The 72,089-nt window shown below is 40.8% G+C and overlaps 3 protein-coding genes and 1 pseudogene across 3 annotated transcripts; all 4 read left to right on the forward strand.

Annotated features, from left to right (window-relative positions):
* The first annotated feature begins 3,296 nt into the window (after positions 1–3,296).
* LOC134576900 (olfactory receptor 5V1-like) lies at positions 3,297–4,223 on the forward strand. The gene has a single exon (XM_063435577.1). It carries the CDS (start codon positions 3,297–3,299, stop codon positions 4,221–4,223), a length of 927 nt encoding a protein of 308 aa, XP_063291647.1.
* A 25,190-nt stretch (positions 4,224–29,413) lies between these two features.
* On the forward strand, positions 29,414–30,358 carry LOC134576901 (olfactory receptor 5V1-like). The gene has a single exon (XM_063435578.1). It carries the CDS (start codon positions 29,432–29,434, stop codon positions 30,356–30,358), a length of 927 nt encoding a protein of 308 aa, XP_063291648.1. The 5' UTR covers positions 29,414–29,431.
* Positions 30,359–48,092: 17,734 nt separating this feature from the next.
* Positions 48,093–49,985, forward strand: LOC134576902 (olfactory receptor 226-like; annotated as a pseudogene).
* A 14,022-nt stretch (positions 49,986–64,007) lies between these two features.
* On the forward strand, positions 64,008–64,940 carry LOC134576905 (putative gustatory receptor clone PTE01). The gene has a single exon (XM_063435579.1). It carries the CDS (start codon positions 64,008–64,010, stop codon positions 64,938–64,940), a length of 933 nt encoding a protein of 310 aa, XP_063291649.1.
* Positions 64,941–72,089: the final 7,149 nt, after the last annotated feature.

Genomic DNA, 72,089 nt, shown 5'->3' on the forward strand with positions numbered 1-72,089 from the left:
CTAAGCGGGTCCTAACACTGACCCTTCAGCCTGCTTCCTTGAGCTTCTGGAAAAGATATCTCTAATGAGACAGAAAGGGGTATTTTTTATAACATTTGCGGAAGTTCGCGTTCGCCATTCGCAAACCTAAAATTTAATGTTCGCGACATCTCTAGACTTCATTTATGTTAAGGGGTCCATCGGGTGGCCCATGCTGTCAGCGCCACCCGATGGATATGGATTGTCAGGAGGCCCGGTCAGCACTGGGCGCTTTAACAGCACGACCGGGCCCCCTGTGATGAAATCATCACTGATGAGAGGAAGTGATTCCCCGGTCACTCCTCCCAGCTATCAGGACCCGCGCAGGAGGAAGGAGGAGGAGGGAGTCAGAGTGGGAACTCTGACTCCCATCAGGCTGAGCCACCCCCCAGGGAAAGTCACACAAGGTATGAAACATTTTGTGTATGTGTGTGTGTCTCTGTATGTGTGTGTGTGTCTGTGTCTCTGTATGTGCGTATGTGTATCTGTATGTATGTCTCTGTATGTGTGTGTATGTATGTGTGTGTCTGTGTCTCTGCATGTGTGTATGTATGTGTGTGTCTGTGCCTCTGTAGGTGTGTATGTATGTGTGTATCTGTGTCTCTGTATGTGTGTATGTATGTGTGTGAGTGTCTTTGTATGTTTGTCTGTGTGTGTGTCTGTGTCTCTGTATGTATGTGTCTGCATGTGTATCTGTGAGTGTGTATGTATGTATGCTCGTGTACTCACACTCAGCCAATCATAAAGAAACAGATCCTCCATTACAAACACATATTACAAACAAATATACACACTTTCTCACACATAGACACACTGCCATACATATATACAAACAGATGTACAATGCCACATAAAGATATGCACTGCCATACATCTATATACAGATATAGATAATACAGATACAGTAATATACAGACCTATAAACAGATACAGATAATACAGATAAAGACAGAGTGGAAAATAGTCAAGGTCAGCAATCTAGAAATATAGATATACAGAATAACAAGCCTGACCAGAAACCAGAAATACTCAAGATCAGTTGGGTCAGGATACCAGAAATACACAACGTCAAGGCATTAGGACCACATGACCTGAGGATGGAGCAGAGCGGCCACAAGAAGTGTTCAGTTCGCATGGCCTGACAAGAGTAGAAGCTCAGACGTCTGGTACTGGTAAGTTTCTGACAGCTTCCATCTCGCATTCTGTTATTCATTTTGTGTTCTTTTACCCAACTTCCTTCTAGATTGTAAGCTCATTTTAGAAGGGCCATTTAATCTTTTGTGTTTGTCAACTTTGTTTTGTCTGCAAATTACTTGCTCCACTCAAAATATGATTTCAGATTTTTGGGTAAGTTTTTTTAATTTATCACAATCTGTTAGAGAATTTTGTTTTCAAATGTGTTATCTGCACAAGATCCTATAGAGTTTAATGGTTACTTCTGAAGATAAATAATTAGCAATTTCTTTGTGACAGATTGTGATCATTTGAAAAACATATTCAAACATATTAAATCAAGGCCTATTTTGGAGCTTTCAAAAAGATAATAAATATAACAATAATCAAAATGTCATCTTTAAAACATTAATGTCTTGAGCACTTGATTGTAATTAATTGAATCCCCCACGTGTAGTCAATGTCTCTGAGGACCGTAAGATGGTTGGAACATATATATATAAACAGGTAAACTCATTATCTCATATCTAGGTAGGAGATATGAACTGAAACATCTTCTATGGTATTTATTGGTAATTATGCTATTTTATCCCCTTACTCTGTACATTGGCTTCATGGGATAAGTGCAACATTTTTGTAGCAGCAGGAAAAATGGGGAAGCATCTTTTTCCGCCATTTTATTATATAAGGTAAGTGTGGTATATCATTCAAAAAATATATTGTACAGACCATGTGTATTTTATCTAGCACAGATTCTGTGTGTGAGACAAACAATTTTTTTCTAAACACAGAACTGAGAATTGTACGGCAAAGTAGCTGAGGAGGAAATATTTATCAGCGCAGCTAAATTTCCAACTTAGGGCTCGATTTAATATTGTTTAATAAGCTTTTCAAATGATTTCATATTGAAGTTTTGAAATTATTTAATATGAAAAGTATTAAAAATGCTTACTACTTTTTTTTATATCTTGATATATATTTTTCTATATGATATATTTTTTATTTTAAAAAAAATCATTTGAAAAGATTATCCAAAAATTTAAAAACGTTTCAAATGTTTAATCAATAATATTAAATTGTTATATTATTCAGATTTTTCAACATCACTTCACAGACCAATTTACAAAAATATAATGTAGTGTGTACTCACTGTACCTGAATCTTGAAATACTGTTCTAACCAGAGTTGGTAGAATCTCAAGCATTTGAACATTATAGAAGATTTGTAGTAGACACTGTCCTGGACATAAAACAGAATCAAGAGCAAAACTTGCTCTATTACAATGAGAATGAGAAGAACAAATAAATTTATGTTTCTCTGTCAGAAAAAGAGAATATTTTGAGAGTATTTAAGTAGCATTTAGAAGCACCTCATAAGGTTTGGTGCTTTCCATATGACGCTTTTTAATATTTTGAGAAACAGCACAGAGCATTTCAATATAGTAAATGTCAAAAGTCAGAAAACCTTTTTACTCATACATCGGGAAAATTGCATGACTCTCTTTATAATAGATATGAGAAAACAAGGGGCTGGCTGCACTCACCTAAACATGCTTAAATGGGGTGCTGCTGGGGGCCAATAAGTACAGTAAAAATGAAAATCCAGCGCACTCCCTTATCTGTAAAAAACAGATAAGGGAGTGTGCTGGATTTTCATTTTTACTCTCTTTATAATAGAAACATTATTTTAAAATTTTAGCTGAGGCTGTCCTTTTTAATATGAATATTAAAAACCTGACATTGTGATTCTAATGTTTAGTAACTTGAAAGCTTCAGCTAGTTATTAATTATTAGTTGATGAAAGGTACATTTTGTCCTCTTTTTGTTTTCTTTTTTTCAACCACAGCACAGTCCTGTGAAATTGATCTGCTGACACTTAAAACATTAAAATAATTATGACTTTAACGTGCCCAGCCTAGTAGGCTTTAAATTTTGTGAGGCCGACCCCACTCGTATTGTATCACTATGAACTTATTGAGACATTGGCACTATTCCATATATACTATCTGTTGAGCAACTTATTGTTCTCTTACTGTGGATGCTAGGAGAAAGTACTATAATCCCTAAACCAGTGTGAATAAATGCAGTTTTCTTGTATTTAATCTGATGGCAGTGAAAAATCAAAGTACAACAAGTGATTTTATACTTTTAGGGTTCTCGGAGGGACATGTGTTGCTGTCGATTTTGATAGCTTTGACCTATTTAACAATTTTAATGGGAAATTTTGCCATCATTAGCATTATTCGGATTGATTGCCATCTACAGACCCCAATGTATTTCTTTCTCAGTTTTCTATCTATATTAGACATAGGTTACTCTACAGTTACTCTTCCTTCCATGCTCTTCAATTCTGTAACAGACAATAGGAGAATTTCCATCAGCAGGTGTTTTGCTCAGCTGTATTTCTTTGTCTATTTTGGAGGGTCAGAATGCCTTTTGTTAGCAGCTATGGCCTATGATCGATATGTGGCAATTTGTAACCCTCTTCGATATTTAGTTATTATGAACAAGAAATTCTGTTGTTATCTTGTCCTGGGATGTTGCTCCAGTGGATTCATGAACGCAGTTCTTCATACCTCAGTGACATCTAAACTTATCTTTTGTGAAGACAGAAACTTGTACCATTTCTTTTGTGATGTTCCCCCATTGCTAAAAGTTTCTTGTACTAATACACAGACCAGCCAGATGTTATTGTATATTTTCAGCGTTTTCCTGGGGATAACTCCATTTATGTTTGTCACAATCTCTTATGTACGTATCATTATGACGATCTTGAAGATTCCATCTTCTACAGGAAGGCAGAAAGCCTTCTCAACTTGTTCCTCTCATCTCATTGTTGTTACGGTTTTCTATGCAACAGGTTTTTTAAATTATATTGTTCCTGTTCCTCAAGATACTTTTGATATTATGATATTGTCACCCCTGTTATACAGTGTTTTTACGCCATTGTTTAATCCAGTTATCTACTGCTTGAGAAATAAGGAGGTGAAAGGGGCCTTCAACAAGTTCCTATCAAAACACATATTTAAATAAACAAATGTCACATTTTTTATATTTGGTTATACCTTGTGATGTGATGAAACAAGAGACTCCAATACAAGATGGTAAGCAGGAAATCATTGAGAAATAAGAAGGGGATTGCATCTACACCACTTCCATTAGAATGTTAGCTCAGGCAGGGTCTTCTTCACTGTTATTTATTCTTGATTTCATGTTAATGGCCATTTAAGAGCACTGCTAAATATGTTGACTCTCTCTATATATATTAATCATACTGCTGGTCAAGTTGCTTGCTTATGGATTTAATGGAAAAAAGTCAACTTCACAAAACATCTCAACAAATCTACCAGATTTAGATTTATTATATATATATATATATATATATATATATATATATATATATATATAAATGTATTTCTCTTTATTAAATTATTTGTCTTCAGACATTTTGTACAAATATACATACAGTAAAACAATGGTTCTGTTAAGAATGAAACATAAAAATATTCATATCAAAATCATAGAAAGATAGTCTTTTATTATCTCTTTTTCTCTTCCTCTCTCCTCTTTCCTTTTCTGTTTTTTTTATATTCTTATATCTATACAATTACATTACTTTTGTTTAACTTGACACTTTACTCTTTGCATCAACAATATATACATTTTTGTTTTGACTACATTGTTCATCTTATCTATGATTAATCCACATTCACACAAACTTCAACATACAATGAAAAATAAAATGGGTTATCTCTTGATCTTCAATTTATTAATCTTTTTTTTTCCTATTTAGCTTTCTATATGGTTTATATCTACTATAGGGGTATTATATATCTCTCTTATTGAGTTTTTTTATAAGCATTATGCCAGATTATTCCTTTTTCCATCTCTAATTGATTCAGAATTTGGCCCTTTAAATCATGCATATTTGGAATATCTGTTTTTTTCCATGATCTTGCAATCAGGAGCTTTGTGGCCATAAAACAATGTATAACTAGTATTTCGTTTTTTTTTTTATCTAGCTTGTTTTTGTAAATATGTAATAAAGCTGTTTCTGGTGAAAAGTTTAAATGAATATTACTTATCTCAGCTATTATTTTATATGTAAGGTCCCATATTGGTTGGATTCTAGGGCAGCTCCACCATATGTGTATCATGGAGCCGTCTAAGTTAAAACATCTCCAGCAATTAGGAGGATTAGTTTGACATATCTTGTCTAATCTCCTTGCAACCATATACTATCTATAGCTGACTTTAATGAAGTTTTCCAAAATATTTAAGCAATGGAGATGTTTTTTAATTTTTAGAAGTGCAAGGCACCACGAATTAAAGTCAACTTCGGTATCAAAATCTCTTTCCCATTTTTTTAAAAGCTGTGGGGATGTTTGGTTGCTTTATAGAGTTTAACAAATCAAGTATTATGGAATATTTCCTTTTCGTAGTTTCTATGGATAGAATCTTTCTAAGTAGATTTCCTTTATCCCCATTATATTTTATAAGATGCATCTTTAGGAAACTCTTAATACGCAAGTAATTAAAAAATTCTCTGGGGGGTAAGGCTAGTTTTATCCTTAGAGTGGGGTAGTCTTCTAAATGATCATTGTCATATATATCTTTAATACAGATATCAGAGTTATCATACCAGTTTTCCAAACTTATATCATCCATAATATTTATTGTATGTGAAATAATCTTGGTTTTAAATTCTGGTATGCTGACCCTTTTACCAATATTTGCCAAGAGTATTGTTTCTAGGTTAGACAAATCCTCTCTATATAGTTCTAATTTATACCAAGCTTGTTCTTTACAATCTGCAGCTTGTAAATTTAAGGCATGTGACATCATAATTGCTTGATAAGTATTTATTATTAATGGGTATCCCAGACCTCTCCGATAGGCTTTATTCGCTAATGTTATTGAGTTGATTCTGGGTTTCTTGCCCCTCCATATAAAGTCTGTAAAACTTCTCTGTATTAAATTTAACCAGTGTAATGAGATCTTAAGAGGGATCATGCGGAACAGATAGATCCATTTTGGGACTATATAAGCCCTAATCGTGTTAATTCTGCCCCACCATGATAATTCATGAAACCTCCATTCCCTAAGCAATCTATTCATTTCTTTTAGTTGATTTAAAAAATTAATTTCCATTAAGCGGGCAACATCAGATGTTAACAAAATGCCTAAATATGGAAGCTGTGTAATTGACCAGTTGAATGAATAATTTTGTCTTAACGTTTGTAACTGTGATTTCCCTATGTTTGTAGGTAAGGCTAGTGTTTTATTAATATTCATTTTGAAGTTGGAGACCTCACCGTGTAATGTTATCTCCTGCAATAACAGTGGTAGCGAGTGTTCTGGTTCTGTAATAGTCAATATAACGTCATCTGCATGTAGACAGATTTTAAGTTGTTCATTTGGGATAAAAATCCCTTTTATACCTATACTTTGTCTAATTATGCATGCCAAGGGTTCCACTGAAATAACGTATAAAGCGGTGAGAGTGGACAGCCCTGTCTCGTGCCGTTAAGAATTTTGAACCATTCAGATCTTAAGTCTCTACCTACAATTCTAGCTGACGGCTCCGAGTACAGAGCCTCCACTGAGATTTATTAAATATTTATTCCACAATCAGTTTACAGGCTTGCAACCACATGTACTATTTTTTTTTTTAATTTTCTTTTATTTCTAGTTACACCAAGAACAGGTTATCAGAAGGAGACTGCAAAAATGGAAAATTCAATTAGTAAACTATATTGTAGCTATTGAACAAATTTAAAGAGTAAGAAAGAGGCATAAACTTTATTGTAGATTGTTACAGAGGCAATAGTCCACAAAAAAAGCAATGCATAGACAGCCAGTTTGGATAGCAACACCGAATAGAGCGGGCAAAGGTCAGTGAATGTTGAATCTAAGGACAGTTAACAGCCCACTAAAATAAGGCTAAAGGTGTAGAGGATCCATTTTATCTGGAAGACAAATGCTGATACAGCAATAAGGCCATCAGTAGCCAAGTCTCTCCTGTAGCCATTATTGCTACATTTGTGTGATTTGTGGAATATCGGGCAACTGCCAGTGCCACCACTTCAAGGAATCACTATGCTAAGGAGCACATGTGACCAATAGCTTTTTTCTTCACAGTCTGCCAGGTAAGGGTAGGTTAAACAGGCATCCCAGCTTCAGGACGTTTAGTTTTTGCTGTGTGAATGGCATCAGAGCTACCATTTTAGGCATAATTTGATTTGGGGAAACTTTAACTTCTCTGCTCCACACACCAGGAACCAAGGTAAACTCCTTTACTGTGTTAACCTCTACCACTTCAGCTGAAAGGCTATTTCATGCATCCACTACCCTCTCAGTAAAGTAATACTTCCTGATATTATTTTTATACCATTGCCCCTCTAATTTAAGACTATGTACTCTTGTTGTGGTAGTTTTTCTTCTTTTAAATATAGTCTCCTCCTTTACTGTGTTGATTCCCTTTAAGTATTTAAATGTTTCTATCATATCACCCCTGTCTCGTCTTTCCTCCAAGCTATATATGTTAAGTTCCTTTAACCTTTCCTTGTAAGTTTTATCCTGCAACCCATGAACCAGTGTAGTAGCCCTTCTCTGAACTCTCTCTAAAGTATCAATATCTTTCTCGAGAAAATATTAAAGAGAATGGGGTCCAAGTACAGATCCCTGAGGTACCCCACTGGTGACAAGACCATGCTTCGAATATACTCCATTGACTACAACCCTCTGTTGCCTGTCACTCAGCCACTGCCTTACCCATTCAACAATATTGGAATCCAAACTTAAAGATTGCAGTTTATTGATAAGCCTTCTATGTGCAACAATGTAAAAAGCCTGACTGAAATCTAGGTAAACAATGTCTACTGCACCACCCTGATCTATTAGTATAGTTTGGCATGATCACCCTGAAGTTAATCCATGTTGACTCTGATCTTGAAATCCATGTGATTTTAGATGTTTAACAATCTTATCCTTTAACATGGTTTCCATCACTTTCCCCACTACTGAAGTAAGGCTTACTGGCCTGTAGTTGCCCGACTCCTCCCTACTACCTTTCTTGTGAATGGGCACAACATTCGCTAACTTCCAATCTTCTGGGACTACTAGTGTTAACAATGATTGGTTAAATAAATCTGTTAATGGTTTTGCTTGTACACCACTAAGCTCTTTTAATAACTTTGGGCGTATTCCATCATAATGCATGTATATATAATGTATACGCTGCATGCACATAGAATGCATGTGTTTAGAATGTATGTATTTACATAGAATGTATAATGAATGTATATGATATACACAGGATCGCAAATCATGGAGCTATCTTCTAAACAGCTGAAAGATCAAAATTAGGAAAAAACATTTTGTTCATTTCAGTATTTTAACTGTTTAGTATATAGTTCCCTAATTTAATATCTACTAAGCACAACAGCTCCCTAATCTGGTACCCTTAATTATGGCAATATGATGTAAGGATAGGATACCAAATTAGGGAGCTATCTACTACACAGCTGAAAGTGCAAAAATAAGAAAAGCCTTTTTTAAAAAAAATTAAAAAATTGCTATTTCAGTTGCTTAGCAGAAAATTCCATAATTTGATACCGTTATTTATGGCAATCCCATATAAGGATACCAAATTAGGGAGCTGTGTGCTCACCCTTGGCCTATAAGGGTCAATATGACCTCCTTTTAGTATAAGGGAGGATAATCCCTCCCTCCGGCTCGTACCCACCATGCCACAAGTAGGGGCATGTATACTAAAAAGCGCGCAGTCAGTGGCTGCTTTCTGTCATAAATAAATGTTGATGTTTTGTATGTGTGGAACTTGGGCGCTTAATGATAATATAAATAAATTGTATTAGTAATAGCAGCTGTAGCACTCTATGGGTTCTCCTATTGACCCAGAAATCAAACAGTAAACAAAAAACACAATGTGTATAGACAGGGTTTAGGTGATATTACCCCTTTCTTACACAAACAGTGTAAAGTGTAGCACTAACAAACTTCAGAGCTTGCCCATGCGTTATAAAATGGTTTCATACACATGCCGGGAAAAGACAGAGAACAGTATAATATATATGTGTGATATTGTTACAATCAGATAAATAAAGAATCCTTGCCTGGAAATTATAGACCTGTGAGCTTAACTTCTGTGACTGGGAAAATATTTGAAGGGCTATTAAGGAATAATATTCAGGAATTCATTGGGAAGAACTTTGTTATCAGCAAAAATCAGCATGGTTTTATGAAACATAGGTCATGTCAAACTAACCTAATTGCATTCTACGAAGAAGTAAGTAGAAGTATAGATCAGGATGTTGCAGTGGATGTGATCTACTTGGATTTTGCCAAGGCATTTGATACGGTTCCTCACAATAGGTTAGTCTTCAAATTAAAAGAAATTGGTCTAGATGAATATTCTTGTTCTTGGGTAGAACATTGGCTTAAGGATAGAGTACTACGAGTTGTCATTAATGGTACATTTTCTGGACAAAAGTGGTAAGTGGTGTCCCTCACGGTTCTGTTTTGGGACCGCTTCGATTTAACATATTTATAAATGATCTTGAAATAGGCATTGAAAGGCATGTATCAGTGTTTGCAGAGGACACAAAACTTTGTAAAGTAATGCAATGTGAGCAGGATATTGCTTTTCTGCAGAGGGATTTGGATAGATTGGGGAACTGGGCACTAAAATGGCAGATTACATTTAACATAGAGAAATGCAAAGTTATGCACTTCGGGGTCAAGAATGCACAAGCAACTTATACCCTAAATGGTAGTGAATTAGGGATAACCACACACGAGAAGGATTTGGGAATTATTATAGACAACAAATTAGGCAGCAATATGCAATGTCAATTTGCAGTTGCTAAGGCCAGTAAGGTTTTGCCATGCATAAATAGGGGCATAAATTCTGGGGATGAAAATATAATTTTGCCTCTTTATAAATTGCTGGTAAGACCACACCTTGAATATGCTGTGCAATTTTGGGCACCTGTTTTAAAGAAGGATATCATGGCACTAGAAAGTGTGCAGAGACGAGCTACAAAATTGATAAAAGGAATGGAGCATTTTAGTTACAAAGAAAGGTTAAAAAATGTAAATCTCTTTAGTTTGGAAAAACGGCGCCTCAGAGGGGATATGATAACATTATACAAATATATTCTGGGCCAGTACAAACCATTATCTGGAAATCTATTCAAAAACAGGTCTATACATAGGACACAAGGTCACACATTTAGGCTGGAAGAAAGGAGATTTCATCTAAGGCAAAGAAAAGTATTTTTGTACAGTAATAAGGATATGGAATTCTCTGCCTGAAGAGGTGGTTTTATCAGAGTCCATACAGATGTTTAAACTGAAATTGGATAAATACTTGCAAAAACATAACATACAGACTAATTTCTAATTAGTGGGATGATAGCTGCTTGATCCAAGGGGACATCTGACTGCTATTTTGGGGTCAAGAAAGATTTTTTTCCTAGTTTGTTGCAAAATTGGAAGCGCTACAGACTAGGTTTTTTGCCTTCTTTTTGATCAACAGCAAAAACATATGTGAGGAAGGCGGAACTTGATGGACGCAAGTCTGTTTTCAGCTATGTAACTATGTAACTATGTAACTATATGTAACTATGTAACTAGTTTGGGTATCTGTGTGTTTGTATGTGTGTAGTGTGTGTATCTGTGTGTGTGTGTTTGTATGTGTATATGTGTGTGTGTGTAGTGTGTGTATCTGTTTGTATGAGTGTAATGTGTGTGTATCTGTGTATGTGTAGTGTGTGTATCTGTGTGTAGTGTGTGTGTGTGTATATCTGTATATGTATCTGTGTAATGTGTGTATCTGAATGTAGTGTGGGTATCTGTGTGTTTGTATGTGTGTAATGTTTGTAGTGTGTGTTTGTATGTGTGTCTCTGTGTATGTGTAGTGTGTGTATTGTGTCTGTGTATGTGTAGTGTGTGTGTGTGTGTGTCTGTATGTGTGCAGTGTGTAGTTTTTTTTTTAAATTCTTTATTTTATTTGTGCATGGAGAATCACAAATAGCACGTGATGCCACAACAGCCTGAGCATGCGGAGTCAAACAAAGATTTGCGTTAATTAGGCAGTGGAAAAAACTTGCACATTTTTTAAGGTTATCGCTTGACATGCATTTTGTACATAAACAAGCTTACTATGAACAGATTGAACATAAACTATTTCTGACTGCTTTGCCTTAGGTTACTGCATGTTGGTAAATGGTTAAGCACACATGTCAACTGGAAAGGCTAAGCAGTATGTCAAAATAAGATTTAAAATTTCAAACTAAAAGTTATAATAAGTCGCACGTATGTTGATTATAAGATGTTGCGTTAAAATTAATAAGACACATTAAATACAAGCTGAGTGATGTCTATAGCTATGGTACTCTTGTGGTTTGCAGGCTTTAGATATGGAGCATACAGTGCTCCTGAGGGGTACAAGAGTCCTGACTGATCAAAGAGTAAGGTAAAGTTCTGAGAGTTTGTGTTTATAATGAGTAGCAACACAATCATGCTTCCAACTGAGACTAGACTGCGCCTTAGAGGACCTGCGTGGGTTTGATCAGCCAATTCCCAGTGCTGGTAGGCTGCCTGCTATGGAGGATGCGTGTCCCCCGACCTGTCTGTGAAGGGGCCACCTGTCTCCAGTGTAGTTGTGTTCCCACGCCCTTCTGGCGGTGCAAGGGCATGTTCCGTGTTTCAGGCCCAGGTTTCTCAAAGAGCAGGTGCCTGCCTGGCAACTCGATGATCCGCGGGCATGGACGCGACTCCCCCCACTTCGCCATGCTGGGTGAGTGTCGTGAGGAGGTAAGGTGGGTGCTTTGTGGTATGGTGTCGCTTGTGGGCCTCCTCTTTTGTGCCGGGAACCTTCCCGTGCATGGGGCGGAAGCTTTGTGGAGTCGGCGCCACAGCCGGGCCCAGGGTGTCTGCCTCCGTTTACCCTCTGGTGCCTTTGTGTTAGGGTTCCCAGCCGGTCTTGTGGCTTTGCCTCTCGGTGTGTAGGGCTGGGGCAGTGATGTTGTTGCCGTTCTTTGCTGTCTGCGACGGTCTTGGTTAGATGAGAGGCTGATCTTGGGGCTGCTGGTCATGCGGGTCCAGAAGTCACGGCAGATCTTGTTAAATCAAAGTCCCGCATCCAGTTCAGGCTCTCTTTGTCTGTGTGCTGCAGGGAGGGCTTCTGAGTGGCAGCCATCTCAGGACCGCCATGCGGTTTATGGCTAAAGTGGCTGCGGGCTGTATAGGTTGGTGCTGTGCCTAGTGGGGACCGGGATAACCCCCACCGGTCCAAAGGGGGGGTAGCGGGGTTATTCTGGCTGCACCTCGGACAGCATATTCTCCCGCGGGGGGAATAGGCCGTCTCCACACGCTGTCGAGCCCGCTGTCCTGGTAGGCCTCAAGGCAAAAAAGGCAGACCAGGTCTGTGTGATCCAGAATAGTGGGATCCTTGGAGTCCCTGTCGCATGAGCTGATTGTTGTGCCGATGCCGAGTTTTCTGCTCTTGTTAGAGGAAATTTTAGTTGATTTTAGAGCTTGTTTTTGCAAGAATTTGCAGGAGCTCATAGAAACACGTCTGGCCTGCTTGCGAGTCAGGCCCCGCCCCCATGTAGTGTGTAGTTTGTGTATGTGTGTAGTGTGTAGTTTATGTATATATTGTGTATACTACATCCCCAGCATGCACACACAAATACTACATCCACAGCACACACAATGACACACTACATCTCCAGCACACACAGACACACACTTCATCCCCAGCACACACACAGACACACTACATACCCAGCACACACACAGCCACACACTTCATCCCCAGCACACTCACATAGAGACACTACCATTGCAGAAGAATGTATGTTGTTGTTTTATTTTTGGAGGGGGGGGGGGGGCAGCATTTCATACTTGGATCCAAGCAGCACAATGTCTTGGGCCGGCCCTGCTTAACCCTCACAAATATGGAGTAGTTAGTAGATAAATAAAAAAATGTTTTTATATATACTGTTTTTTATATGATATATTTATATAAAAGCACTATAAAACAATATGGTTTTAATATACTTTATTTTTTCAATTTGACAATTTTTATTCGTTTTGGGATACAGAAGGGAAAGAAGGGGGGTGAGCGGGTGGTTAAAAAGTCATTAATGCCATAATACACTTTCAGTAACACTTGGACACGAATATTTTAGTCAAATATTGCCATGCGTTAGCTCAATGGGATGGGAGAGGGTACAGAAAACAAAGGGGAGGGAGCAAAGGAGTATGTGAGAGTGGGTTATCATGTTTCCATCTCTCATCCCTTCTGTGCCGGGGGCCTATCGTTTGTCAACTGGGTGGTTTTTGCCAACTGTAGTGTGGGGTTGCTTGGCTCGCCCGAGCCTCGCCCGAGGTGTGTGTTGGTGGGTCACCCTTGTTCGTCCCTTTGTTAGGGCTTTAGAGAGTGAAGATGATTGGATGGGATGTCTGAGGGTGTTTAGCTCAGCCCAAGGGTTCCTCCCTTTGTGTATAGGGGGGAATGCCCTGTAGCCAAGATGCTACCCTCAGGTGGAGGGGGGTTATTAAAAGGGGTATAACTGGGGTAACCGGTATGTCCTCTCTTAACCTTGTGGTTCTCTATTCCTCAATTAATTCTAGCAGAGTCAGTGGTTCCCTTGTTCTCAATGTATGTCGTCCACATCGCTTGTGCCGTGGCACTCCCCCTACCCGTTTTTGATTGGTTCCACATTAACACTTCATAATCCAGTGCTGTGGAGAGTAGTGTGGTTACCTCTGACATTGTGGGGATAATTGGGGTCTTCCATTTTTTAACCAGCAATGTGGTGGCCAAGGACAGTGTGAGGAATATAATCTTAGCTATGCAGTGTGGTAATCCTCTGGGAGTTTGCTTGAGTAGTATGGCTTCAATGTTGTGTTCCAATATGCACCCTGTGGCTCCTTTTATGAGCTCTGCAATTTGTTTCCAGAAGGGCTGCACAAGTTCACATGTCCCCTAAATGTGGAGTTGGGTACCCTCCTGTGTCAGACATCTCCAACACCTAGCACTTGTGTTCGGGTATATTGACTTAAGTCGGGTGGGTACCATGTACCACCTGTACAACAGTTTCCTTGCGGCCTCCAAATGGAAAGCACATGTATTGAGCCCCCTGTGATTCGCATAGATGTTGTCCCATTCTTCCTGCGTGATGGATCTACCTATATCTCTGTTCCAGTCTGCTATAAAGCACCAGGTAGGTTCTATTTTTTGTGAGTTGAGGAGCCTGTAGCTGAGTGACAGTGTTTTTTGGATTGGAATTAGGTGGAGGCACATCTTTTGGAAGTGTGTGAGAGTGGTGTCGAATGCGGGTGGGGGGTCTGTCCCTGTGGTGTTAGAGACTATCGCTTTCAGTTGCCAACACGAGAACGTGAGTTGTGGTGGGACGTCGTAGGTAGTCTGTAGCTCTGGTAGTGTGTGTAGCCCCTGTGAGGTGCTCACCTGATAAAGGTGTGTGATGTTAAATGTTTGCCATAATTTGTGTGGAAATGTGTCGTTGCACATGCCAATGGTGTGCAAGGGTGTCGCCATGGACCAAGGCCTGGCAGAGCAGAACATGTCTCTGTGTTTTTCCCAGCTGTTATACAATCATTTGGTGGTGGGTAAAGTGCTCGGGTTTGTGTGTCTTAGTCTCGGGCGCCCATATAAATGCTGGGAGGTCGGCGACCATGCTACAGCTGGCTTCTATCTCTATCCACTGGGGGATGTATGCAGTAGAGTGCATGGTGAGGATGTTAGCTACTTGGGTTGCTTGGTAATAGGCCTTAAGGTTGGGGAATCCCAAATCACCTTTGTTGGTCTCATTAGTAGCGCTCTTGGCAGCTAAAACTGATTAGGATTGATTGCAGTCTTTGTAGGTAGGTCTGAGGGAAGTGTATTTGTAAGGAACGGAACAGGTATAGGAGTTTTGGGAGTATCGTCCCAGCCATGAGAGAAATTTGTTCTGCCATGACTGTAGGGTGTGCTCTACTTCTTTGAGAAGTTTGGTGTAGTTGGTGGCGAAAATGTCCTTGGGCCTCTTCGTCAACTTTATGCCCAGAAATGTGAGGTGGTCACCCCTCCAGTCATAATTGAAGTTATGCCTGTATCTTTCCTCCTCTGCCTTAGTCATATTAATGCACATGGCTTGGGTTTTAGGTTAAGTTGGTAATAAGATTGGTTGCTGTATTCCCGAATTTCTTTATGTAGATTTGGGAGTGATATTGTCAGGTTGGAAAGTGTAAGTAGGATGTCATCCGCAAATAGGTTCAATGTGTATTCCTTGCCCCCTATGGTGATCCCTTGTATATCTCGGTTATTATGGATATTTATGGCCAGCGGTTCCAAAGCCAAAACGTAGAGCAGTGGAGAGAGGGGGCAGCCCTGTCGGGTGCCTTTGGTGATTTTGGATGTGTTTGAACTGAATCTTTAATTTAGGACAGTGGCTGACGGTGAACTACGGAGGGCTTAAATCATGTTTAGGAAATTGGGTGGGAAGCCGTACCTGAGCAGCACCTCATGGAGGAACCTCCAATTTAGCCGGTCAAATACTTTTTCAGCGTCTAGTGAGAGCAACGTGCACTGTAGCTTGGATTGGTTGAGGTAATGGAGGATATCCAGTACTTTGCGCGAGTTGTCCAGGCGCACTCATCGCTCAAACTGGTCAGCAGATTTTTTTGCCGCTCTGCCTAAATTTTAGCATAAAGTTTGTCATCTACATTTAGCAGTGAAATAGGCCTGAAGTTTAGGCACTGTGTCGGGGGCTTGCCCGGTTTTGGGAGGGTGATTGTAGCGGAATGCAGTAAGCCTGTCCTGCAAAATGCCTGTGTGACTGTGTCCGTATAATTTTTCCCTATGTTAAAATTGCTGTTCGTCTGTTTATTATGTGAATTATATGTTATTCGGTAGTTTCCATCCGTACTACATACGTATGGAAACTACCGAACGGAGGGGCCACCCCGGAGAGAAGTGTGCCAGCAATTAAGGCTCACATTCTTTCCCAAACCACAAGTTAACCGGCATTAACCTTGTGTCTGGGTGGCCGCCATTCGGCATGCGTACACGTGGCGGCGGCCATCTTACGCATGAAAATCCCAGCGGTGTTTGGTCGTCGAGTGCCTGGAACTCAAATCGGACACTCAGACAACCAAACACCGCTGAGACCTCCAGAGCTCCGTAACTGCCGAACGGAGAGACATAACGAATCCCCATTCGGTAGTAATAAAGTACCGAATGAGGGAATCACTATCTAGGCGAATGTAAATGTGGATGGCAACTGTAAATGTCTATTTTAACTACTGAACGGAGACCGACCGCAGGGCCCATTCTCATGGAACCCTTTTCGGATACCAACTCGTGTGCGGTCGGTCAAACTTCACTTGCCGGTAACTGCCGAACCCCTGGTCCGATCTGGGTGAATTTTGGATATTATATTCACCCAGATCAGGGCTACCCAGCGGTACCCTGATATTAAAGCTATATGATATTTTAGAGGTACATCCAAGTTTGGGGTAAACTACTGTACAACTTAAGGGGATTATGACCCACTCTGAGGGGAGGAGATGTGTGGGAGGTAACAAGAATGTTATTGGTTACTATCATAATTGTTGTAGTTCCCTCCCTTGCATGGGAGCAGGCTTTATAAGAAACCCTGGAATAAACGATTGCTAGTTCTACTCCTGAAACTGTGTGTCGTCCAGTTATTGGGAGTGCTGTGGGGATATTGCTGTACCGTTTTACCTGCTGGAAACTCTGCTGTGGATTTACTAATGACTTGTTCCTGAGCCTTCCTTGGATCTAAAGTGGAGAATAGCTGCGAGAAATCAGCTCTCCGCTACATTGGTTGGCAGCGCTGGGATCCAGACTCACAGAGGAACAAGGATTAATGGAGATTGACCTTTCTACGCTAAAAAGAACCACCTTGAAAGATCTTCTGGAAGCAAAAGGTGTTTCTGCCAGCAGCAAATCCAAAGCAACGCTTATCACCGAAGTAATGGCAGAATACAGAGCAGAGGAGGTCCAGGCCACGGAACAAAGACCTGAAACAGAACAGGAGGAGTTCCAAAGGCAATTACAATACAGCCTGGCCTTCTATGGGGAAAACCCACCCACAGAAATCATCTCTAAAACCATGACAGAGGTGCAGGAATTTGTAAAGAGAAACAGGAGACCACAAACACCAGAAAGAGGTACCGCAGGAGCTATAGCACAAGAGGGTAAGCCCAAAATTCCCTACCAAGCTTTTAAAACGTATGTGGAAGCAGAGGAGGATATAGATGCCTTCCTACAGGACTTTGAGAGACTATGTACACTGCATAACATACCAAGGGAAGAGTGGGTACCCATATTAGCGGGACGGCTGTCAGGAAGGGCAGCGGAAGCCTACCGCACTGTGCCAGATGTGGAAATTAGGAACTATAACCGGGTGAAAGAGATTATCTTGGCCCGGTATGCAATAACAGCAGAGGCATACCGGAGACGTTTCAGGGAACTGAAAAAGGTGGACAAAGATTCACATGCGGAGTGGGCTTGCCGACTAGAAAGGGCAGCCCTTGGGTGGATGCAGTCGAGTAAAGCGAGGTCCATGGAGGACTTATTACAAATGCTGCTGTTGGAGCAGTTTTATGAGGGGATATCCTCAGAACTGCAGGAGTGGGTGAGGGACCGTAACCCCACCACCCTCACCGAGGCTGCCAAAAAGGCAGATGACTTTATGGATGCTCGCAGACAAACCAAGACAGTGGGTAACAAACCGGCCATGCGGCCACTGGGGGTAAATTCATTTTCTCCTAACCCTCAACCCCCACCAAGATCCCTTCCTCCACCAGCACCAGCCGCAGCGCAGCCGAGATACCGCACACCTGCTTCTGTGCAATGCCACCGATGCCAGAGGTGGGGACATTACCAACGAGATTGTCCGCAGTCCAGGGAACGCAACACCTGGATCCGACCAGGGCCCCCACCACCACCACCGAGAGCAGCAGCGCATCATTACCAGGACGAGGTACCACTTCCCTACAGCTCTGCCGTTCCAGTCACGACTGTGGAACAGTGGGAAGTGCTGCATGAGGCCAACCCCTTACAGGCACAGGCGGATAACCGCCAGCACCATAGGCAAACCGTATATCTGGAAGGGAAGCCTATGCAGGGGCTCAGAGACTCAGGAGCCACCATCACCCTGGTGCAAAGCCATTTGGTTCCAGATAAGGCTAAACTGAATAAGACTGTGGCTGTCAGGGTTGCAGGGGGAGCCGTGTATCGGCTAGACACAGCCAGGGTACATTTGCATTGGGGTGCGGGGTACGGGAATGTGGAAGTGGGACTAATGCCGCAACTACCTGCTGAGGTGGTCCTGGGGAATGACCTGGGCAAACTCACCTCCGCATTTGAACCACAACCTACTGAAGAAGCACACCCAGTAGTCACCAGGCAACAGGCCCGCACCCAACAAAATAACGCACTGCCGGAGGTCCAGGTAAGAGATTCCTCCCCTTCCCTAGACTGTATCCCTTGGGCCCCCCCTGACGAGTTTGTAGCCGAGGTAGTCACTGACCCCACTTTACAGGTATACCGAGACAAGGTCACCTCTATCCAACCGGGGGCGGAGGGGGAAAGATTTGTATGGGACCGACAGTTATTATACCGGGAATCAAGTAAACAAATAGACGGGTCAGACCCCATTACCACAAGACAGCTGGTGGTACCTCAGAGGTACCGAACCGAATTACTCCGGATAGCGCACGATATTCCGCTATCCGGACATTTGGGGGTCAGCCGTACCAGATATCGATTGACCCAGAGTTTCTTTTGGCCAGGGATTAGCCAGGAGGTACGCAGGTACTGTAATACCTGCGACACGTGCCAGAGGGTAGGAAAGAGGGGGGATAAGCATAAGGCGAAGCTGCACCCCCTACCCATAATTGAGGAACCCTTTCATAGGGTTGCCGTAGATATTGTAGGTCCCTTCCGGAAACCTAGCCCCTCGGGCAAACGGTACATCCTGACTGTAGTGGACTATGCCACGCGCTACCCCGAGGCGGTAGCTTTAACTAATATACATGCAGAGACGGTGGCTGAGGCGCTGATGCAGGTTTTCTCCCGGATGGGGCTACCCAGGGAGATCATCTCGGATCAGGGCACTCAGTTCACGGCAGAGGTTACCCAACAACTCTGGAAGTTCTGTAAAATTAAGCCTATAATTAGTGCTCCGTACCACCCCCAGACTAATGGGCTCTGCGAACGGTTCAATGGCACCTTAAAGCAAATGCTCCGAACCTTCGCAGAGACTCACCGAGACTGGGAAAAATTCCTGCCGCACTTACTGTTTGCTTACAGGGAAGTGCCGCAGGAATCTACGGGATTTTCCCCTTTTGAGCTGCTATTCGGGAGGAGAGTAAGGGGACCCCTAGACTTGATTAGAGAGCACTGGGAGGGAGACCGTAGCGTGGACGGTACCCCTATTGTACCATATGTGTTGGCCCTCCGAGATCGCCTGGAAGCACTCACCAAGACGGTAAAGGAAAACCTACAGGCAGCTCAGACGCGGCAGCGCACCTGGTACGATAGAGGCGCCAGGGACCGCAGCTTTCAGGTCGGACAGAAAGTTTTAATTTTAAAACCTGTTCGACACGATAAGCTACAGGCCGCCTGGCAAGGTCCTTATAGAGTGGTAGAACAACGATGTGACACCACGTATATAATTGGCCACTGCGCAGGGAATGGGGGGCGACGCATGATCCATGTGAACATGCTGAAACCTTACCAGGAACGTTCAGAGGAGGTGACAGCGATCTGCGCCCCCACCTCTGAAGAGAGCGACAGCCTACCCCTCCCCGATCTGTTAGAAGACGGACAGCTGGCTGGGGATTTAGGAGCAGTTGTATTGGGGGATCGGTTGAGCCCACAGGAGCGTATCGAGGTACAACAGCTACTGCAGGAAAAGCAGGAAACCTTTTCTAATGTACCTGGATACACCCCTCTGGCTACCCACCGAGTAGACACCCCAGGTCAACTCCCCATGCGCCAGACCCCGTACCGCATCCCTGAAGCGGTCCGGGAGAATATGCGCAAAGAAATTGAGGAGATGATACAGTTAGGAGTGATTGAGCCCTCAGATAGTCCCTGGGCATCTCCAGTGGTCCTCGTACCAAAGCGGGACGGCACGACCCGCTTTTGCGTGGACTACAGGAGACTGAATGAGAAGACCGTATCCGACGCATACCCGATGCCTAGGATCGATGAGTTACTAGACCGGATGGCCAGGGGGCAATACCTTACCACGATTGATCTGTGCAAAGGGTATTGGCAGATTCCCCTGGCCCCGGACGCCATCCCCAAGTCCGCCTTTGTCACCCCATTCGGCCTGTACCAATTTAAGGTCATGCCGTTTGGGATGAAAAACGCGCCAGCTACCTTCCAGCGGATGGTGGACCGTCTCCTAGATGGGTTCCAAGACTATACCTGCGCATATCTCGATGATATTGCCATATTTAGCGATACCTGGCAGGAACACTTGGCCCATATAGGAGCGGTCCTAGACAGGATCAGGGAGGCTGGTTTGACCCTAAAGCCAGCTAAGTGTAGTATCGGGATGGCCGAGGTACAGTACCTGGGCCACCGAGTGGGCTGTGGTAAGCAGAAGCCGGAACCCGCCAAAGTAGAGGCGGTATCCCAGTGGCCTACCCCGACGACTAAAACCCAGGTGTTAGCCTTCTTAGGGACAGCAGGGTATTATCGGAAGTTTGTCCCCAATTATAGTGCCCTGGCCAAACCCCTCACTGACCTGACCCGTAAAAACCTTCCCCGCCAAGTAACCTGGACCCCGGAGTGTGAGCAGGCATTCCAAAACTTGAAAGATGCACTTGTTAATGCCCCTGTCTTGGCCGCTCCCAATCCAACTAAACGTTTTCTTGTCCACACAGACGCTTCTATGTTTGGATTGGGGGCAGTATTAAGCCAAGTCGGGGCCGATGGCGGAGAACATCCCGTGGCTTACATCAGTCGCAAACTTTTACCCCGGGAAGTAAGCTACGCCGCCATCGAGAAGGAATGCCTGGCTGTGGTGTGGGCCTTGAAGAAATTGCAACCCTATTTGTATGGACAGGCTTTTTCGCTGCTCACGGATCACAACCCGTTAGTCTGGCTGAACCGGGTGGCGGGGGACAATGCCAGGCTGCTGCGCTGGAGTTTGGCGCTACAGCCTTTTGACTTTAACATTCAATACCGCCCGGGTAAGCAAAATGGAAACGCCGACGGGTTGTCGCGACAAACTGATCTGGAGAAATGATCCGTGAGCACCCCGGTCATCCCCAAGCCGATCCGTGGTGGATCAGACTGTGTATGCCGGCTTGTGGGCAAGGGGGAGCAGTGTAGCGGAATGCAGTAAGCCTGTCCTGCAAAATGCCTGTGTGACTGTGTCCGTATAATTTTTCCCTATGTTAAAATTGCTGTTCGTCTGTTTATTATGTGAATTATATGTTATTCGGTAGTTTCCATCCGTACTACATACGTATGGAAACTACCGAACGGAGGGGCCACCCCGGAGAGAAGTGTGCCAGCAATTAAGGCTCACATTCTTTCCCAAACCACAAGTTAACCGGCATTAACCTTGTGTCTGGGTGGCCGCCATTCGGCATGCGTACACGTGGCGGCGGCCATCTTACGCATGAAAATCCCAGCGGTGTTTGGTCGTCGAGTGCCTGGAACTCAAATCGGACACTCAGACAACCAAACACCGCTGAGACCTCCAGAGCTCCGTAACTGCCGAACGGAGAGACATAACGAATCCCCATTCGGTAGTAATAAAGTACCGAATGAGGGAATCACTATCTAGGCGAATGTAAATGTGGATGGCAACTGTAAATGTCTATTTTAACTACTGAACGGAGACCGACCGCAGGGCCCATTCTCATGGAACCCTTTTCGGATACCAACTCGTGTGCGGTCGGTCAAACTTCACTTGCCGGTAACTGCCGAACCCCTGGTCCGATCTGGGTGAATTTTGGATATTATATTCACCCAGATCAGGGCTACCCAGCGGTACCCTGATATTAAAGCTATATGATATTTTAGAGGTACATCCAAGTTTGGGGTAAACTACTGTACAACTTAAGGGGATTATGACCCACTCTGAGGGGAGGAGATGTGTGGGAGGTAACAAGAATGTTATTGGTTACTATCATAATTGTTGTAGTTCCCTCCCTTGCATGGGAGCAGGCTTTATAAGAAACCCTGGAATAAACGATTGCTAGTTCTACTCCTGAAACTGTGTGTCGTCCAGTTATTGGGAGTGCTGTGGGGATATTGCTGTACCGTTTTACCTGCTGGAAACTCTGCTGTGGATTTACTAATGACTTGTTCCTGAGCCTTCCTTGGATCTAAAGTGGAGAATAGCTGCGAGAAATCAGCTCTCCGCTACAGTGATGATATGGGCCGCTAGGAATTCAGGCGGCAAAGTGACTTGCATTGTGGCGAAGTTGAGGGCTTGCGCTATGTAGGGACTTATAGTGGTTTTGAAGATGGCGTAGTACAGATTTGTGAGGCCAACTGGGCCTGGGGCTTTCCCTTTCGGCATGGATTCAATAAGTCGTGTTACCTCTTGGGGTGTGATAGGGTCTGTGAGGTGGGCTATTTGGTGATCTTGGAGCTTGGGCAAATCGATCTTGATCAAGTATTGCCTTATTGTGGCTTGCGTCGGTTGCGCAACTGAGCTATTGTCCTTCAGATTGTAGAGGGAGCTATAGTAGCTTGCAAATTCTTTGCAGATTGGGCTGTGACATTGTTTAGGCCCGAGGAGGTCAGAAGTTAGGTGATTCTAGTTTGGGCTTGTCTGCCCCTAAGTCTGTGGGCCAGTGCTTTACTAGCTCTGTTCCCCAGAACAAAAGTTGTGGCTTTTAATTTTTTGCTTGCTTAGCTTGCTTTTTGGAAACTAGTGGCGTTAATGTGCCTTTGTCATTCGGTTATCTCATCTTATGTGATTTGGAGGGGGTGAGTTGGTTGGCTCTATGGAAGTCGTGCAATTTTTTTAGATTCTGGATGTGTGCGGTGTGATATTTTTTCTTGAGGCTCTATTGATCAGCAGCCCTCTAATTACCGGTTTGTGGGCCAGCCATAGGGTCATGGGGGAAATGTCTGGGGTGTTGTTAGTTTTGAGGTAGGCTTGCAGGTCCTGCTGTAAAGTTTGGACAAACTGGGGTCATTTAGGAGTTGTTCGTTTAGTCTCCAGGGGCTGCGGTGTTTGTAGTTGTACTGGTCCGTAATTGTCACTGGGCTATGGTGGAGGTCCCTATGTCGCATGTTCTTGCTCTGTTCAGAAGTATTCCCCACAGTAGGAAGCCGTCTATCCTAGAATACGTGTTGTATACCTGTGAAAAGTAAGTGTATTCCTTGTCTTGCGGGTGCAGTGTTCGCCAGACATAGTAGAGTCCGAATGTGTGCAAGTGCTTGGTAAGGGATCTACATTGTTTGTGGAGTGTTTTGGCTCTGTGTGTCAAGTGTTTAGCAGTCGAGTCCATTAGAGGGTCTTGGAACTGGTGGAAGTCTCCGCAGAAGATTGTAGTGCCTGTCTGCAGATGTGTTGTGAGTGTCAGTAGGTTGCGGAGGTAGCCTACTTGGTTTACATTGGGTAGATAAATATTGATAATAGTGTAGGTGGAGTTGTTTATGGTGCAAATCAGGATAAGGTACCTGCCTTGTGGGTCATATTTCACCGTTATTTCCTCATATGCCAAATGGCGGCTGAGGAGGATGGAGACCCCCTTGCTTTTTGTAGGTGCCTTGGCGTGGTATTGGTGGGAGTAAGGTGTTTTCCCTAATACAGGGTTGGAGTTTTTTTGAAAGTGCGTTTCCTGCAGGCAAACTATGTCGACCTGTGAGGTTTTGAGTACTCTGAGTAGGGTGTGGCTTTTGTGCGGCTTATATTGTGTGTATATTTTCATGTTATGTACAGTTTGGGGCTTCGTGCTGGTCTGGTGCCATCAGCTATCACTGGTGAGTGCAGATGCCATGGTGGCATGGAGGCATCGTGTTGGGGAAGGTGGTGCGGCGTGCACTGAAGATACACCTGCTGTGGTGGGTCGAGGAACCTTAATACTCAGTTACTAATAGTTATTGTGCTTGCAGAGAGGAAATAACACAGTGGCATTGTCACATTATTATGTAAAACACATTCGAGGCATTATGTTTAGATTGACATACCAACATAAAACAAAACTTAAAAAACATTAACTTGAAACCATAAGTGAACACCACTGTTAAAGTGTTCATGTAACCTGAATCGAAGGTAGTAATTTAACCTTCTTGGGTAGGGAGTAGGTGGGCGAGTCGAAACAGACTGAGCTCAGGTCTGGTCGGCACTGAGAGTCTGAACTGTCTCGTAGTTGGCACTATTAATCTTGGGGTTCCCTGGAACTCGGGACCCGTTTAAGCTACCAGTAGGGGAGGGTGTCACCCCGTGTCCTGGTGTCTCCCTGTCCTAATTGTGGATTGACTTCGTGCCCTGGGTACATGAAGTATACAACATGGATTCGTACTTGTTTTTTTGAATGCCCGGGCTATGTGGGCTGGACTGCGGTATCCACTAAGTCCCTGAGTCTGAATTTGCTGGTTTAGGATACTGGTGTTTTTTGTTTTTTTGGCTACAATATTTACAGCTATTTGAAGTGGCAGGACTGGACCTGGGGGGGTATGCCCTTATCTCGTCTCCTCTTTTTTCCCCACATGAGCGTTGCCATCTCCCCTCACCCCCGGCCCGGTCCGCAATTGTCAGAAGAGAGGGGGTGGTCCGCTCGACCTCCTCAGTTAGCATCTGGTGCGACTTGCACCTGGACCTCCTGCCACCAGGGAATGTCCCTTATCTGGGGGCCTGACATTGGTTTTGGCCTTCACGGTCACGGAGACCAGGTTCCCCGGTCCCAGGTTTATGGCTAGGTGGCCACATTTTCCCCCATCCTGTCCCAATCCCACCACATGTTTAGTATATCAGACCCCTAAGTAAGGATACAGGTAGAGAGGTGCCGGATGGTACACATTGTCTAGCTTGGCCAGAGCTCTTTATGCATGTCCCTATATGTTTGTACCGAGTGCTAAAAAGTACATTAGTGGGGTGCACTTCATAACTGAGAGTCAAATAGAAGCGTAAAATACTGCTGTCACATTGCAGTTTTAAAACTTATAACTTATAAAAAGTACATTAGTGGGGTGCACTTCATATCTGAGAGTCAAATCGAAGCGTCTAATAGTGTGCTTACAGCGCAGTTGTAAAAATTCTAATTTTCTGGATGCTAATCTGCTAAATAGTACATTTTGGGGCGTGCACTTCATATCTGAGAGTCAAATATAAGCGTCTAATAGTGTACTTACAGCGCAGTTGTAAAAATTCTTATTTTCTGGGTGCTAATCTGCTAAATAGTACATTTTGGGGCCTCCTCTTCATATCTGAGAGTCAAATAGAAGCATCTAATAGTGTGCTTACAGCGCAGTTGTAAAAATTCAAATTTTCTGGGAGCTAATCTGCTAATTTGTAAATTTTGGGGCATGCACGTCATATCTGAGAGTCAAATAGAACCGTCTAATAGTGTGCTTACAGCGCAGTTGTAAAAATTCTAATTTTCTGGGTGCTAATCTGCCAAATAGTACATTTTGGGGCGTGCACTTCATATCTGAGAGTCAAATAGAAGCGAACAGGATGTGACATTCACTGTAGCGGCTGTGCGCGCTTTCGGCGTTCTCACCCTGCTGCTGCTCGCCTGTCTGCGCTGCAGCGTAACATTGGCCTTCCTGCTCACTGCCTCATATGCGACGTGCCCACAAGGTGGAACTCCACCTTGCACATGCTGGAGAGACTGTTTGAGCAGCAGCAGGCGATAGTGGAGTTTCAGCTGCAGCACGCACGGGTCAGTGGCTGTGCACCAGACTTCCCTCCAATTTATCAGAGTTACAGGATTTCAAGTGGACTCATTACAATTACAGGGCCTCTAAAGAGTCCTGTATTGTTATTTGTCGTCACTACCTTCCAGCGTCTGGAGTGGGTCATTTGCGCGCCTGCTGCATTCCTTGCATGTGGTAACCATTTGTCAGGGTCTCTGTACGGAATCAAACCCTGATTCCCCATTACCCATGGTCACCATGGTAGGCGCAGTCAATGGCATTGAAAGTTGATATGGATTGACATACGAATGCGTCGTCGCCTTCTCGTTGAGGAGCACATTGAAAAAGTGCTCTAGCATGACGAGCTGGGTGATCTCCTCCGGGAACTTGGCTTGATGGGAGTTGAGCCAGTTCTGGGTGGCCCTTCTGATGCCACGGTGTATACCAAGATATATCAGAGCTGCTGCAGAAAGTGCGGGACGTCTGTGCACGCTTTTGGTGTTCTCACCCTGCTGCTGCTCGCCTGTCTGTGCTGCAGTGTAACTTGGGCCTTCCTGTTCACCGCCTCAAGAGACTGTGCGAGCAGCAGCAGGCAATAGTGGAGTTTCAGATGCAGCATGCACGGGTCAGTTGCTCTGCGGAACAGTTTTCTTTTTTGTATGTCCCAATATTTTGGGGGCTACTCCAATAAAAATGAAAAATCTATATATATAAACAGTGTTGGCTTCCTCCTCCTCCTTCACCACCGCTTCCACCGTCCCCGCCTCCTCAACCTATGGGTCAGTCACTTAGTATAAACTATGTACACAATAGCAGAGGCTTGTGAAGGCCTTTTCTCCATGCATCAAGAGTTGAGCATTTATCCATGCATCAGGACTGCAAGAAATGCACTGCAGGCCGCAAATGTTTCTTTTTTTGTATGTCCCAATATTTTAGGGGCTCCCCCAATTAAAATAAAATATATATATATATATATATAAACAGTGTTGGCTTCCTCCTCCTCCTCCACCGCCGCTTCCACTGTCACCGCCTCCTCAACCTATGGGTCAGTCACTTAGTATAAACTATGTACACAATAGCAGAGGCTTGTGAAGACCTTTTCTCCATGCATCAGGAGTTGAGCATTTCTCCATGCATCAGGACTGCAAGAAATGCAGCGCAGGCTGCAAATGTTTCTTTTTTTTTTGTATGTCCCATTATTTTGGGGGCTACCCCAATTAAAATAAAATATATATATATATATATATATATAAACAGTGTTGGCTACCTCCTCATTCTCCACCGCTGCTTCCACCTACACCGCCACGGTCACCGCCTCCTCAACCTAAGGGTCACTTAGTATAAACTATGTACACAATAGCAGAGAGGCCTTTTCTCCATGCATCAGGAGTTGAGCTCAGTTTAAACAATGAAAGAGAATACCCTGCCTCCAACCCTCTCTCAAATGGATAATTCTGGTAAACCTCCAGACAGCCATGCTTTAGATTTTGATTTATGTTCTTCCAAAGCTAAAATCAAAGATTCCATCTAGTGCTATTTCATGGCTCAGCTGTATTTTTATTTTTTATGTTATTTTAAGTGATTTCCCCATTTGCAGGGCACTTGTCCTACTCTTACCCCCATTTTACTTCCTTTTGCAGCCCTCTAGCCCTTTCCATGAGTTTTTTAGAGGCATTTTTGTGGCCAAAAGTAAGGGTCCCCATTGACTTCAATGGGGTTCAAGTTTGGGTTAAGTTCGATCACGAACCCGGACTTTTTTTCAAAGTTCGGCCGAACCCGCCGGACCCGAACATCTAGGTGTCCGCTCAACTCTACCGCTGGGCTCTGGTTCCTTGTGTGTCTTCGCAGTGTGACTCCAAGATGATCCCTGCTATATCCCATGTTCAGCTTCATTGCATGCAGCTTAGGTTTTTAAATTCTTCTATGTATTGGAGGCTGTGTTTCCAGTCTCTTCGACATTTGATTGGATTGTTTCCTGTGAAAAGCCTCTAGTGTTGAATCGTATGTCCTGGACTGTTTATTTTTACTCTATTTGTTTGCCGTTATTGATTATTGTTTATGGCCAAAGAAAGAGGAAAGTCTGGGGGTGGTGCTTATGGTTCTGCTAGGACCTGAATAGGGATTGGCTGGGATCACTTTTTCTATTCTGTTTATTCTTTGCTGCTATTGGTGGACAGTAAAGGAAGCAATACTTGCCTCTGTGTCTTTTAGAAAATCATGGCTTTCCATCATGAAACAGTAAAATCATGTAAAAACCTAAGTTATATTTTTCAATTCTATGTGAGCTACCTATTTTTCTGTTTTAAAACGACATAAACACTTTATTGAATTTATTTTATTCTCTTGTTGTTACGGAATCTCCTGACTTGAGTAAATTCTCTAAGGACTTTAAGATGGTTGGAGCATATCTTTATAAACAGGAGAACGCCTTATCTTAGCAGAGAATATGTATCTAGCTAAGAGATATGAATGAAAACTTTTATGTCAAAGGTATATTTTTTGTAGTCATGCCTCATATTTTAACATCAAGAACTATGCATTTCCATTCAAGTGGTATAACTGCGACATAGAATAAGTGTATTTTCTTTTACAGCAAGAATGGAAAAAAAATATAAGGTTAGTGTGATATAGCATTTAAAAATGTATTGTGCATGCCATGTGTGCTTTCTGTACTATAGATTCTAACCCTCAGACCCCAATACGACACATGGATGCTTAATACAGGGCTCAATATTCAAGTCCTAAAAGTTACTCATCTACCTGGCACACTCACAGATGTACATTTTCTTTTTCCAATGGCTAGTAGGCTAGTGCAGACCTGTATTACATATACAGAATACTTGTGAGACTATTTTTTTTTTCCAAAATAAAACATTGTTGTAAATAATTAAAAAACAGAAAAGTCAACTTTAAAAAAAACACGTCACTGCAACTAATTTACAACTTAGTAATATTATCCTGACATTTTTATTCTCTATTACGTCCAACACAATTCACAGTTTAGTGATGAAATATACAAATAACAATGTAGCTTGTGCACGTTGTAAATTTAATGTGTGAGAAATGTCCATAAATATTTCAGATGTTTTTGCAGAGTTGTAGGAGTTTTATGATCTTGGAAATCTGTTCTCACCAGAGTTGGTGACATCTCAATCATTTGAAAAGTTATAGAAAACTTGGACGAGACTCCCAGGCACATAGGGGATTTGTCTATCAGCAAAATATTTGCAATATCCATTATCTATTGAGCAACCTATTGTTCTTTACCTGTTGATAACTAAACCACAGTCCCATTAACCCTAAGTCAATAAAATGCAGTTGTATTATTTCTAATTTGATGGCTGTGGAAAATCAAAGTATCACAAGTGATTTTATCCTTCTAGGATTTCCAGAGGGACGTGTGTTGCTGTCGATTTTGATAGCTTTGACCTATTTAACAATTTTAATGGGAAATTTTGCCATCATTAGCATTATTCGGATTGATTGCCATCTTCAGACACCAATGTATTTCTTTCTCAGTTTTCTTTCTTTATTAGACATAGGTTACTCTACAGTTACTCTTCCTGCCATGTTCTTCAATTCTGTAACATACAATAGGAGAATTTCTTTCAGCAGGTGTTTTGTTCAGCTATACTTCTTTATCTGCTTTGGGGGGTCAGAGAGCCTTTTGCTAACAGCTATGGCCTATGATCGATATGTGGCAATATGTAACCCTCTGCGATATTTAGTTATTATGAACAAGAAATTCTGCTCTTATCTTGTTCTGGGATGTTACTCCAGTGGATTCATGAACTCAGCTTTTCATACTTCAGTGACGTCTACTGTCAACTTTTGTGAAGTCAGAAACTTGAACCATTTCTTTTGTGATATTCCCCCACTGCTAGAAGTTTCTTGTACAGATACACGGACCAGCAAGATGTTATTGTATATTTTCAGTGTTTTCATGGGAATAGCTCCATTTATGTTTGTCACAATATCTTACATACGTATCATTACAACGATCCTGAAGATACCATCTTCTGCAGGAAGGCAGAAAGCCTTCTCAACTTGTTTCTCTCATCTCATTGTTGTTACAGTTTTCTTTTCAACAGGTGTTCTAAGTTATATAGCTCCTACTCATATAGATACTTTTGATATTATGATATTGTCATCCATGCTATACTGTGTTCTGACACCTCTGCTCAATCCAGTTATCTATTGTTTGAGAAACAAGGAGGTTAAAAGGGCATTCAACAAAGTCTTTTCTAAAAACATAATTTTCTAAACACTGGTTTATATGCAAAATAACCTGCATTTGTTGAAAATTAAAATATACTTTTTAGCATGTTTGAAATAGGAATCCATTATACATCCAAATCCAAATAGGTATATTCTACCCTGATCTTATACATATGGAGGAAGAAAGCAAGTAGAGCTAAGTTTACTATACTGCAACATCTTAGGTCTAATTGAGTAGTGGGAATTCCTGACTTTAAGAAATATTACTACGCCACCATGTCCTTTGTGGTTACGTTTAATTTAGAAATGCAATGTCCTAGTTGGTTGGAAATGGAGGCCAAGTCGCACTCTTATTCTATAAAATATATTCTTTGACTGCAAACATCCCCATGTAGCAGAAATGTTCCCTACAACCAGAACAAGTCTGAAAGCTTGGAAAGTAGTGTTTGGCATGATCAGATCATGATCCAGTTTATCTAGAACTGTGCTTTATCAGCTCTACAACAATGTTTACCACAAATTAATTTAAATTATTGGCATATGCGTTCAATTTGTCATTTAAATGATTCTATTTCGGGGAAACTTTATAATTTCTTTTTGGGAAATTACACTCCAAATTTGATTTAGACAGTTTTATTAATTCAGAATATAATATGATTATTGAGATACTGAAAGAAGGTTTCGCCATTTCTGACCTGGATCAAAAATTTGATACCTTGATAATTCCTAATTTGGAAAAGATCTGTCTCTTTGTTTCCGGCAAAGGACATACCATATCCTTTGCTACTTATGTGTCATGCCTAATCTCGTAACAAAACTGGCATGGAAAAAGGATTTGAGGTTTCAATATAAGCTAGAGGACAGGCTTCGCTTTACCACCGCTCTCAAAGGCATAACACAATGTTATGATCACTTAGAGAATCATTTAAAGATTGTATATCGCTGGTATTATCCCTCTACTAGGCTACATAGAATGAATCCTGTGATCTCTAATAAATGTTGGTGCGATTGCAGTATGATTGGCTCTTCGTCATATATTTTTTGGTACTGCCCTAAGCTTACAGAGTTTGGGAAACATATTCAAACGTAAATAGTTTGCCTGGTAATCCCAAGTCCTCTACAGTAAAACATACGGAGGAGGATTTGGGGTGTTGACAGGCAAAAGGTAATCGTCAGTGGGTGTTGCCAGTGCCACCAAAGGGCATGTACCCGGTTAAATGTAAAGATTGAAAAATATAAATTAACTGGCAAGATGGTTATGCTGAACAATTTGGAGGTCTGTGCCTACTAGGCCTTACAGTAATGTGTTGTGAGGGGTAAACTTGGGAGATAGGAGATAAATGGCTCCTTACTGTCTGGAAATCGGTCCTAATGCACAGAAAAACTGACTGCTGTCTTTATTGAATCCTTACTAGCATAGTTTGCCGATAAAACAGTCTCCCTTTGTTGTAGCTATAGCCTAACCAATAAATCAATAGTGTCGGTGGCTAAGGTCTGGTTACCAAAAAGCTAACAAAAAAAAATTCCCCATAAAGGTACATTGGCAGCAATAAAGAAATCAAAGGATAAGAAGTTACAATGCTGGCTAAATACAGTGTTGCAATGATCAAAAAGTGATCAGCTGAAAGTAATTCCTTCCTTTCTGATTCTACATAGGAGGTATAGATTGGAGACCAATTCCCCTAATATCTATGTAGAGACTTGTGACCCACTCTTCTGGTATATTGTCTAACCGAGAGCCTGTACAACAGTCCCTAATAACCTCCCAACACCTTCGAGGGTGTTCTAATCCGTAACTGACTCTGAAATTGAGCGAATACTGCCTAATGTGCCATCACAATCGCTGTAAGGACAACACTGTGAAAGTAGAAGAAAATTACATTAACCAGTGAGGGTCTAAATACCCATAGTGTGCAAACAAGTGATAAGGTGAAAAAATAATAAAATAATAAGGCACAGAAGAGTGGGTCACAAGTCTCTACATAGATATTAGGGGAATTGGTCTCCAATCTTGCCAGTTAATTTATATTTTTCAATCCTGGGAAACATATTCACTCACTAATTAAGAGGTTAGACCATATTTACTTCAGAATTGGTATTATTCAAGAGGTTCCCTGATGACATGAGTAAGGTTGATGGAATCATTATAGGACATTTATTGACTGCTGCCACCTTTATTATTCCAAAACATTCAAAATCTTCAACTATCCCTTCGATAAAGGAAACATTATATACCATCTTAGAGAGTAAACAATACGAATTAGCTAATAGACAACCATCTTCATTTATAGATGGCCTAAAATATTATTGGTATATATGGGAGGAAGAGATTGTAAAAAAGATTTTCTCTGTAAAATATACCCTATGATAAGCAATTAATAATTGTATAGCTATTTTGGAGATATTATAGAACTACACTTTGATTTATTTCATTTGATATTTCCTGTACCAAATGCATTATTGTTTTGTTTTAATGCTTACTAGACAATTCAAATATGACTATATTAATCTTGATTGATATTTTTTTCTTTTTCACCCCTTCCCTCCCCACACCCCTTGTCTCCCCCTACTTTTTCCTTCCTCTTTTCTTTTATTTATATTTTTAAAATGATTTGTTCTATTATTGTTATTGTAAATAATTTGAAAATGATTCAATAAAAATGATTTGAAAAAAAAAAAAAAGAAAACCCTAAGAGTAAGGTGCTCAGATATCAAGATTAAGGTAAGGTAAGAGGGGACCAGAGGGAACTATAGTGCTAATACAGAATTATATTCCTAACACTATAGATACCCTTTAAGCAAAAAGTGAAATAGTAAACAGAATAATTAAAGAAATAGAGAGGAAGACTTTTTTTTTTTTCTGTTCCTAAACAATTTGTACAAACTGTTTTTGGTGTTTTGTTTTTATTTTGCTTTTTTGTGTGGCTTTCTTTGATGTGAAGAGTACACAGATTTTCCCATTTTTACCAGTATTTTCTTCATAGTTTTATTACAAATGTGTACTGAAGATTTTTTCCAAAGCTCTTATATTGGACAAGGACCACTGATACAAATGTGAATGACAGAAACAGACTGCAAGTATGTTGCTTTGATTTCCTATGTTTAATTAAGGACTGTAATTTTGAGCAAATAATTTGCCATTTAACTTGCATCAGGCTTAATCTTGATATCTGAGCTCCTATAGCTAACTTAAAGTCTATTATTTTTCAGTTTTTCTGTCTCTCTGCAAGCCCCACTGTATATAGTATGCACTGCTATTAGTTGTTTGTTTGTTTTTTGTTCTAAACTATAATATTAGATTTTTGGAATTTGTATATGATGTCAATTGTAGCGATTAGTGTCATTTTGTTGCAAAAACCTTCCAAAATTGTTTCTTCTTAATTATTTGAAAAAAAAAATGTAAGTGACATTACAAGTGTATTTAACAAAAACAAAAACAAAATAAAACAAATTTGAATCCATACAGCAAAATGCATGATAATAAATAGGATATAATAGGATATGACTCAAGAATGTTGAATCTATATTCAAAAAGGATTCAAAGTCCTTTGCCTGGAAATTATAGACCCGTGAGCTTAACTTCTGTGGCTGGGAAAGTATTTGAAAGGTTATTAAGGGATAACATTCAACAATTCATTCAGAATAAATCAGGTTTTGTGATAAAATAGGTCATGCCAAACTAACCTAATTGCATTCTACAAAGAAGTAGGTGAAGTATAGATCAGGGTGTTGAAGTGTAAATAATATAATCTGTGCTGAATAATATCTACATGTCTGACAAATACATAGTTAACCTATTATTAATACATGAGAAGAAAGGTAAAAGAATGCGTAGAATAAAATGTTTTCTTTTTTGATACTTGAAGATGAACATGTCTTTTATATATTTTATTATAATTTACTTTGATATTAGATACACATTTTGTAACAGACAGTTCCACTTCGATATTTGTAGTAGCATGGAGAATCTTTCTCTATGCTGTTCATTCTACCTTAGAATAACTTTCTCTGTTGTGTTATTGTAAGTATACATCTCTGTGATCATTTTAGAGCAAAGCCTCTACATGTAAGGTCAGTGGACATAATTAAGTAAATAGACTCCAGTTGTTTCAACAGGTTTCACTAGATTTGGGACTGGGGCCACGTGTAAATCTAGCTAAGAGTTTAAAATGGAAGCCGAACAGTTATTCTCCCAGTCGCAACCTATCCTCATCTCCTAGATGTGAATAGGATAAATAATTCAAAACAGGAGGGAAATATGCAACAGACAACCCTATGAATCTCACCTACAGTGAGCTTTACAGAGTTGCCTCCTTTATTTTTTACAATTGTGTTTTATTGATTTTTAAAGTGTCACCAAAATGTCAGTAGCAGACAGACAGACATTGGGAAATGTTCAAGATTTTTATTAAGACGTTCAATTGACGAGGTCCCTCCTTGTTAACCCTTTGAGTTTCAGTGGCATGTACACATCAGACACTTAATGGGTTAATGCTGTGGACTTAGAATTTTATTACTTAATTCTGACAAACTAAATTGCCCCCTAACTAGCTAAACAATGAATGAATAAGACATATTTTTTTGGAGGGAAAATAAATAAATATACATATAAATATATTAATTTAACATATTATAGTGTACACCCTTTGCCAGGTAATTTTTATCTTATACCTCCAGACCTCCATCAATTTATCATCTTACACCTCCAAACTTACAATTGCTTTTATTATTATTAAAGTCTGATTTTACTGGATAATTATGAGGTCTTTGTCTATTCATCCCATACTACCTGTTCTCTTTGATACTATTACCACTTTAATATGTACTTAGAATTGTACACACGTCCTTATTTTAAGTTAAAAGGAAGGAAATACCACACATGCATTATACTAGCATAATGTTTACCAAACCCCACCTGCCGATACAGATTTACATACAGATTTATGTCAACAAAACAACATGTAGAAAAAAAAAAACAAGTCCTGCACTCAAACTCCTGGGCAGCAGCAATGAGCATAGTACACATCAGCCCCAATACATACAGTAAAATTAAAGAAAAAAGTTACCTGCGCTCTTCCCAAAGTTTAGTTTCTCCAATGGCCATGAGAGAGTTTAGCCCACCTGCTGTCCAGTGGAGATGAAAATTAATTGTTAAATTTGATGCCACAATGGATTCAATTTGACACAAAGACAAAAAGATATGGCTTAATGAACCTATTGGTTTGTGGCATCTCCAACAATACACCGAAGCTCGAGGATATCAATGTGGGCTAATTTTTCAGGGGTCAAGTACCACTTCATAACAACTTTAAGTGTGGTATCAATATGGTCCTGACAGTGCGTGGATTGTTTTAATTGGGTAAAAGCCACGTGCCATTATACTATTGCAAATTGTGGAGGTAAATATTTTTCCCATTGCAGCACATATGAAGGTTTGCTAAATTTAGAGAGCTTGGTAAGTTCTTTATTACATCTCATACCCATACAAATCTTTGCAAATGGGATAATTTTTTTCTCAACAGCCCCTGCCCCCACCATACTGTCCTTGCCCCCCCCCCAGTACCCTAGTGCCCCCTCTACAGCACCTCTATTTCACGCTACAGCCTTACCCTCCACAATACTGCCCTGCCCCGCTCTACTGCTTCATGTGCTCCCTCTACAGCCCCTCTAGTTTCCTCTACAGCTCCCGCCCCACCATACTGCCCCTGCCCCCCTCTACTGCCCGTGCCCCCTCTACAGTCCTGCCTCCACCATACTGCCCCCTCTACTGCACCTGTTTCCAACCATATTGCCCTTGTGCCCCCACCACAGTCCCTATCCCCCCCTCTACGGCACTTTACTCCCCTACTTCACATCCCTTCCACTACAGCCTCTATTCCCACACATGCAGCTCCTAACCCCCTTTTACACTCAATAACTCAATTACAACCCCTAACCTCACTACAGCCCCTTTCCCCCAGTTGCTGCCCATATCCCCCACACTACAGTGCCTGTCCCCATTTGCAGCCATCAATCTACTTCAGTCGCTAACCCCCCTACTACAGCCCCTATCCCCCACTACATTTCCTAAGGTATCCGTGTTCGGCAGTTTTTCCTAATATGTGTAAGTACAGTAATCACTTTGCCAGCTGGGTTAAAACAGCAGCCCACATTAACAGTCCTTTGGAGCAATGCCAGAGCAAGCATGTCTCTGAGTAAACATCTTGTTATCAGTACTGTACATGATGGCTCCCAGTGAATTCACATGAGCATGCACTAGAATGTCCGTACTCATGAATCACTTTACATACACTCACGGGTATGTCCGTACTCGCGAGTGTACGTAAAGTGAAGGTTCGTAAAGCGGGGTATGTCTGTATCTAAATTTCTCAAGTTTAGTAAGATTTTTTTCTGAAACCAGCTTTTGTATTGATTTGAGGCCAGCAGCAGTACTCATGTCCCTAGCAACAATAGGAGCTTTTTCCTGTAGAAACATAAAATTGTCGGCTCCTTTCCCTCTGGGAACTCCGTATTAGATATCAGTGGATACTAGGGCCCTAACCGAGTAGTCAAATCCAGTTGGTATCTAAGATTATACCAAATCTCAAGTGTCATTACTCGCACCTGACTGCTCTAACCCAACCCAGGCTGGGTTAGGAGATCTCTTAATTGCATCCTCACACCCACTTTATGGAGATCCTTCAGGAACCAGTGTCTTTGTTCCAGCACTGCCTCAGGACAGTTACCATCAGGCCACACCCTGCTGTAGGTCAAATTTTTCCAAAAATTGAAGGGCCATTAGGACTGTTGTTTCACCTCTTTATTAAGTTATTATCAAAACAACGTCAGCTGACTGTTTTCAGCCAATCGGCGGCACCACTACCCTATTGTGCAAGAGCCTTCCATTTCAGAGAATTTAAAAAAACGGGAGGGAGATATTTTGTTAAAAGTAACAGACTTTGGGGTTAAACAGTTTGAGAAAAGTTAAAAGGTGAGCCAGTGCCAGAGACCTTTTGTTCCTTTACGTATTCTATTTAACCGGTATTACTGTATTACATTTTTCTGGTTTTAGAATGCTTAAAGGACCACTCTAGTGCCAGGAAAGCATACTCGTTTTCCTGGCACTAGAGTGCCCTGAGGGTGCCCCCACCCTCAGGGACCCCTCCCGCCCGGCTCTGGAAAGGGGAAAAGCGCTGGGCGGGGAGCTCTCCTCCTCCTCTCCGCCTCCTCTCCGCCCCGTCGGCTGAATGCGCACGCGCGGCAAGAGCTGCGCGCGCATTCAGCCGGTCGCATAGGAAAGCATTTACAATGCTTTCCTATGGACGCTTGCGTGCTCTCACGGTGATTTTCACAGTGAGAATCACGCAAGCGCCTCTAGCGGCTGTCAATGAGACAGCCACTAGAGGATTAGGGGGAAGGCTTAACCAAATTTATAAACATAGCAGTTTCTCTGAAACTGCTATGTTTATAAAAAATTGGGTTAACCCTAGCTGGACCTGGCACCCAGACCACTTCATTAAGCTGAAGTGGTCTGGGTGCCTATAGTGGTCCTTTAAGTATTTTATAACATCCATTATACCTTAAAGTTCCTGAATCTCCTGAGTAGAGTGAAATGAATGTCTCTCCAAGGGTTTTATGATTTTTTTTTTTTTTTGAATTCTTTATTTTTGGAAGCGCAATGTTAAGTACAAATACAAGATAAGACAAATGGATTTCACAAGAAGTGTAGTCACAGGTATATGCGGAAAAGGTCAAGAAGTTGTGCGCTTTTTTTTTTTTTTGTATGGTACGTAAGTAAGATTATACATGCAGAGAAACAAAACAAAACAAAAAACATATGTCGTTGAGTAGTCGATTAGTACAGGATAAAATATTTCTAGCTAAGCGTAGCGCTATGTGTATGCCTAGCGTGTGTAGTACGAAGTAGTAATGTTATGCTATATGGTGTATAATTAAACAAACACGCTAAGCATATTGCAAAGTTCACACACATTAGGTAATAGCATTAGTATTTGCACGTTGTTAGAATATTAACCAGCTGAGTTAGACGATTATACTGTCAGCGGAGACATGGTTAAAACAACTGAGAACAAGCAACGTTTAACAAATATAGATTAACCACAGGAATAACATTAAGATGCCCTCATGTTTCAGGGTTGTGGTATGGTGAGGCTCTGACACGTCAAGATATATAACATGAGTACATATGTTAAAATATTTGGCAGCTGATCACTATCTATACATGCTAAGTAAGTCTGTTAAACAGGCATTTAAACTAGATAGGTTATAACAAACGATTAGTTGTTGGACGATAGTAAGTATTACGCGGTATCCGCCCTTGAATGTGTAAGTAATCTAAAGAATATAACATAACAAGGAGACAACAGGTCACCAGAAGTTAGAGACTGAGTCCATGCTGGCGTGCAGCAGTCATCCTCCGTGTTAGGGTGGATTATTTTGACTTGTGTCCTCAGCGTAGCCCGAAGTCAGCCAACTCCCGATCTGCCGAGCCGCAGTGGTTGCAGGTAAGCCGGGTGGGAGTTTCTGTGCCCATACGCTCTGTCCTTTGGTGCCCCTGCGGTGGTGGTTGTTTGCACCGGCGTCCGCCGGCTGCTATAAGCTTGCAGGAACGTGGAGGCAAAGTCCTTCTGGAGGCTGGTTACGGCTGAGTAGTGCCATAAGCGGGTGATGCGCCGATGTGCCTTCCTTGCGACTTCTGCCGACGGCCGTGTATAGGTCCGTCGGGTGTGTTTCCTTTGTAGTAGCGTGCTGTGGGGAGGTGATCTCCGAACCTGGCGGTGCTCGGGCTGATGATGTCGGGTAAGCGATGTGCGGCTTTGAGGACCGGGCTGAGCCCTCTTTGCCCCCTGCTGTCGCACTTTGGTTGGTGGCTTGGCTGTGCGTTTTAGCGCCGGGCCATGTGCAGGTAGGTTGGTGGACATTTGGGCGGCTTGTATTGCTGTTCGGGGCTGTGTCGTTAAGGCCTGCCATCTCGTCCAGAAACGGTCGAAGGCCGCTGCTATGTTGTCCGTGTTAGTCAGCTGCAGTTGTTGAGTCTGGGCGGGTTGTAGCCCTAGGGCCTGGTCGGCATTCGCCATCTTGGCCTCCGGCCGTGGGTTGCTAGCTATTACGGAGGCTTGTTGGATCCCGTGGCCCTGTAGGGATTGGACCGGGATGACCCCCGCCGGTCCATAGGGGGGGGGATGTGGGTTCCTGGTCGCCGAGGTAGTTGGTTGTGGCGGCAGGAGAGCGGCCGTCTCTCCCGCGCTCGCCATGTGAGTAGGCCTCGGATGCCAGATCTGCGAGTGCTGCCAGTAATGGCGCTTGTGGGGTATCATTTTGTTCCGCTTTATGTCCCCGTTCTATTGCTGGCCTTCGTGGCCCGATTAGTCGCTTTTAAATCTGTGGATTTATAGTTTTGGTGTAGCTTAATGCAGGAGCTCTGGAGTCACACGTCTTCACTGCTCCGCGGCCAGGCCCCGCCCCCCGGTTTTATGATTTTTGAAGCAAAACTTTATAAACCAGTCCAATTTACTTTCTCAGAAGACGACTTGGGCCTTTTGAAAAGTATGCCATGAGTTGGAAGATTTGTGTTAAAGAAATATTTATGGAGTCATATCTTATAAATACATTTCCATTCAGTCAATGTATTTACAATATACATTTAATTTATTTTTTAGCAACATAATATTAGAGGTAACCCTTTCATCCCTGTTTTAGTCTTCAAAGGTTAGTGTGATATCTTATTTTAGAATTATGAAATAGCATCTGCAGACAGGGCCGCCATCAGGGGGTGACAACCATAACGGTTGTCACGGGCCCGGCGGCCCTGGGGGGCCCGGCCGCCCGGGCCCCACGTGTAGTGGCGGTGCCCGCACGCTGATGGGGCCCATCGGGTGGCCTTAGGGCCACCCGATGGGCCCCATATCTTCAGGGGCCCGGTCATGGTATAGCGCGACCGGGCCCCTTTAAAAAATAAATTGCCGCCGCAGCGCAAGTGCTGCTGGGAGGAAGTGGTTACTTCCTCCCAGCTCACTCCGCGCGGAAGGAGGAAGCGCCCGCCCGACCGACAATGAAGAGGGAGAGCCAGCCGACTGACAGTCCCATCAGCCCCAGCCAGCCACCCTCCTGCAAAGACAAGGTAAGAAACAGGAGGGTGGCTGGAAAATGAGCTCTGTGTGTGTGTGAATGTATGTCTGTGTGTATGTCTGTCTGTCTGTGTGTATGTATGTTTGTGTGTATGTATGTCTGTCTGTATGTGTGTATGTATGTCTGTCTGTTTGTGTGTATGTCTGTTTGTGTGTATGTCTGTCTGTATGTCTGTCTGTCTGTTTGTGTGTATGTCTGTCTGTGTGTATGTATGTTTGTGTGTATGTATGTCTGTCTGTATGTGTGTATGTATGTTTGTGTGTATGTATGTCTGTCTGTGTGTATGTCTGTCTGTTTGTGTGTGTATGCCTGTATGTCTGTGTGTGTGTGTATGTCTGTATGTCTGTGTGTGTGTATGTCTGTCTGTGTGTCTGTGTGTCTGTGTGTGAATGTATGTCTGTATGCATGTATGTCTATCTGTACGCATGTCATTATGTGTATGAATGTCAGTGTATGTATGTATGCATGTCATTATGAATGTGTGTATGTCTGTCTGTATGCATGTATGTCTATGTGTATGCATGTCATTATGTGTGTGTATGAATGTCAGTGTATGTATGAATGTCAGTGTATGTATGTCTGTATGTCATTATGAATGTCAGTGTATGTATGTCTGTATGTCATTATGAATGTGTGTATGTATGGATGTCAGTGTATGTATGGATGTATGTATGCCAGTATGAATGTATGTATGTAACTATGCATGTCTGTATGTATATCCGTATGTCTGTCTATCTGTATGCATGTCATTATGTGTGTATGAATGTCAGTGTATGTATGTCTGCATGTCATTATGAATGTGTGTCTGTATGAATGCATGTATGCCAGTATGAATGTATGTCTGTATGTCATTATGAATGTGTGTATGTATGGATGTCAGTGTCTGTATGAATGTATGTCTGTATGAATGTGTGTATGTATGGATGTCAGTGTCTGTATGGATGTATGCATGCCAGTATGAATGTATGTATGTAACTATGTATGTCTGTATGTATATCTGTATGTCTGTCTATCTGTATGCATGTCATTATGTGTGTATGAATGTCAGTGTATGTATGTCTGCATGTCATTATGAATGTGTGTCTGTATGAATGCATGTATGCCAGTATGAATGTATGTCTGTATGTCATTATGAATGTGTGTATGTATGGATGTCAGTGTCTGTATGAATGTATGTCTGTATGTATGTCTGTATGTATGTCTGTATGCATGTATGTATGCATGTATGTCTATCTGTATGCATGTCATTATGTGTGTATGAATGTCAGTGTATGTATGTCTGCATGTCATTATGAATGTGTCTGTGTCTGTATGTCCTTATGCATGTGTGTCTGTATCTATGTTAGTATGTGTCTGTCACTATGTACGCCTGTGTGTCTGTATATGTGTGTATGTCTCAGTATTTGTGTGTCAGTATGTATGCCTATATGCGTATCAGTATGTGTGTCTGTTAGTATGTATCAGTGTGTGTGTGTGTGTGTGTGTGTGTGTATCTGTGTCCTTTTGTATCAGTGAATGTGTTTGTGTCTGTGTGTGTATTCCTGTGGGCGGGATTTGGAGGCGGTCTCTGTGGGCGGTTTTGGAGGTGGGACCCCAGGGGCCCAGACCCTGAGCTCAGTTAGGGGCCCCAAAATTTCTGGTGGCGGCCCTGTCTGCAGACCATGTGCATTTCTATACCATGAATTATCCCCTTCAGAGTCCATTTAGATACATAGGGAGGATGTACTGATGTAGGCTGCTTGTGAGGTTACTTGGTTTATGTACCAAACAGAATTGTGATGAGTTGAAAATAGAACTACAAAATATGTGAGTTGAAAATATTTTTCAACACAGCAAATGTTCCATCTTGCTATTTCAGCCTAATATTTTACTCATTTGACAATTCGTCTAAATCCATGATTAGTAACAAATCATTTACAAGAATACAATGGTTTATATACACAGAGCCTTGAATCTAACTGTTAAATATTATTTTTTTTTATTTTGCTTACCAACCATTAGATTTTTAGTTTACTAATTTGACATTGAACACCCATGCAAGCAGAACACTGTGTGAATAAATGTCCAAATTTACTATGAAATGTTCCACCTATTTTCTTCTGATGATAGTTCTATGAGTGCTAAACAGCACTAGTTAGAACAAAACTAAGACAGGTTATTAAAAACAATTAAATTACTGATTTTTCACTATCTGCCTAATAATGCCACTGAACATGTGCAAAAAATATGGAGAGGCTGGCAAATGGTGCTTTCCTACCTAAAAAAGTGTTTAATTATGCTTTAATTGAGCAAGACTTTACATTTTATATTATTATTGTCAGGGCTCCCCTTACCGGTGTCACGATCCCGGGGAACCCAACACGCTAACACACACACAGACACACACACAGAAAGTGTGCTGTACCGGTCCTTAGAGTGGCCGGGCTAAGCACACAAAGAATAGTCAGGAGACAAGCCGAGTAAGGGGAACCAGAAAACAGAATAACGAGAAACAAGCCGAGGTCAAAGGGTAGGAGAAAGTCACAAAGTCAGTATAACAAGCCAGAGGGTACGTAACCAGAAAGCACACGTTCACAATCGATACTATAAAGCAAAGACCACAACAGGGCACAGATAGACAGGAAAGGTAAGTATTTAAATCCTAGCCTGAATCCTGATTGGCTAACCACCAATCAGTATTAACAAACACACGTGGGGGATATCTATACCCCCCACTGTGTTTGTTGCACTGTAGCTTTAACGCCGGGTCACGTGAGTGACCCCGGCGCTTAGATAATAGTGCCGGCTCCCAGCGTGCAGCGTTAGACATGCTGCCGCTGGGAGGAGGAGAGGAGGACGCGAGCGGCGTGTCAGGAGGAGAGGACGCCGCTCGCTTAACGGTAAGGGGAGAGGGGACCGCGGGCGGCGACGGACCGAGGGTGAGTGCTGCGAGAGGATTGCAGCCTCCCCTCACCGCTGCCCGCGGAGCCCTGACATAACCCCCCCCTCGAAGACCGCCCAGGGGGCGGGAAGCCGAAGGCTTCAAAGGAAACCGCGCATGAAAGGAGCGGATCAAGGAGGGGGCGTCCAAGTCAGAGACAGAAACCCACGACCGCTCCTCCGGGCCATAACCCTTCCAATCAACCAGATACTGCAACCGACCTCGAGAGAAACGAGAATCAAGGAGAGCAGCCACCTCATATACGTCACTAGAGACCGCGCGGAGGGCATCGGAACGCCTGAGAGAGCCAGAGAACCGATTACAGAGCAAGGGCTTCAAAAGGGAGGTGTGAAAGGTGTTAGGTATGCGCATGGAAGGGGGCAAGGCCAGGGAGTAGGATACAGGATTCACCCTACGCAACACCTTATAGGGACCAAGGAACTTGGGCGCGAACTTCATCGAGGGAACCCTAAGGCGGAGATTCCTAGAGGACAACCAAACCCTATCACCCGGAGCATAAGAAGGAGCCGCACACCTACGACGATCAGCAAACCTCTTTTGAGTAGCAGCAGCACGACAAAGAGCAGCATGGACCTGATCCCACATCTTCCGTAAGGAGGCGAGGTGCTCGTCCAAAGCGGGCATTCCCTTGTCGGAGAATACACCGGGAAGGACAGCGGGTTGGAACCCATAAGCCACCATAAAAGGACTTGCGCCAGTAGAAGAATGAGACACAGTGTTCCTGGCAAACTCAGCCCAGGGAAGGAGACGGGACCAGTTGTCCTGGTGTGCATTCGTGAAACAGCGTAAATACAACTCCACAGACTGATTTGCTCGTTCGGCAGCTCCATTAGATTGCGGATGATAGGAGGAAGTAAACGATAAGGAGACCCCCATCTCAGCACAAAAGCCTCTCCAAAACCGAGAGACAAACTGAGGGCCCCTGTCAGATACGATATCTTGTGGTATACCATGCAAGCGGAACACTTCTTTGGCAAACACCTGAGCCAACTGAACCGCAGAAGGTAGCTTCTTAAGCGGAATGAAGTGCGCCATTTTGGAGAACCTATCCGTTACAGTCAAAATTACTGTCTGCCCATCAGATGAAGGAAGATCCACAATAAAGTCCATGGATAAGTGTGTCCACGGTTTCTTGGGTACAGATAGGGGCATAAGGAGTCCCAGGGGTTTAACATTAGGGGACTTACACTGTGTACAGACACGGCAAGCCTGCACGTAATCTACCACGTCTTTTTTGAGTGAGGGCCACCAAAACTGTTGGAGAAGACCCTTGTAAGTCTTGGTAACCCCTGGATGACCAGCCGTTTTGGCTGTGTGAAATAAAGTCAACAACTTCTTTCTGTCTTTTACTTTCACGTACAGCTTACCAGTAGGTGTCTCAGAGGGTGCTTGGGGTTGGTATGACTTGATACCATCAAGAAAAAGAGACGAGATAACCAAACGGGTAGTAGCTATTATATTAGTTGTGGGTACAATGGGCTCAGGAGTGGAGGTAATAGAATCTACAGGTTCGTACTGGCGGGAGATGGCATCAGCCTTGACATTTCGATAACCAGGCCTGTATGTGATTATGTACTGAAAACGTGAGAGAAATAAAGACCATCTAGCCTGACGAGAGGATAACCTCTTAGCATCTGCGATATAGGATAGATTTTTATGATCGGTTATAACCAAAATCTTGTGTCTAGCTCCCTCTAACAAGTACCTCCATTCTTTAAATGCCATCACTATAGCTAATAATTCCCTGTTCCCAACGTCGTAATTCTTTTCAGACTCTGACAAGCGTTTTGAAAAGTAACCACAGGGAAGGAGGGGTTCGTCATACGATTGTCTTTGTGACAACACTGCTCCTATACCTGATTCAGAGGCGTCTACTTCCAGTACAAAGGGAAGGGAAGGATCAGGATGGTGTAACACAGGGGCAGTGGCAAAGGCCTTTTTTAGAGTCTCGAAGGCCACAATAGCATTAGGATTCCAAACCCTGGGGTGTAAACCCTTTTTTGTCAGTTTAGTGATAGGGGAAATAATGGATGAGAAGTTTTTAACAAACTTTCTATAATAATTGGCAAACCCTATAAATCGCTGTATTGCCTTAAGTCCTTGGGGAAGGGGCCAGGACAGTATAGCTTCCAATTTTGAAGGATCCATGCTGAATCCTTGTTCAGAAATAACATAACCCAGGAATTGTACAGAGGTTTGGTCGAATAAGCATTTCTCTAATTTACAATAAAGACCATTCTGCAACAACCTTTTAAGCACCATCCTAACATGAGTATGATGTGTCTTCAAATCTGGAGAATATACAAGTATGTCATCTAGGTAGACTACAGCACAGACATGCAGTAGATCTCTAAGGACATCGTTTATGAGGTCCTGAAAAACGGCAGGAGCATTACACAATCCAAAAGGCATGACCAGATACTCGTAATGCCCACTACGCGTATTGAACGCCGTTTTCCATTCATCATTCTCCTTAATACGAACAAGGTTATAAGCCCCCCTGAGGTCTAGTTTAGTAAAATATCTAGAACCTTTGACACGATCAAACAATTCGGTAATGAGGGGAATCGGATAGGCATTTTTAATCGTTATATTGTTTAGGGCTCTGTAGTCTATACACGGTCTCAAATCGCCCTCCTTTTTTGCCACAAAAAAGAAACCAGCACCAGCAGGAGAGGAGGACCTTCTAATAAAACCTTTACTTAAGGCCTCTCGTATGTACTCCTCCATGACCTGGTTTTCTTTCTCAGAAAGAGGGTAGACCTTACCCCTAGGAGGCATAGTACCCGGTAATAGGTTTATGGCACAGTCCTACTCACGGTGTGGGGGTAGCTTATCTGCCTCCCTTTTTTCGAAAACCAAAGCAAGGTCTGCATACACAGAAGGGACAGAAACAGAAAGCGGTTTAGCCGTGGGCACGTTAAGTAAACAAATGGGACGTACTTGGGCCATACAGTCTCGTTGACAAGATTCCCCCCAGGAGAGTATGTCTAAACAACCCCAATCAAGTACTGGGTTGTGTTTCACTAACCAGGGAAAACCCAGAACTATGGAAGCAGTAGGGGAGTCAATTATTTGGAAGGTTAACCTTTCCTTGTGTAAAGCACCCACACACATCTCTATATCTTGAGTCTCATGGGTCACCAGATGGATGTCAATTTGATTGAGGAAACCACGACACAATGCTGGGTCACCACTATAGCGCTGTGGAGGTGTCATATGGACTACATGGGCAGGAACGGGTACTGGAGTGGCAATGGGTTCGGACACAGCAGCAACCGCCTCCTGGACGGCAGGCTGCAGGTGTGCAGTACGAGCCAGTATGGTCTGCAAAGCTTGAGCAAACTGATCCATACGGTGGTCCAAGCCATCCATTCTAGCCTCCTGATTAACTAGGAGCTGTGGTATGTCAGCAGGTTCCATTATGGCCCTGTTGTAATGTCACGATCCCGGGGAACCCAACACGCTAACACACACACAGACACACACACAGAAAGTGTGCTGTACCGGTCCTTAGAGTGGCCGGGCTAAGCACACAAAGAATAGTCAGGAGACAAGCCGAGTAAGGGGAACCAGAAAACAGAATAACGAGAAACAAGCCGAGGTCAAAGGGTAGGAGAAAGTCACAAAGTCAGTATAACAAGCCAGAGGGTACGTAACCAGAAAGCACACGTTCACAATCGATACTATAAAGCAAAGACCACAACAGGGCACAGATAGACAGGAAAGGTAAGTATTTAAATCCTAGCCTGAATCCTGATTGGCTAACCACCAATCAGTATTAACAAACACACGTGGGGGATATCTATACCCCCCACTGTGTTTGTTGCACTGTAGCTTTAACGCCGGGTCACGTGAGTGACCCCGGCGCTTAGATAATAGTGCCGGCTCCCAGCGTGCAGCGTTAGACATGCTGCCGCTGGGAGGAGGAGAGGAGGACGCGAGCGGCGTGTCAGGAGGAGAGGACGCCGCTCGCTTAACGGTAAGGGGAGAGGGGACCGCGGGCGGCGACGGACCGAGGGTGAGTGCTGCGAGAGGATTGCAGCCTCCCCTCACCGCTGCCCGCGGAGCCCTGACAACCGGTCAGCGAGCGGCGTCCTCTCCCCTTGACACGCCGCTCGCATCCTCCTCTCCTCCTCCCAGCGGCAGCATGTCTAACGCTGCACGCTGGGAGCCGGCACTAATATCAGAACGCCGGGGTCACTCACGTGACCCGGCGTTAAAGCTACAGCGCAACAATCACAGTGGTGGGTATAGATATCCCCCACGTGTGTTTGTTAATACTGATTGGAAGTTATCCAATCAGGATTAAGGCAAGGATTTAAATACTTACCTTTCCTGTCCCTCAGTGCCCTGTTGTGGTCTTTGCTTACTAGTATTGATACTGAACTTGTGTTTCTGGTTACGTACTCTCTGGCTTGTTAATCTGACTTTGTGACTTTCCCCTACCCTTTGACCACGGCTTGTTTCTCGTTATTCTGTCTTCTGGTTCCCCTTACTCGGCTTGTCTCCTGACTATTCTGTGTGTGCTTAGCCCGGCCACTCTAAGGTCCGGTACTGCCCATTTTCTGTGTGTGTTAGCGTGTTGGGTTCCCTAAATCGTGACAATTATACTGTAGTTATTAGATTTTCACACAGCGAAAAAATTCAGCTTGGTCAAACCATTTTGACTGAAAGTAGAGGAATTTTTGGGGATGCCCTAATTTCGCCCATGTGTTACGTCAGCTCAGCAGAAGTTCAGTATCATAAAACTGATTTAGAAAACATATTGGAGGAACCCAAAGGATGTGATAATGGGCCAGCCAATATTCTGTATAATATATACATATTACGATATTATCTATATATTTTGAAGTATACTGATAGGAGCATTTCCCCACATTTGTTTTACAGATCAGGTACGAAAAAAGCTTTAAATAGAGGGGAAAAAGAGGAGGAGTAGGAAACAAAATCCCAATATAATATAATTTTATTAAATATAAAATATATAAAATATAGATTTTCTTGTTCTGTTTCTCCTTTTTTCCCTCTATTACTCGTCTTACTTCATCTGTGAATAAAATCAACATTTAGTTACTGTTACTCCAATCATCAACGCAACGTGTTTCAACCAGTAACTGGTACATAATGTCCAACTGCTATCAGTGATATAACTGCTTTAACTGATAGGAGTTGGACATTATGAACCTCATTCAATGTGAAAATGCTAACAAAATTACACTGAATGGAGGGACAGTGCACTATAACCAACGCAATAAGATGAAATGGTTATACTGCCTACCGTGTCCCTTTGAATCACACCAAGGTGACCATTTTTGGCATTGTAGCATTGTTTATTTCTATTTTTACGAGGAAAAATAAATAACATCCAATGTCACATTCTACCATGTGTTTACACTTGCTAACAACTGTTGATTTCACCATAAGCAGTATTTTTTAGGAGAAAAATAACTACCCCAGATTGTGCTTCAGTCTAGTTCCTTTAATGAAGAAGAGGAGTGCCCTTAATCTAAAATAACAGGGAACACTCTAATCCTAAAAATACACATATTTAGAGTAGAGTAGGACTGATCTTTTGGACCTGTAATAGAAGGAACTATGCAGTCACATTACTCCTTTAATCTGTGTTTTATTCCCACAGAAATTTGATTTACTTTTGATGGAAGTGATAAATCAAACTTCTATAAGTGATTTTATTCTATTAGGCTTCTCGGAGGGACGTGGGGTATTGTCATTTTTTATGTCTGTGATGTACGCTATGATTCTAATGGGAAATGTTGCTATTGTAAGCATTATATGGATTGATTGCCATCTCCAGACCCCAATGTATTTTTTTTCTCAGTTATCTCTCCATCTTAGACATTTGTTACTCTTCAGTTACTCTTCCTGCCATGATCTTCAACTCTATTAAAAGGAGAATTTCCTTTAGTGGATGTTTTACTCAGCTGTATTTCTTTATGGCCTTTGGAGGATCTGAATGCCTGTTGCCAGCAGTTATGGCATATGATCGATATGTGGCAATATGTAACCCCTTACATTGTCCAAATGTTATAAACAAAAAGGCATGCTCTTATCTTGTTGCATCATCCTGGTCTGGTGGCTTCTTGAATTCTGTTCTCCAAACCTACATGACATCTAATTACCTACATGACATCTAATTATCTTTTGTAAAAACAGAACTGTGAACCATTTCTTTTGTGACGTTCTTCCACTGCTAAAGTCTTCTCGTACAGATACTTAGACCAGCCAAATATCATTGTTTATTATTAATGTTCTCCTGGGGATAATTCCATTTTTGTTTGTTTCCATTTCTTATATACATATTATTTCCACGATCTTGAAGATTCCATCTACTACAGGAAGGCAAAAAACCTTTTCAACATGTTCCTTTATGTTTTTGAAATTGCCTGTTTTTTATGTAACAGGCAATTTTAATTATATAGGTCCTACTCCAAAAGATACTTTTGATATTCTAAGATTGTCACCAATGATGTATATTGTTATAACTCCCTTGTTTAATCCTTTTATCTACTGCTTGAGAAACAATGAGGTTAAAAGAGTTTTCAGAAGGCTTCTCTCTAAGAAATTGATTTTAAATGTTTGATTTAAAATTAGTAAATTACCTGACTCTCCTAATGACCAAGTTGAAAATACAGCACAAATGGGCAGGTAAAAGAAGAAGGAATTACTACTGTCATATTGCCTAGAATTGTAAAATGAAATATTGTAAAACAAAATAAATAATTAATGCAAAACCTCTGTGTATATTTAGTAAATATAAAAGTTACAAATATCACTATACTCATTAGTTTAATGGTTTACAGGAAGGAACACAATGCTCAATTTGAGCATTTACCAGTTCGGTTGTTAGGAGAGAACTGATATCATAGTGGATAGTTGATGGGTAAACATTTGGCCTCTTTTTCCAGACTTGTCCTTTGGTTTTCAAATGAACTGCAATTCATCTGAATTTTGACCAATCAAATTTCTTAACTATGATGCACCAAATGGATATATTGTGGACAAACAAACCAGATCTTGCACAATCCAGATTGTTTGTGATTCTGAGTTCTGTCAGTGGTGCCAAAACGTTTGTGAAACAGAATTGAACAGACAATATGATATACACGTTTTTTTATTTTTATGATACAGAATGAGATTCCCAATCAATCGAAGGGTTATGCCTATGTAACCTTGGTAACCCTCAAATAATTTGGAAAAGGGTAGAGGAAATGATAAAAACGTTTTCTTTAAGATGTTGCACACTGGGAGCAGAGATGAGCTGTGCCATCAAACAAAATAATGGTATCCATAATCTTTTTAGGTTTATCTGGAATAGGGAATTTTGAGACTGAAATGGTTATTCACCAAAGTGAGAATTCAACGTGAATTCAAAGAAGATTTACAATTCAATGTCAAAATAGCAGAAATGAAAATAATCTCCATTTCAGCTTTGTTTCATGTGAATGTGGACAATTGTAAAGTAAATATTCTGGTGAAGTACAATAAATACATACCTTTTTCTTCCTTTGTTTTTTTTTTTTTATTCATCACATAGGAGAGAACTATTTCTAGTGGTTCATATTTATGTATTTCTGAAGAAGTAGATAGTTTAGGATTGTAAACCTGATGCTTTGCTGGCATAGGAGAATGATGCATTTCTGCTCTTCGTTCTCTCTGCCTTATATTAGGTTGTACTGTGAGATCTATCAGATCATTAAGTATCCCTGTAATTCTAGTCATGCCACGTTTATCACAAAGATGATCTGATAGGCCAGTATGAAACATGCTCATTCTACAGGGTTTTTGTAGACCAGGATCTAAAGGAGGTAATATATTCCTCTACTGGCTGTTTTCCATGGTGAAGCGATAGTCAAGTTTCAGCTTTGGAAATTATATCAGAATCATCACACAGCCATCATAGCTCACAGATAAATAATTCAAAAGATTCTGTCACGTGTCTTGTAAAATCAAGAGTTGGTGGGCCCAATTTGTAGGGTCACCTTGCTGAGAGTAATTAGAGTTTTGACATGATTAGATCATTGTAATAGGTTCTTAATTTAAGATTAAACCGTATTTGACACATGCTTATAATAAATCTGTATTGAATTTTATTCCCACCGAATTTATTAAGTATCGTAAGAGCAGGTTCAGAGTAATTGGTAATTACTGGCATGATTGTTTGTAAGGATTAGAGTTAGATAGTATCCATAGGCTGCAAAGAGACATGTGTCCAGCAAGTTCAGCCTTCCTCACATTTGTTTTTTGCTATTGATCCAAAAGAAGGCAACAAAACCAGTTTAAAGCACTTCCAATTTTGCAACAAACTAGCAGTCAGATTTATCCTTGGAAGAAGAAGCTATTACCCTACAATTAAAAAATGATATAATTGAATATGAGGTTTTTGCAAGTATGCATCTAGTTGCTATTTTAATATCTGCACAGATTCTGATAAAACTACTTCTTCAGGCAGAGAATTCCAAATCCTTATTGTTCTTATGGTAAAAAAAACAAACCCTACCTTTGCTTTAGACAAAATCTTTTTTCTTCCAGTCTAAACGCATGACCTTGTGTCCTATGTATAGGCCTGTTTGTGAATAGATTTCCACGAAATGGAGTGTATTGTCCTCGGATATATTTGTATAATATTATCAAATCCCCTCGGAGTTTACTTTTTTCTAAACTAAAGAGGTTTACATTTGTTAATCTTTCTAGATAGCTAAAATGTTCCATTCCTTTTATTAATTTTGTAGCCTACCTCTGCACTTTTTCTAGTGCCATAATATCCTTCTTCAGAACAGGTGCCAATAATTGCACAGCATATTCAAGATGTGATCTTACCAGTGATTTATAAAGAGGCAAAATTATGTTTTCATCTTTTGATGCCCTTTTTCATGCATGACAATACCTTACTGGCCTTAGCCACTGCTGATTGACATTAGACATTGTTGCACAGTTTGTGGTCTATAACAATTCCCAAATCCCTCTCGTGTGTTGCTATCTATAATTCGCTTCCATTTAGGGTATAAGTTGCTTGTAAACAATAGGGGGATAGATAGAGCGCGGATTCTGGTGGGCAGCAGACACTAAAACTTGGGTACCCTAACAACCCAAAAACACTATACAAGTAAAATGAAAATGAGAAACAGGTTTCCCAAATAGAGTGATAATAAGTTTCAAAATTAGATCTAATACAAATACCAAGAGCCACAAAGTCTTATTGAGGTAAGTAAATTCGGCTGGTAATGCAATATTTTCACCAACTCAAATCAGTTCCATAATATGAAATAAAGAACAGGAAAAATAAGATAGTATAATATTGTATGCATCAAGGGAAAAAATGAAAGATGATTGAAAATACACTCACAAAAATGGAGCTATCTAATACTCAGATGTTAGTATTTGACAATACAATCCTTATCACGGGATATGGAGTGGATGATCACTCACAGCTTTGTAGTACTCACAGGGTGCGCATTTTACATGGAATATATAAATGTGGAGACAAAAAGAACCAATAGTACAATCCAGTAACAGGATCTTAAAATATTTACTAAAATGAAGTAAAATACACTCACAAGTAAAGAGCTTCAAATTCATCTCTTAGTATAGGCATCAAGTGGTATAATCGACGCTCACGGATGTTTTTGGGGTGAGTATTATTTAGTGGAGCACAGATATGCTCATTGGAAACAGCGTGGGTGGTACAATCCCCACCTGGGATATGTAAGGACAAATAGGAAATAGTGCAACTGTGTCAGTTGGAGACTTCCAGATGATAAGTAAAAACAGGACCAAGTAAAATATATTTGAATGGTAAAATGTAATTTTAAGTTACCAAAAAAAAAATAATTAATAAATAAATAATATATATATATATATATATATATATATATATATATATATGTATATATATATATATATATACATATATATATATATATATATATATATATATTCAATAAAATAATAAATAAGTACTTATTTCAGAACAGGTGCCCAAAATTGCACAGCATATTCAAAATGTGGTCTTACCAATGATTTATAAAGAGGCAAAATTATGTTTTTCCTCCTTAGAATTGATCCCTTTTTTCATGCACGACAATACTTTGATGGTCTTAGCCACTGCTGATTGATATTGCACATTGTTGCATAGTTTATTGTCTATAACAATTCCCAAATCCTTCTTGTGTGTTGTTATCTATAATTCGCTTCCATTTAGGGTATAAGTTGCTTGTGCAAAGTGCAGAACTTTGCATTTTTCTACATTAAATTACATCGGCAATTTGAGAACCCAGTCCCCCAGTCTATCTAAATCCCTCTGCAGCAAAATAATATCTTGCTCACATTGTATTACTTAACAGTAGTGATGTCGCGAACATAAAAAACAACCGGGCGAACCGCCATAGACTTCAATAGGCAGACGAATTTTAAAACCCACATGGACTCTTTCTGGCCACAATAGTGATGGAAAAGTTGTTTCAAGCCGCATGCAACTCCCATGGAAAATTACATAGTTGATGCAGAGTCTGGTTTTAATCCATAAAGGGCATAAATCACCTAACATTCCTAAATTGTTTGGAATAACGTGCTTTAAAACATCAGGTATGATGTTGTATCGATCAGGTAGTGTAAGGGTTATGCCCGCTTCACAGTGACAGACCAAACTCCCCGTTTAACGCACCGAAAACAACCGCAAACAGTCCATTTGCACAACCGCAAACTCCCCATTTGCACAAGATTGGATACCAAGCTAGCCATGTCCCGTTCCTTGTCCTCACTGATGTCATTGAAGGTCTCTTCCTCCACCCAGCCACGAACAACACCAAGGGTCCCCCGAAGGTGACAACAAGCCCCTGTATTTTTTTTTTAAATGTACACTACTGTTACACCAGATATGAGTTGCACTGGTGTGACACTGTGCCCTGGCCGGCCCTGAAACGCACACGTGTGAAGGAAACTGACTGCTATTATTTCACAGTCAAATTTCTAGGTTTTTTTTAATGTACACTACTGTTACACCAGATATGAGTTGCACTGGTGTGACACTGTGCCCTGGCAGGCCCTGAAATGCACACGTGTGAAGGAAACTGACTGCTATTATATTACAGTCAAAAAAGTTTTTGTTTGTTTTTTAAATGCAAGCTATTGTGACACCAGATATGAGTGGTGGCACTGGCCAAGTGGGCACAGTATACGCTGTGAGCCTGACACACACGCTGTCAGGCAGGCAACTGCAATTAGATTACACAGGAAAAAAAAAGCAGACTGATGTTCTAGCCCTAAAAAGGGCTTTTTGGGGTGCTGTCCTTACAGCAGAGATCAGATGAGTCCTTCACGACTGTAGTGGACACTGAATACACTAGCCTAGCTATCGATTTCCCTATTAAATCAGCAGCAGCTACACTGTCCCTCCTCTCACTAAGAATGCAGCTTCCGGGCGGCGGGGCCTAGCTGTCATGGAGGAAGGACGCACTTCGTGTGAGCTCCCTCAATATCTCACTTTAAGCAGCTATCAACAAGCGAATTTCACCCCAGAAGGGGATGACCCAGCAATGTTGCTCCTACCTGACCGACCCGACATGCTTAATAGCGGTCAGCAACTCGACAGAGTCTTACTTACCTCCGCGTGGCAAGTGTGGCCTGGTGCTCACCGGGCGGGAGAGGCGGCCGATCTCCCGATCCTGGGATGCCCAAGAGCAGCTACTTCCCGGCAGGAGCTCCGTAACCCCCCCTCGGACCGGTGGGGGTTATCCTGGTCCACCCCTGAGAGGCTGTCTGGAACTAATGGACGCACAGAGCACAGCCGCCCAGGCTGACATACTCATCTGCGACTCTCCCAATATGGCGGCAGCCGCGTGTCCTCCTGGTACCAGCAAAGCATGGCAGGATATTGAGTCTAAGCTGGACAGACTCTTTAATCAATTTTGGAAGCAAATAACAAGCAGGAAGCCCCAACAAGCTCCACCACAGCCCTAAACCGCCTAATTAGAGAGCCGGCTCTGACGTACAAGCTACACCCTAAACATGACAGCCATCTTTCACAACAATGTACTGCTATATACTCATACCCTCAGTGCAACTAGCCATGATATACGCACGTTCAGCCTAGCATGCTCAAATATAACACACTTCTGTCTAAAAAAAAAAAGAATGCAGCTTCAGAATTAATCTAAATTGTATGCTGTCTAGGAGGTGGGAGGGTCTGGGAGGGAGGGTCTGCTGCTGATTGGCTGGACTGTGTCTGCTGACTGTGAGGAACAGGGTCAAAGTTTACTCAATGATGATGAATAGGGGGCGGACCGAACATCGCATATGTGCGCCATCCATGGCGAACGCGAACACGCTATGTTCGCCAGGAACTGCTTGTTCCATATCTTCGGGAGAACATCGTTTGGGATAAAGGAGGTGTTGCTGCCTCAAGAGCAAAAAGGAGTTACTTACGGAGCCAATAGCTGATAGGCTCCAACCCACGTGAGTGGTTTCAACCAATTGCTACTATTATTCATTTTTTTGTTTTTGTAAACCATCTGCACTATATTCTCTTTTTTTGTTGTTTTACTTTGTATGTACATTTGGACACATTGTATCACTATGTTGGAGGGGTGAGTATACCCCCTCATTATTTATATCTATATTCATTATAGCGCTCCACTCGCTGGTATATTGTTTATACCTTTCTTTTTCTTGTACCCTGCTGACACATGGTCACCGGGTGACCCTTAGTGCAGGGAAAGTGCAGGAGCCCCGCCCCCATCTCATCCTCTTTTAATAGGTGCCAATGCTTTATTAAAATTTTCTTCAATTGTTTATTTTTATTATTATAATCCAATTCAATTGGTAGAGTAAAATCAGGATTGCTTTGATTCACTTTAGTTTTTATTTTATGTATAAGTTAATTCCTATTTATTATAGCTGTCTGATTGATTGTTGACTCAATATTATTAGCATTATATCCTTTTTGTATAAAGCTCTCTTTTATTGTATTAGCTTGTTTAAAGAACGTAGATGTGTCTGAACAGTTTCTTTTAAGGCGCATTATTTGACTTTTTGGTATGCTGTCTAGCCATATTTTGTTATGACAGCTGTCGGTACTTATATAGTTATTTACATTTACATCCTTAAAGTGCGTTTTTGTTTGTATTTTATTGTCTTTAATGTAGATATTTAAATCCAAATAGGTCACCATAGTATTGCTAAAATCCGCAGTTAAAAATATTCCTTCTTCATTATTATTTAAAAACAGAAATAAAATCTTTAGCTGAACTAATAGACCCCTTCCAGACAAAAAGGAGGTCATCTATGTATCGAGAGTAGGATACCAGGTTTTTCACCCAGCCATGCCCACTCCAAATGGACTGGTCTTCCCACTCTGCCATGTAGAGATTGACATGGCTGGGTGCAAACCTGGTACCCATAGCTGTACCTGTCTTTTGTAAATAAAAACTATCTTTGAACCAAAAGTAGTTATGTTTTAAAATTAAGTATATGCCTTCAATTATAAAATCAATTTGTTCTCGAATTATTGAGTTCTCATTCTAAAATAGATCTAATTGCTTTGCATCCCTTATCATGTTGAATAATCATATATAATGACTGTACGTCACAAGTAATGAGTATATAATCTTCTTCTGTGTCTGTGTGTGTGTCAGTATATCTGTCAGTGTATGTGTCTGTGTGTCAGTATATCTGTCAGTGTATGTGTCTGTGTATGTATGTATGTATGTGTATCTGTGTGTTTCAATATGTCTGAATGTGTGTCAATATGTTTGCCAGTATATATTTGTGTGTCAGTGTATGTGTGTGTCAGTATGTACCTGCAAATGTTTTAATATGTCTGTCTGTGTGTGTATGTGTCAGTATGTCTGTCAATGGGGGTTGGGCGTAATAGGGACTGGGGGGGTGCAGGGACTTTGCCCAGGGGGCCCAAGAAAATGCTTTGCCCAGGGTCCTATTCATATTATAGACGGCCCTGGGCCCTCAGAAGACTAAAGAAACAGCAGGTAGGATCAATGTTGATAAGAAAAAATAAGTCCTACTCACATTTAATTGAGCTTAAAACTAGTTCTAGTATGAATAGCGTACAGTGGTTTAATCCCCACTTATAGGATACGTGACGGAATGTAGATAGGAAGATGTTTCCTCAATATGAAGCCCAATAATGGTTAAAAGAAACAGCAATTGTGCTTACAGTATAAAAAGTCCAGGAGTATTAAGTAATGATAGGTTATTCAAATTTGATTGAGAATGCAGACTGCTCAATGTACAAAGCGTGAGTGGTATAATAACCACCTAGGATTCTTTAATAGAGTAGTCCTCTCCGGAACAATAAAAACAGAAGTGAGGTAGAAAATAATGAAAAAAAAATAGTGACAGATAAAATAATAAAATGGCACACTCACAATTGAAAGTAGCCAAAATACCTTTATTAATGAGCAATGTTAAAATGACCAATTATCTACAACGCGTTTTACCATAAAAGGTTTATCAAGTGGAGATAAAAAAGTTCAACCTAGAAGGTAGGGATTTTTATAAGAAGTGCAAGTATAACAAATTATAAATTTGGTGCCAGAATGACGTAATTTTTGCACCAAAATAACTTAATTGTAATATGTAAGATATTTAATAACATTTTCTAAAAAGTATATTGTAAGGTAGAATAGGGTAGTGGGAACTGGTGGTATAATTTTGGAGTAAAAAAAAAAATAAGGCCTTTATCATAAAATATAGATTATTGCGGGATAGGCATTATGGAAATTGAAGTTGGCGAACGTAGTCACGGTATGTGATAAAGAAGTAAGGAGAAAGTGCCTCCTAATTAGGATTGTTAAAGTCTTTTTAATTTTTGATTCTGTTGTAATCTACATTCACACACTGGCTTGCAAATATTTTTCCCCTTTTGTTTGTATCACTCCTTTTGTCTGTAGGGCTTAGAGGGAGCTTTACCTATTCGAGGTGTGTTGCCTAATTATCTATTTATTCTCTCTTTTGTGGTTTGGTAAACTAAGCGCTGATCCTTCTGTTTTTTTATCTCTCCTTAGATATGGGAAGCATTTAAAGCGACATTGTCACCCCGCACCCCAGATATATATAATCTGAATAATCAGGGTTTGGTGAGGAGCATGTCTCAAACATGTCTGCTCTGTCTAACAGCCAGGCCCCACACCACACACTTTTTTGTGTATGAGGATAGTATATAAAAATTTAAAAATCAGTACCCTGGAGAGATGGAGAAAAGAGCAAGAGAGAAAAGCAAGAGTATTCGGGAGAAGGAAAAACAAAAACTGTACATATCTTGGGTGTATATCATATAAAAAACCATAAATATTAAAAAGCATAAGCAATACAATGCAGCTAGACATTAAAGAAATGACTGTGATATAGAACAAATGTGTATATATAGTGGCACTTGTTGATTATTTAAGTGAAAGAATTGTTGGGAACTCCACTACTTCCAACCAACTTGTAGCGGTACTTACCTGGTCCTCGTTCCGGCCTTGGCACTCCTGCCTCCAGACGAGCCACATGCAGCTCAAACATGCCTGGCTCATGGTGGACCGTGCGCCGAACGGTATGATCAGGCCCGTGGTCCGTACAGTATTAAGAACGCTGTTCGCATTGCGGTCGGCTCCCATTGGCCCACATCACTCCGGCACCCCCATTCAGGCGTGACATGGACTAATCAAATTAAACAAGGGCTTATTTAAACTTACCTGGCCCTAGATACTGTGCCCTATTGTGGTTTCTGTTCCCAGTACCCTTTAGTGCATTCCTTGAGTTATTGTATTGTATTCTGGTATTGACCTTGGCTTTGTTTCCTGACTCTGACTTTCTCTTTATCCCTTGCCTGTGTAGTTTGCTCATCTGACTATTACAGTGTACTTGACTCTGGCTAGTTCTCTTATGTGCTGCCTCTCTCCGTTACCCAGACCTCAGCTTGTATTTTGACTACTCTTTATTCTATCTAACATTTAGCCACTCTAAGGTCTGTTGGGATATTTATGGGGTGAAAAATATTAAAAATAATGTTTTCATAAAAAATTATCAAATAAAAACAAATTAATTAATTTTTATTATATCAAAATTGCTATCTTGAAAATTACCCACTATTTAATTCTCTTAGATCCTAGAGAACGATCATTATGAGGATTTTTACTCCATACAGTAAATCACAATTCTTTATAAAAATATAATTTATTGTGACAATAATAATAAAATAATATGTAACATGCGTTATAATAATCAGTGAATATATAGGTATAACATTGGTATACAACAGAATGGCAATGTTTAAACAAATTCAGCGTCTACAGCATCAACTGTCAAGAACTTAGCAAGATTTATGACAGCTTAGAAACCAACTTTACACAGAACACAGAATCCCACAGAATACAACAGTGCAGCGAGAAGCCATAAAAACTTCAGCTGATAGAGCACACTGATTAACTCTTTCAATGCTAGCTAGAATCCTCCTAGGCATATCATATCCTATTCTATTCAGCAATTTTCAATTCAAATAATGTTCATAGCAGACCATTAATCATTCCTGGAACCATCCAATAAAAAAAAATCTACCATATTTTCATTAGCCGAATTTTAATTTCTCTACATAAGATTTTCTATCTTATTTCAGAGCAAGTCAATATTTCTGGATAACATGTGTCATGCTAACCTGTTGGTAAATGTAACCGTTAATATATAATTAATTTAATTCCACCTGCAGGAATGGAATTGTTATAATCATATATTCTTTAGTTAACTAAGATTTCAAATTTGAAATCTGACAAAATGTATCCAAATATATTCCTGCTATGTAAAATTTAAATTAATTTAAATTAATTAAATAAAACCAGCAGAATTACCAGTTATGTTGTAGAAGTTTTTATCAGATGAATAGATAGTCCCAGGAAATTGTTTCTTGAGTTGTGTCCAAGAGAGTTTGAGAGTTGAGTGTTAGTCCCAGAGTGTATTCCCTGAATCTGTCCTGGATCTCTGTCCTAAATTTCTGTTTGTCCTTACTTTTTAAAGGGCAAACTTTCTGCACGTCATTAGTTGATTGGCCAGTAGGGAACTGTAGGTGTGTCCACTTTTATCTAGTATTATCTAGTTCTTGGTCAGTAGATGGTGCAATTACATCACCAAAATTTCTTGTCCTGGGAAGGGTTAACTCATTTTGATGATGATTCTTACGTCATTTTGGCTTATCTATAATGACTGTATAACTCAAATTTGCTGTCAGCTTAAAATGATTTCCCTAGTCTTCGTGGCGGCGATTTCGATCGTAATTTAAAATTGACACCTCCTAACCTTAATTTCACCCTATTTCTTACAATGGGGCCTTGTAAGATTTAGAAAGTAAAATGAATTACTACGTGTTATCTATCACTGGTGTCTGGCCTTCTGTGAAGCTGTGAGACATTATTTTTCTATTCCACTAACACTAATATTTATCCATGAATGGTCTATATTATTAACATAGTACTGATTATATGCAATTAATATAATAGTAAAATAAGTGTATAGTTTATAGATGTATATATATAATTATTCTTGCTGTGAGACATCATTCCTTATCACATGTCTTGTTTACATAACGCATTCCTTAGCTCAGGCTTGTGATTAGATTTACAGAAAGAGAAATTATATGTTTTTCTTAGCCCGAAGATACCAAAATGGAGTCAGCTTTGTTCTGAGTGTGATTGGCAATATACACTTTTAATTTCTATCTTAGCACAAAATGTCTGCCGATATAAATAAACTGACAGGCCCGGTAGGACTCTTATATTTCCTTTGTCCGTCATGGGCTGGATTAGAAGATGTCTTAATTGCCAACTCACACCCACTTTATGGAGATCCATCAGGAACCAGTGCCTTTGTTCAAGCACTGCCTCAAGACCAGGCTACATCCTGCTGCAGGTCAGGTATTTCCAAAAAAATAAAGGATCTTTAGGACTGATGTTTTCACCTCTTTATTAAGGGATTATCAACACAATTATAACTAAGAAGGAGTATAAAAAGAACCTTTGCACCTGTCATTGGGAATGTTTTATTTTGAAAAAAAATATTACATTTTTCAAGCCAGTTTTATTAATGGGGTTTCAATGATTGGTTGACAACGTCAGCTGATCGCTCTCATTAAATCAGCAGCGCCACTGTCCAACAAATCGTCCGTTTTAGAGAATTTTACAGAAACGGAAGGGCAAAGAGGCATGGAGATTCTTTGCTGTAACACAGACTTTGGAGTTAAACAGTTTGAGAAACATTTAACCCCTTTAGATGACCCAGTGCGAGGGGCCCGTTAGCTCCATAACTTAATTCTGTACCTTTAAGTATGGTATTTAACCTGTATTACTGTGTTACATTTTTCTGGTTTTGGAATGCTTAAGTATTTTACAACATTCATTATACTGTAAAGTTCCTGAACCTCCTGGGTAGAATGAATGTCTCTCCAAGGGCTTTATGATTTCTGTAGCAAAGCTTTATAAATCAGCCCAATTTACTGTCTCAGAAGACAACCTGGGCCTTTTGAGAAGTAAGACATTAGTACGAAGGTTTGTGTTAGAGAAATCTTTTTGCAGTCATATCTTATTTTCAGCATAAATACCATTCCATTCCATACCATTCCATTCAGTCAATGTATTGGTTTTATAGAAACATAATACTAAAGATAACACTTGCGTCATTATTTTAGTCTAATGGTTAATGTGATGCATTTTGAAAAAAAATTATAAAATATAATCTGCAGACCATGTGCATTTCTATACCATGAATTATCACCTACAGACCCCATTTAAGTACACAGGGAGGATTTACTGATGTGGGCTACTTGTGAGACCACTTGGTTTATGTACCAAGCAGAATTGTGATGAATTGACAATGGAACTACAAAATATCTGAGTTGAGTATATTTTCCATCTTGGCATTTCAGCCTAAATTATTTACTCATTTGACATTTCATCTCAATCCACAGTTAGTAACAAACCATTTACAAGAATACAATGGTTTATATACACCGAGCCTTAAATCTAACTCTTAAAATATTATTTTTTTATGTTGCTTACCAATCATTAGATTTTTAGTTTACTAATTGACATTGAACTCCCATGCAAACAGTAGGAGTACACATTCACTGTGTGAATAAATGTCCAAATTCACTATAAAATGTTCCACTCATTTTCTTCTGATGATAGTTCTATGAGTGCTAAACTGCACTAGTTAGAACAAACACGCTAAGACAAGTAGTTAAAAACAATTAAATGACTGATTCTGTGTACTGTGATAGAGGTATCTATCTGCCCAATAATCTCACAACACATGTGCAAAAAAAGTGGAGAGGATGGCAAACGATGCCTTCCCACCTAAAAAAAATCTCTTTAATGATCCTATAATTGAGCAAGATTTTTTTATTTCATGGTATTATAATGTAATTACTAGACTTGTGCACAGAAAGAAAATTCAACTTGGGCAAACCATTTTTCCTGAAAATAGAGGAATTGTTTGGGATGCCTTAATATCTTTCATGTGTTGCGTCGGCTCAGCAGAATTTTGGTATCAGAAAACTGATTTAGAAAACATATCGGAGGGACCAAAAGGATGTATACATTATGTATATATTACCCCCCGATGGACCCAAATTTAGACATATTACAATACAGGCAAATACAAATCTCCAAGTGTAATAATTATAAAGTGATATATTTTTTTAATGTAATGTATGTATGTATCTATGTCCTTTCCATGCTCAGTTGTAGCATGGAAAGGAAAATTTACTGTGTTTGCATAGTAAGGCATTAGGCAAGGCATGTCTATATTCCTCACCTCTTTCAATATCTTAAAGGGACACTGTAATTACTGTACCTGCTTCATTTCATTGCAGTTATTATAGTGTCTAGAGTCCCTTGGTACAGTCCTCTCATTCGGCGTTAATCCACGTTTAATGTTTTGATGCTAAATGAGAGTCCCTTAGAGTCTTTACCCTCTTTGCTGCTTGGGCAAATGATGAAGCATCAGCTTAAGAAGCAATGGGTAGCTCTGATTAGCTGAAAGTATCTACTGACCACATTCAGCCTATCATAGTGCTCATTGGAGGTACGTAATGGTTTGGCTACAAAGTGTGTCATCTCTGCCTTGGCCATACCCCCAATTGGCTCTTGGCTCATACAGTGTTAAGCTACTTGAAAATTACTTAACACTTATTGGAGGGACAATGCCAGGGGACGTGGGTACTATAACCAACTCAATAAGATGAAATGGTTATACTGCCTACAGGGTCCCTTTAAGTCAAACCAATGTGACAGGGAATGTTTTTGGCATTGTGCAATGAGTTGTTCATTTCTATTTTTTATTGGAGAAAAATAAAATAAAAGCCAATGTCACATTCTACCATGTGTTTACACTCGCTAACAATTGTTTTCACGATAAGCAGTATTTTGTAGGAGAAAAATAGCTCCCCAGATTGTACTTCAGTCTTGTTCCTTTAATAAAAAAAAGAATGGAGTGCTGTAAATCGAAAAATTAAAAAAATATTTTTGGAGTGGAGTAGGACTGATCCTTTAAACCTGTAAAAGAAGGCCATGTCATATTTTTAATCTGTGTTTTATTCCCACAGATTTTTTATTTACTTTTGATGGAAGTGAAAAATCTAACTTTTACGAGTGATTTTATTCTTTTAGGCTTTTCAGAGGGACGTGTGATATTGTCATTTTTTATGTCTGTGATCTACACAATGATTCTAATGGGAAATGTTGCTATTGTAAGCATTATACGGATTGATTACAATCTCCAGATCCCAATGTATTTTTTTCTCAGTTATCTCTCCATCTTAGACATTTGTTACTCTTCAGTTACTCTTCCTTCCATGATCTTCAACTCTGTAACAGGCAACAGGAGAATTTCCTTCTGTCTATGTTTTACTCAGCTGTATTTCTTTATCGCCTTTGGAGGATCTGAATGCCTATTGCTAGCAGCTATGGCATATGATCGATACGTGGCAATATGTAACCCCCTACATTATCCAAATGTCATGAACAAAAAAATATGCTCTTATCTTGTTTCAGCATCCTGGTTTGGTGGCTTCTTGAACTCTATTCTCCACACCTACATGACATCTAAATTGAACTTTTGTAAAAACAGAACTGTGAACCATTTCTTTTGTGACGTTCCTCCACTGCTAAATTCTTCTTGTACAGATACTCAGACCAGCCAAATATTATTGTATATTATTAATGTTCTACTGGGGATAATTCCATTATTGTTTGTTTCCATTTCTTATATACATATTATTTCCACAATCTTAAAGATTCCATCTTCTACTGGAAGACGGAAAGCCTTTTCAACATGTTCCTCCCATATCATTGTTGTTACAGTTTTTTATATAACAGGCAATTTTAATTATATAGGTCCTACTCCAAGAGATATGTTTGATATTCTAAGATTGTCACCCATGCTGTATAGTGTTGTAACTCCCTTGTTTAATCCTGTTATCTACTGCTTGAGAAACAAGGAGGTTAAAAGAGCTTTCAAAAAGATTCTCTCTAAGAAATGGATTTTAAATGTGTGATTTAAAATTTATAATTAGTTAAAACTAAGTTGAAAATACAGAACAAACGGGCAGGTAAGAGATGATGGATGGATGATGGAGGATTGTAAAACAAAAGAAATAATAAATGCAAAACTCCTTTGTATATCTATCAAATATAAAAGTTGCAAATATTATTATACTCAATAGTTGATGTAGTACAGGTTGATAGGAGGAACTTAAAGTATTTGAAATTTTAATAGAGGATAATAGATGAGTAAACATGTTGTCTTCTACAGACTTGCCATTCATTTTCAAATGAACTGCAATTCAACTGAATTTTGACCCATCGATTTGCATAACTCCGAGGCGCCAAAATGGATGTATCATGAACAAACAAACCAGACAAGCCAGATTGTTTGATTTGTGAGTCAGTGATCTGTCAGTGGTGCCAATAAAAAGATGATTGAGGTTAAAAATGATGATTGATGGTTAGGGGAATAGCTATTTTCATTTATAGATCAAGTAAGAAGTAACCAACAGATGGAAAAAAGGGGGAGCAGCAAAATAATCTATATTTATATCTTACATATTGAATAAATATATAATATAGAAATGTAGACTGCTGCTGCTTTTCCACCTTTATTTGTCACTCTTTCTCATTTTATCTGTGAACCAAATGGCAGGAAAAGGGGTCAGAGTACTGCACAATGCCTACAGGATATTATTGTCAGACATTTTGTGAAGATGGTTATAATGTCACTGTAAGTGAATATGCTTCAGTTATATTTTAATAGTATGAACCAGACTTCAGCCATCTTGTTTTGCATTTAAACAAATGTGAAACATTTTTTTTTTTTCTCTTCACCAAAAAGAAAGAAACCACTCTACAGTATTCTCTAGTCAGTTCATAAAAGTCTGGCATATCTGTCTAAGATAAGACACAGTTAGGGTCTTGTTACAAATGTACACAGTATCTTACTGACACCTAATGTGATGTTAAGTGGGGTTAAGTGGGGTGAAATTTGCCTAGAAGTAAGAAAGCATACATATGTATCAATAAATATAATTATAACTTGATTAAATAAATAGGATATTTTTTATCTAACAAATATGCGTGTGTTCATTTATACAAAAACAAATGCATATTAGCAGTATATAGCTACATAGTATTTAAGGTGCGTTAGTCTGAACAGATACTGGTTAACTTTGTGAAACCAAGACATATCATATAAGTTCCTAAACTTTAACTATCACCAAGTGACTGATCAATCTCCCATGTACACGATAATTACTAAAACTAGGCTGGTAATATATATATATAAATATATAAATTTCAAATAATATATTAGGACACAAACTAATATTTATTCCCAATTCTTGAATACAGTCATTGTGTTTGAAATGGGTGATTGCAGCTCCAATTTTAAAATACAATAGTTGGAAAATGTGCCTATAATTTTGCAATATTCAAAGCTTGTTAATCCAAATATGTTAGCAAATCTCATCTTTTTATCTTTTAATTGTCTGTAGTTTATTTAAATGCACACAGGAATTATTTCAGCTAATTAAAGGTCATTAGTATTTGTGATGTTCATTTTTTAAATTTATTTTTTTAGTGTAATTAACGCATAGCCAGAGAAATAGGCTGTAATTTGATTGTGGTTATCAAGGTAATGCAAATAATATAGCTGACTAATTTCGTTTATTTTAAATTGCTTGATCTCTTTGTTTTGGATGGCAGTAAAATGGTTAATTTAATTCTGGTTTGTGTAGAACTCACTTAGAAATTTTCTCTGGGCTGTTAATTATTGAAGTCATATTATTGTCATATTCTACCTCATGATTTACTGTATTTTATTATGCATGTCTATTATTATCATGTCACAATAAATTATATTTTTATAAGAGATTGTGGTATTTGTGTAAAATGTAAAAAAGTAAACTCCTTACTTCAAAGGGATCTAAAATAACTGAAGTAGTAGTTAGCCAATTAAATTGGGGAATTACAGTGCCAAAATATAGATTTTTGATATTAATAAAATATATATTTTTTTAATATTTTTTTATAAAATATTATTTTTAATATTTTATTACCCCATAAATATTCCCACATTACATAATGTATATATTTTGCATTACACTAATTGGCCCATTTTCACGCCAATTTTCATTCTGATTCTGTTCCTGAACTGCAAAGTTTAATATGCATAATTTAATATAGTATTGTAAATATGCTAGCATCTCTGTTTCTTTTCCACTTACTCAGGGATGAGTTGAAGACTGTATCTGGCTTTTACAGTTATCTAATTAAATTCCCAATAATCAATACAGGGTCTGATGGAACCACTCTTATTCATCACAATATATATTATCTTATATATATAATATCATGGTGTATTTTTGCCTTCAAGCATATCAGTGGGACAATCAATGTATGGAAGTTTTAAAGTTGAAGCTTTGAATTCAGAAAATACATCAGAAAATTCATGATATTGTAAAGCTATCTCTCAGATTCTGAACATGAAGAAACAATTTTAGAAACAGGATTGGACAGACAATTTTTTTGAATTTGATAATACAGATTGAGTTTCCCAATCAGTTGAAGGGTTATGCTTATGTAACCTTAGTGATTCTAAACCTATCTAGAAAAGGGAAAAGGAAATTATATAAAAAAAACAATCTCTTCAACATGTTGCACACTGGGAGCACAGTAGTTTGTACGCAAAAAGTCCCAGATTGACTAGCACTGCCATCAAACAGAATTAAAGTATCTATTATCTTTTTAGGTTAAGTTGGAATAGAGAATTTTGAGACTAACCGGGTTATTTACCAAAGTGAGAAGCCATGGTAAATTCAAAGTGAATTTTAAATTTAAGGTCAAAACAGCAATCATGGAAAACAAACCTCTATTTCAGCTATTCTACCAGTTTGGCTACTCAGACTTAAAGGAACACTATAGGAGGGGGCGGAGCTAAGCAGGCAAGCTGAATGGAAGCACATTGCATGAACTCCTGCAGAATAGGCCCAATTTCTACAGATAGTTGGAAACTGACTGCTACGATTCCCCTACAAACCTGCCAGTAGGCTGGGGGAAACAACCGTGAATATGCCGGTACCAATCTTGAAGACAGACACGATCGGGAACCGTGGCAGCGAACTGAGGCGTAGTGGAATCAGGGGGGGAAGGACGGCCGCCTTCCCGCCGGATCCCAACACTGACAAGCGAGTGCAAAAAACGCACCCCCCCCCCATGGACCGGCGGGGGATATCCCGGTCCCCGCCAGGCGGGCTGCCCCGAACCCTACACCAACAGACTGGCACACTGACCACCATAAGAGACGAGGGGACGGGAGCGCCCAAGATGGCGGACAAGCGACAGCGGCCTCCGGATGCAGGGGACACCGGGGACTGCGCAAAAGACTCCATCACACTAATCTTCTAACGCTTCTGGGCCAAACTACAGGCACGCATACAGCCTGCGACACACGGCCAAACGCTACCCACAAGGGTATGAGCCGATGGCGGACGGGAGAATTGGAGTCCTCCTCAGGGCAACTCTAAGATCCCTGCATCTATCCCCCACATCCTGAGCCCTCCTGGGCTGAGAGCAAGATGGGGAGTACCCCAGAGGCGCTGGCCACATAAGCGGAGAGGGGCAAGACGACACTCCAAGCGACCTGATCTACCTCCCTGCAACAACCCGAAAGGGCCGATCCTGGACCACGAAGGTTCCCAGGCTCGTGGCCTACGAGCGCCAGCTCTCCCACAGCTCCAGGGCAAGAGGGAATTCCCACATCCGAGACACCGTGGCACTACCCAGATAAGACGGAACTCAAGCGAGAGGCCCAAACCTGGGAAGCAGCAGATAACCGGAGGTCACCAGGCCTGCAGCGATCAGACCAGCATTCTGGCACAAGCTCGAGGGATGAACTCCCTCATCGCCATTACAGCCCTAAGCGACTGTCTAGCTGTCTCCATCCACACCAGACAAGCGGGACTCTGCAAGGCAAGGCACCGAGGCCAGCATCTGATGAACCCCAGGGATGGTACGGACCTACCGAGCCGAGGCATCGGCTAACAGTGCCACATGCCCCCGAGCGAGGTACCCATGCCCCCCTCAGGACTTACTGCTATATACTCACCCATTGATACCCAGGCGGATGATATTGATAAGCTAATGTAAAACAATGTTTTATAAAGGCATCCAGTGATATCTTTTATCTGTGTTATAACAGCAACCTTTATGTATGTTGTATTGGTAACCAGCGATATCTTACAAAGTGCTAAAATTTTAATTTAAACCAGTGATAACCTTCATACGCTTTATATTGGCACCAGCGATATCTCTCTGTATGCAACCTGTGACAACACATAACATGTTTTCAATTACGGCAGCCTTACCATCAGCCATAACATAGCCTGCGTTTAACCATAGCTGCACGTTTAAGCCTGTAAACATACCAATCTGTAGTTATTTTTGCCTAGAATTAATCTAAGTGTAAACCTAAGCAATGGAAGAGTACACTACACGTTAAGCAGGCTGCTAGCGCACAAGCGTGGCTTACTCCCCTTGTCATACCTTTCACCCTTTCCAAGCTATCGTTAACTTTTACTAATGGAACACTGATCAGTCTGATCACCTTCACTGTTTATAACTCAGCTCGTTTCCTATTCTGACTCCTAAAACATAAAATGTGCAAAGTTTTTAAATGCCATACAAATGTTCAGCTATGTCTATATTTTTTGCTTGCACCAGCTATTGTGGCAGTGCAAACATGTCTGTTATATCTGTGCACAAATAAAATAAAGATTTAAAAAAAAAAAAAAAGGAACACTATAGTATTAGGAATACAAACATTTATTACTAACCTTACAGTTAGGTTTCGCCGTGGTTGGCCCTGCATCCATGGCTGAGATCATCAATATTGATGAGCTCAGCCAATCCAATGCTTTCTTAATCAGTATCTCCTCAGAGAGATGCTTTGAATCAATGCATCTCTATTTGGAGTGTTCACAGACTCCATGCAGAGGAACTATAAAGTAGGTAAGTAAGAATAAATTTATTAGGTTAACAAAAACATAGAAAGAACTTGCAAATAAAAAAAAGAAGCAGGTACAACACGCTCTGACCGCAAAAGGTCTTCCTCAGGTGCATAAAAGACCCTCCTTCGCTATTCCCAATATATAGGAGTCCCAATCATTTTGTAATAAGCGCCATAAGCAGCATCTTCCAGTCACCATCATCTGTATGGCTCTGTTTCTGCTTCTGGAATTCTAATGTGCATTCAGTGCTTCTGATACGTCACTTCTGGTATAGTGCCAGTGTGTCACATCCAGCACCAATATGTATAAGTCCACATTACATGTGCCATCTTGGGAATTGGCAAAGATCGGTATTTAACACAAACCAAGTGAAAACAAATAGAAAATGCTTGTTTCAGTAAAAACAATATACATATATACATACATATATACATATATACATACATATATATATATATATATATAGAGAGAGAGATCAAATGTAGGAAAAGCACTCCAAGGACTTCTTTCAATGTAGAAAATAAATAAATTTTATTCGGCAACTGCCATGAAAACTCAACGTTTCAGTCCTGTGTCAGGACTTTCGTCAGGATAACAGTGCATTATAATTGTAACAGAATATATAGCAAAGTTAAACGGTTCTAAATCAAATTAAAATCAAAATTCAGTACATAAGATTCAGCTGGGACTTACCCCTCACCCTGTGTACCGAACTGCCTGGGCGCCAGAAAATCGCGGGCAAAATTGATTCCGTTTCATGTATTCTGCAGCTGTACGGATTGCTGCTGTGTGTGCTCTCTGCGCGTCGGCCGTTACCATGGTTATGCGAGTCAGCGTGCGTTTGCATATTGTCATGGCAACCAGCCGATCGTGGAACGATTGGTTTGCAGGACAGTTCTGTACACAGGAGGCAGGGGTTGGGGCATATTCAAACGGCATATCAGCTATTGGTATTATGAACATAGAGTTACATGGCTGTATAACAACATAGCAAGGTATTAGTGGCATGTATAAACAGCTGCATAAAAGTGAGACAATAAGACAAACCTGGTCGACCAACACTTGGTAACTGTGCTGTATAGGAGTATGTACTCTATAAAACGTGCTGTTTATAGATATATTCATTGTGCCATACCAGTCCACATTTGGTCATCAATTACATCCAGGTAAAATATGTGGGATATTAAACCCTATATTAAACATTAGGTACTGGCCCCAAGGTGTCCATATCTAATCCTACACACTCCATCTTGGTGAACATTATGTGTCCAGCCTAGTGTCATAAGTCTATAGGTATGGGTCCAGGGGCACAGGGCATACTCTGGGGGTGCAGGCCTATTCATATGGCAAAAAAGCAAACATGTAGTGACACACCAATAACATCACTGAGCAAGGTCTCGATGGCATGTATACACAACTGCCTAACAAAATGATAACAGTGCAAGGCAAAGTAGTTTGCCTGTGGTATGCTCATAGCGATGTCCTAAAGCATAGTAACTTAGCAAATTGTACATGGCGAGATAATAAAGAAATCTAGCAGTGTGGCAATAAGGCAAGTCCGGTCAGCCCACACTCGGTATACATACTATCCATAACATACTACTTAATGGTATGTGCATAATAATGCAGGGGTCATTTGGTTTAGTACTAGTGGGTGAGGCAAACTTAGTAACCACACGAATATTTACACGATTATTTACACAACTATTTACACAACTATTTACATATACATATATTTACATATAAATTTGGGAGAACATTAAGATTGAAGGATTTCTTCAAAACGAGTGACTAGTTTTGTCGCGAACCCAAAATTTTCGGTTCGCGAACGGCGAACGCGAACTTCCTCAAATGTTCGCGAACCGGCGAACCGCGCGAACCGCCATTGACTTCAATGGGCAGGCGAATTTTAAAACCAACAGGGACTCTTTCTGGCCACAAAAGTGATGGAAAAGTTGTTTCAAGAGGACTAACACCTGGACTGTGGCATGCCGGAGGGGGATCCATGGCAAAACTCCCATGGAAAATTACACAGTTGATGCAGAGTCTGCTTTTAATCCATAAAGGGCAGAAATCACCTAACATTGACACCTGTCCTCAAAGCCCCTGATACACACTGACACAGAGCAGAATAGAGACTGTTCC

Source organism: Pelobates fuscus, chromosome 11, assembly GCF_036172605.1.
Source record: "Pelobates fuscus isolate aPelFus1 chromosome 11, aPelFus1.pri, whole genome shotgun sequence".
Lineage (NCBI taxonomy): Eukaryota > Metazoa > Chordata > Amphibia > Anura > Pelobatidae > Pelobates > Pelobates fuscus.

Bases quoted from the DNA above. Each gene is read 5' to 3' on its own strand.
- LOC134576900 (XM_063435577.1), top strand. From the start codon at position 3,297: ATGGCAGTGAAAAATCAAAGTACAACAAGTGATTTTATACTTTTAGGG.
- LOC134576901 (XM_063435578.1), top strand. From the start codon at position 29,432: ATGGCTGTGGAAAATCAAAGTATCACAAGTGATTTTATCCTTCTAGGA.
- LOC134576905 (XM_063435579.1), top strand. From the start codon at position 64,008: ATGGAAGTGAAAAATCTAACTTTTACGAGTGATTTTATTCTTTTAGGC.